The sequence below is a fragment of the Telmatherina bonti genome (assembly GCF_933228915.1).
Source record: "Telmatherina bonti genome assembly, chromosome: 22".
Lineage (NCBI taxonomy): Eukaryota > Metazoa > Chordata > Actinopteri > Atheriniformes > Telmatherinidae > Telmatherina > Telmatherina bonti.
In genome coordinates this window covers 20,178,906-20,250,994 of record NC_136631.1, presented here as the reverse complement: position 1 = coordinate 20,250,994, position 72,089 = coordinate 20,178,906, and the positions used below count along the sequence as shown (strand labels likewise).

Genomic DNA, 72,089 nt, shown 5'->3' with positions numbered 1-72,089 from the left:
TGTACAATGATGGCTATGGTGATAAATTTTCTATTGATATCTGTTTGTACCACATGTGGCCCAATGCATGTATGATGTTTCTGTGTTTTTAACTTTTTCTGATGATTTATTTAGCTTTGCTTTAAATCTTTTTTAATGTAATTCTTAATGTTTTTTGTTTTTTTTGTGAACCTTGATTTTAACGTTTATGTGCAGCACTTACATGAAATGAGCAATTTAAGTAAACATGCATTGTGTTGCCATTTGAAATTAATATAACAAACAGGACATGCTGTATTTCCTGTACTGAAAAGAACCACTTTCACAACTTCTGTTTCCATCCTTAGTAGTCTGGTAACAGCACACTGAGTAATATTTCATATTTATTCACTTTCTAAAAACATCAAGTTCACCTTTAAAATCCTTGGGCTTCCTTTGTGCCAATTTCTAAACTATGTTTCTAACTCATAAACAACAAATCCTGAGCTTTACAGAAAAAGCAAGACATCACATTGGACAGAACAAAGGCTTTTTATTCCAAGTCCAGACACAGAATTAAAACTACCAGACGGAAAAATTTCAAGGCTAACAAAAAAGATAAAACTGCATCAGAAAACAAAAGGCTGTTTCTGAATGTTCACACTTTTCTGTACATACAGCAGTCACACCTTTTTCTAGGTGTGTCTGAATGTACAGAGAAAAATGTAGTGGACTCAAACTGACGTACAATGCATCTTGAAAGATAGAGATCATTGATGGTTACTAGATGGGTCAATATAGACCACAGTGCATTGTGGTTAGGAGCTCAAAATTATCCAAGTGACCGAACGTCAAAGCAGGTAAAAAAAACCCAACAAAAAACTATGGACCATTCATTTGTATCCTTATTTATTGAACAGATATGCAACAAAGACATAATAAAATACAATATAAGAAAATCAAAATATTTTCACATAAGTTGGACTCGATTTGGTACGACACATTGTGGTTGCTGTGGTAACAGCCGGTAGTCACATGATCTGCAACGGGGAGAAAATATCTAGCTTCGTGTCCAACAGAATGACTGCAGTATATCGTGGGCTATATAGTGTAGCCCTGAGTGAGGGGTCAGGGATTAATGTGGACATTCAGACAGCCAAAAACTTTTCAAAGTGGGTCCTTGAACCCAAGACAGATCCAGGAGGCAGGGCAATGTGGTAAAACAGAGGATCTGAGTAGGTAGAAGAGGCGTGCTGGTATTTAAAATGATCAGCAGCTAAAATGAGGGGCAAGCTGAAGATAAGAAGTAAAGTGCTCCTTCATATACAGTTGTATGTCTTATTAAAGTCAGGGCTTTGTCAAACCACCTTCAGGTTATCTTCAATCGAATCCAAAAATGTACCCAGAGCCACAAAAGAAAGTTATACCGGAAAATTCAAAGAACAGCAGAAGATGTTTGCTGTTGAATATTTGATCCGAGAGATGACTTACTCATTGTCCTTCAGTGCAGTTCATGATTCAGTTTAGCCTCAGACCTGAGTGTGTCAGAGAATGAGAGTATGTTCCTGCAGGTCATATGGGAAGTAAAACCATGGTGCTGGTAATAATGGCAGATAGTCCTACAGTCTCATTTAGACACAGGACGGCAAACTCACCAGAGTGTGACATCTGAGACAGACCGGAAAGATGCAGCAAAAGATGTGTTTTTCAATGCCTGTCAAAAGGATTCAAGGAGTGTTTCTGTTGATTCACAACCAGCCACGGTCTATTCTGAAAGCTAATTTCAGTGGAAGCTCTTTGGCAACTCAGCTACATGGCAAAATGGTTGATCAATTTGGCACGAAATGTTCTGCATATTGTCTGAGTGAAGGGGATTTTGGCCAAAGTTTTTATGACCCTGATGTCAAATTAACCTTTGTATGGACATGGTAAACCTTGTCATTGGTCTACTCTCAAAGAACATCAATAAATGAGAAATCCTCTTCGTCATCTTCAGCACATTACTGTTCAGAGATGAAAGAAGTAGTGACAAGGAAAACTGTGATGAAGAGATTGCACAGATAATGGCACAAAGTAAAAAGCTGACAACAAGTTGGATTTTTGTCATAAAACGCTTTTTTGCTCTTGGCATTCTTCTGCAGCACACAAGTCATCCATTTCTCCTCCTTTTGTCCATATATGCTGACTCCCCTCAGGCCAACTCATATTGTGTGCTGTATGTTCCCTTTTAAAGCTAACCAGTCAAACAAATGGAGGATGACAACCAGTGACCATTAAACAGATGAGACAGGAACTATTATGGAAGTCAAACAACACGTCAATAACCATCGGTATTGAAATAACGAGTCATAGAATGATAATATATAAGCATTTCGTAATATAATTTTACATTTTATTCTACACATATCTGATTTGTTCAGTAGGAATGAAGGGTCTGAATATTATGAGTTACATCAAACACCACCTCAGATTCTCCATATAGGAAGTGACAGAGGTTATGTTTTTGCCAGAGTTCATCTGTTTGTCTGTTTGTCTTTCTGTTAGCAACTTTACGCAAAAACTACAGAAGAGATTTTCATGATTTCTTTACCAAGTGTGGGTCTTGGTCCAACTTGGATCCTGTTGTATTTTTGGGAGTGATCCGGATCACCATCTGGATCCAGGAATTTTTTAAAAATGATTCTTTATCATTGGGAAATGGAGCCATTTTCAGTAGATATGAATGTAACCCTGTAATAAAAGGTCAGGGTGCTTGGCCAAAAATTACTGATGAACTGATGAATGTGTTTTAAGAGATATCCAAGACATATCTACATCCCAGAAAAATTCTGGATACTGTGATACAAAATAAGAAAACAATTATGGGATCTCTGGAACTTTAATATTGCAGGAGAGCAAATTGAGATATAAAGAAGCAACAAACACCACAATATCGCCAATACACTGTGGATTCCTTATCAATGTATTAAGGATTGATAGTAAACATAAAATGAATGTAGGACTCGACCATAGGGTGGAAAACACAACACATTTATGTAACACCCATCTACACCTATACTGTCACTGCACTCCCATCAGTAATAACTATGCCAATCCACTATATAGTTTTGAACATGCCAAACTCTCAGAAAATTATTAAAATTAATAAAAAATTATTATGTCATTGGATACATATATTAATATGCATATTTTTGCTTTTAAAAATATAACACACTTAGAATTTAAACTGTGACAGGGGACATTGCAAGGCAATTTTAAAGAGGCTTATCAGAAAGTTGGAAGTGGAAAATGATGTTTTTACTTGCCCACTTTGCCCTTCATTAGATTAGGTTTATCCTGTTTCTGTTAATTTCTAATTAATTAATGTAAATGATAAGTAATATGACTTTTTGATTGTCAAACATTATATCATGTCTGAACAATCTGGAGTTTACATGTTCTCCTCATGTATGCATGGGTTCTCTCCGGGTACTCCGGCTTCCTCCCACCGTCCAAAGACATGCATGTTAGGTTAACTGGTTACTCTAAATTCGTCCCTAGGAGTGAGTGTGAGCGTGAATGGTTGTTTGTCTCTGTGTGTTAACCCCGCAATGGACTGGCGACCTGTCCAGTACCCTGCTTCTCCCAAACATAGTTTCTTCATATTTAATTTTACTTCAGAAAGTAATGATCAAAACTGTCTGAGATTGTCAGTAATCTAAACCAGGGATGGGCAACCCTGGTCCTCAAGGGCAGCAGTCCTGCAAATGTTAGGAGTTTCTCTGCTGCAACACACCTGACACACATTAGATTTAATGAACTTCTGCACAAGTCTGATAATTAGCCATTAAGTCAGGTGTCTTGCAGCAAGGAATCTCCTAACATCTGCATGACTGTGGCCCTCGATGACTGGAATTGCCCACCACTGATCTAGAGTTGCAATGATGATCTAAGACTCGGTTCAGACGCATAAATCTAATATTACATGAAATGCACCAGCCAACTGAATCTCCAGGGGTTTTTTCTTCGACCAATGTTCGATGATGGTCTCTGTCACATAAATGTGGCATTAACACATTATAGACCCATCTGTTTGTTATTAACAGTGTAACTAGTGAAACATTTCTGCTCTCTGGCAAGTAGCCTGTTAAAGCAGCAGCCTACCACACAATGCAGGCTTGAAAGACTGATTGATGAATGTGTGTCTGTGTGCGAATCAGATCAAATCTGCTGTAAAAGCTTGGCTTTCTGATCATTTGTATTTTTGTCCACTTAAATACCACAGACAATGGAGCAGTCAGAGTCAGGAAGAGCACGCAAATGGCAAAAGGGCATTTGAAAGTCAATTTTATTTATAGTTGGTGAGCTGAGCCTGGGGCTATGATTAATATCCCAGGCAGACGTTCGCAAAATTAATCAGATGATCATAGATGTAGATTTTGGAGTTGCGGCTCATTGCCATTAATTTAAGATGAGTGAGCACATGGAGGACATGAAAAGAGAGCCTTGCAAAAAATTCTTAAAAGATAAGTTTTGTCTTGTTACATGGTTTCCTGAGGGTGAAGATGCCATAAGTCCAAGTGCATTTAATTAAAGAAGATATATCTGAAACTGTATTAAAAATAAAATCTGGCTGTCAGTCATGCTTTGCATGTATGTGGTGTGCAGTTCCTAAGTTTGTGCTCTGATAGACTGAGGTGTCTGATGTGTGTCCAGGTCTCTGTTGGGGTCGTCTCCTTAGTGAAAGGGACACTACTTCCAGTGCTCTTATGACTACAGGTATTATGGTTGCCTTGACCTTCCAGGCTTTCTACTACTCTTTCTTAATTCCTTGGTGTTTCTCCATTTTCTTGTGTTCCTTTTTCCTGATTTCACCATCATTGGGGATTGCTACACTGGTCACAACAGCTTTCCTCTGTTGCTTGTCCATGATCAAAATGTCCAGGTGGTTGGTCATGGTCATTCAGTCAGTCTTTATCTGGAAGTCCCACAAAATTTTAGCTCTCATTTTGCACCACCTTGGTATATGGTGCCCATTTTGAGTTTATAGGTTTCCAGTCCATATTCTGCACAGATGTTTCTGTACACTATGCCTACTTTTTGATTGTGAATTATTTTATTGTGATTGTGAATTATTGTGAAATATTATAAGTGTGTGTCTGTGTATGTGTGAGGGGTGGGACTTGAGGACTCATTAAAAAAAAAAAAAAAAAATCTAATTAAGTAAAGACTTTGTAATTAATTAATATTGATTAATAGCATTTTAATTTTTGCTCCAAAAGGCAACATTATTACTATTTAGATGGATTGTTCTGGATGACTGAATCAAATAATAGACACAAACATTAACAGTATAAACTAAAACTCTATTAATGTTTGAAAAATTACAGTTAATTTTCAATCAGTGAAAAGTAGTAGAAAATATCCTCGGCCAAAATCGAAGAGACCTGAAGTAAAGTGTATTTTTAAATATTTTAACTTACAGCTCCACGTGTTCTTTAATTGAGAGTCTACAACATGTTGCAGTGCTTTTAACTTGAAATCTTTTCATATATACTTAATAATAGGCAGTAATATCTGACAGTAAAGCTGTTTATCTCAGTCTGGTGATGCAGCAGAGGTGATCACCTACTGCTCTGACTACAATTTGAAGTTGGTTGCAGCACCAAGTCTCTTTGGTGTTCCTCTGGACAGGGGAGGGGCTTATGCTTACGCTGCAACTGCAGCGGGTTGTAAACTATATGTTCTTTAATGTTACTCACCAAAAATCTCAAATATCAACAGAAAAAGTTGCTTGACTTGTTGATAGCTGCTTTTTAAAAAAAATATAGACTCACTACAAGTATCAGAAAAATCGCTAATATAATTGACAAATTTCCCTAGTTAGTAGCAGAGGTCTGTGTGCAACAGTATAATAAGTGTACCAAGAAACTGTGCACGGACAAACATTACATGATTGAAAACATTTTTAAAAATGTATTTTTCTGTAATTAATTCACTATAATTAAAGAGTACATAATGTACAGTATAATTGTACAAGTTTGAGAGAATTACTGTCTTTAATTTTCACTCAAAACATCTTTGCCCCCCCTCATAATGTATGTGTTCAGACACTGACCATTAAAATAGAGGGACTTATCTCTTTTCATGCCATACTTTTAAAAAATTTATTTAATTATCATACATTGAAGAATTGAAAACAAGCAGTTGTCTTTTTTGCTTTTAGTTTTATTTTACAGTGGATGTCTATAAACATGCAGGCCCATGTTTTACATCTCTTCTCTTACTGTACCAAAATATTATCAGTTTATGATGACTTAATTTAACAAAAACAGTGAAAGCCCTTTTTTCTTTTACTGGATTAGTATTAATCATTTTCTGTAGATTACTCAAGAAAACTTTCAAGGCATAAAAAAACTTGTCTATCTATATGTTATTTTTACACTGGACAATATTTTTCCAGCACATAGGGAAATCACACCTTTGCATGTACTAATTTATTTTATCAATTGTACATACAGGATATATATAAATAAAATAGTGACCAAATCAGCCACCATTTAGCCAGTTTGTTTCCTTAAAGATGATCTACATGTAATTTCATCACATGGTTACTGTAATGTGCTCTGATTGCTCCTCTACCTTCTCTCCTCAGGACATGTGACTAATCAGGCCTTTATTATCGAGCTGCCATATCATTCTCCGAGTTCATTAAATCACTGAACCTGTGTAAACAAGAGCAATAATTTCTCCATTCTACTGAATGTGTATATATTAGTTACACTTGTTATGACAGAACAAAACAAAATTAAGTGGAAAACAAAGTTTAACACTAAAGGATTTATGTGGCTTAATCTTTCTAATAATGAGCTAATTACCATTAACTTAACACTATCAACGTTTCCTGCAGGCTTACAATCTTACTCAGGTCAGGTATATTCAGTATTTGTGTGTGTGCATGTGGATATGTGCATGTAATACCACTGCAGCTGTCAGAGACCTTGGCAAGAGGTGCAATCTCAATGTTGCTGTTGCAAAAAAAGGAGTGTTTCTGGCAGAACTGATGCAATGAGAGCTGAAGGACAAACGGTCAGAGGTTAGTCGACTGCACTGATAGCTTGTCCAGCTTCACACATGCACATATCCATGTACACACTTGCTTTTCCCACAACCACTGACTTGAATATTCACAAGGTGAAGGTTGAATGTATGCTGGCCTGTGGCATAAACCCATCTTACAGAAGCAAGACTAATACAGAATCCGTCATTTACAGTAGTGACATTTTTTTTGTCATGGTATTAAATTTAAATACAGTGATCACATAAACATGTTTGAGTCGAGGATAACCTCTGGGAATTTATTTAATGTAAAAAAGCGAAACTCATCTGTTTTTTTTCATTATTATTATAATTATCATTTTCGCTGTGACTGGAATACTTTCTGATACATGAAAAGTTTCTGCTTGCTTCAAAGCATAACAAAGCTGTGGCACCCAGTGCACTTGACTTATGTCTTACAAGATTCATTTTCTTCCCTCTTAGGAGAAAAGGGCACTAAATCTGTTTGGATTCTGTGTAAAAACTCAGCACACATGCAGCTACTTTAAGCCACACTAAGGCTCTTTTCTGACAATTTCAGTAATACACAGTCTGTTCTATGGAGCACACTAAAAAGATAAGTCGTATTTATATCTCACCCCATAAAAAGATTAAGTGCATTTATTATATTAACATGTAATTCTTGCTTAGCCAAGTCCTGTGTTTAGGTCTCAATTGAAACAAATTCTACAAATAACATTCATCACATCAACAAAGAAACATAGAGTAGTCCCAATCATTCAATCCTGCTTGGTTAAGTTAAATAAGAATTGCATTTAGCTGTCTTACCCTTGTCTTTATTTAAAGTCCTTGAGACTTTTAACTAAGTGCCAGGGTTATGAAGGATGCATAGTGAAAATACGGGATTAAAACTTTAAAACTTCAAATGTTTATTTATTTAACCCACTCTCCATTTCTTCAAGGTTGCATTTATCCAAAAGTGAATCATGAACATATATACAAATATGGATGTGTATTTATCTGGAAAGATAACCCCTGTTTCACTAATTTTCTTCATTTCCTCATTGGTCCTTGTGCTGCAGATTTTGGATAATGTGTAACCATCAGAAACAGTGTGCAGGGTAAGAATAGGATATAAAAACGTAGTTCTTGGTATGAGTTAAAGAGATGTTGAGTTAGTTTTGAGCTAAACTCACACAATTATTTTTGCAGAGCAGAGGAGAGAATACATTAATGCAAAATCCTGCAATATGACACATTCTCACACGTCTGTGTGGAAAGATTTAGATATTTATTAGAATCACTGTGTAAATTTGTTTGATCACTTTTTCTGATTCACTGTTTTCCTATCCATCTTTTGTTGTGCTTTAAAGCATAATCTAATTTTAAAATTTTAAAATAATTAACAATATTAATTTATCTTTTAACTTTCAAGTCAGACACAAACACTAGTTGCTATCCACCAGCCTGTCTGCTGGCATACATCTTAAGATTTCTCTTTTAGAACCAAATGAATCAATGAAACTATCTGTTTAACAACAAACTGACATATTTAGATTAATTCAACCTCTCCTTCAAACATTTTCTGATTACCTAAAATTCTTGTACAAGATTCCAGCCTCTGCAGAAAAATGCTTGATTCTTTGTGGTTTTTCCTGAATGAAATCCTTCATGTTTGTTCATAAGACTGTTAGTAGCTAAAGTTCGAAGGTGCTCAGCCATGGTGTTTGCTTATTATTCTACTCATTAAATGTCCTCTGACATAAAGTAATTCCACCATATTGGAGGTGTAAACAAGGTGAGAAACGTGTCCTTTAACACCAGCTGCACAAATTAAATGTAATTCCATGAACTACAATACATGCAACCTCAACATTGTTTCAATCATTTCAAATGGAAAAAAGTATATAACAATTATGTTCCTGTGAAGGAATTATAGCATCACGTGCAGCATGCATGCATGCAGTGCATTCACGCACACCTCTCTGTCACAGTGGAGGACATTGAAAAAGGTGGCTATGGACTGTCCATTTTCATTAAGAACAATGGCGCATCTGGTGCCAGAGTGGTTTATCACATCTGACTGCTTGTAAAATTGACCAGGACTCCCTGGCAGATGAGATATTGTATCTCAGTGGGACTTTCCTGGCTAAATAAAGGATAAATGAATAATTAAGAGCTGCTGTCTCAGAAACAAAGCCAGGGAGGCAAGTGTATAGTTTTTGGACTGTAATATAAATGAATTCCATTAATTAAGCCAATAGGTATAAAGCAGAAATGTCCCCATATCTGCTCCTTCTGCTTCACCTGCTGTTTGGACTAGAACATTATTTGGCCAATTGAAAATAAAGACAAGGAGGAAAATAAGGCTTTTTGGTCACTGATGACCCTGTAGTCACATAAGAAACTAATCTAGCCACCCTAAGTAATGCAAACAGCTCCTAAAGGGAGGCTGTGATATTTCTGAAGGCACACTCTTGAGAAATGTGGAGAGAAACTGTGGAAAGGAGCGTACAGAATGAGTCCTTGTGGGTTACCCTTAGCCAAACAAGCACATGATATATTTCAATATATTCAGTTGAGCATCAATTATGAAACACCTGCCTTGTTGGCTTCGCATCAGCTGAGAAAAAGCAAAAAAAATAAAGAAGACATATTGTATACGGAGTACATGAAGCCATGAAAAACCTTATACAGCACATAAAGTAAGTATGAATGCGTGTCGTGTACACAATATGTTTGTGCACCAAAGTGTGGGAGGACCAGCTTGAATTCACTCATATCTCCTTTGACAAAGTAATAAATCAGGGTATGTTTGGGAGAGTCATGGAATTCTCATTATATATCACTTCTCTATTGGTTTTAGCTCGAATGCCCCCCGCTCAATTCTTGATCCATTGCTTTTTGTGTGATTATACGTAGATCCTTAACAGAAGTAATGTTATTCATAGGTCCTGACATGCAGCTGCCAGAGTCAAAATTACAAAAGCAGTCTCAAAGGATTAAGGATATTTAGGAGTAACAAGGGACCATGACCAAGCTCCCAAGAATCCAGCCAGACACGCAAACTCCGTATACATAAATAATGGGATTGCACAAATACAAGCGTGTTCATTGTGGGTAGGGAAAGCTTGGGTGACAGACCACATCAGTCATATCACATGCACTCATAAATGTTGAGCAGGCGAACTCAGTAGGTGGCATGACATTATTGTAACTCTTACAGTCAACCTGGAATATTACAGCATGACAAGACTCAGCTTGATATTTATCAGCCATCTATTTCTAACAGGATTATACAGCTGCGAATCAGGGCTGGTGAATGCCCAGTGGCATGTCCATAACATAATAAAAGAATTTGCAGAGCAGATCAAGTTTAATGTGGAGAAGAACAACCAAAGAGAGGCAAAGTAGAGTGGCTGAAAATTAAACTATGGAGTTGGAAAAACAATTTCAAATGTCCCTGCCACACCATTCATTTCACCAGTATTGTGTCATTAATCAGTGTGATTTCTAATTCTGTCGGTAGTTTCAAGTTGCTGGTAATGAGTCACAGCATCAGAGGGGAAATGGATATGTGCTACTTTGCTAACTGGATCACTGAGTCACTTGGGGCCAAGTGTTCCACCATCTGCTTTTATGAGATTATGCAGCCATCAAAGCCCAGTCTGAAGAATTCAACTTTTGTGGGTAGAAACCTAGATTTCCCACCAAAGCACAGACTGACAGCTTTTCTGTTTAAGCTTTTGAAAGATAATATTATTAATTAATTTTGCGGCAAAAGCAGAAGCTTTGTATTTAGAAGTTCGTAGTGTCTTAACCGAACTTGCAGATGATAAAATGAAAGTCTTCTAATAAGTTTCACTGAACTGAATTAAATTTCCAACAGCTTCCTGCTTCGGGTATGAAGTCGCCATCCCTGAATCCTTTTAAAGGTGGAAAAGATGTATGAGCTTGTTAGTGGGAAGGAAATTTACCCACTGGCCTGTTCGGAAATCTTTAGAAGAAGTTGATCGACGTTCTAACTGGACGGACCATTGTTATGACTGTATGTATTGTTCTTAATGTTCTAAACATGGCAGAGAACTCACACAGAAAGAAATCATACATTAGGCCATGGAAACTGGAAATAGAGCTGTTAACTACAGGAATGATGGAAAATCCCCCACACTGGGGGATTGGGATGGATGCTGCATGCGTGCACAGTCAGCAAGAAAAAAAGAAGAAGAATCCAGATTGCTGATCTGGGAGATATGCTTCATTCTCTCATGGCAGGCAGAGGTTATGGTATACTATAAAACACACAATATAGGTTAAAACTAAGGATACAAGCCAAGAAGTCATCATTCCAAACTTTTGCTCAACAATGATCACTTCCTCTGCGGCCAAATATCGACTATTTATGTTCCATTTCTTTCCGAAAGAACCAATCAGTTAAGAGATTTATCACTTCCAAGTTCAGACGAAACTGAGGTAAACAAAGAGAAAAGTCTTGAATGTCAAAATGAAGTGATAGTTTTGAAACTCTTTTGGATGTAAACTGCAATGTAATGTTACTGTTAGGGGGTCACCATTAAATGAACCACTGCCAATGCTGTAAGCAGAGCTTGTTAATTGGATCTTTGAAGAGACTTCAGTGAAAAAAAGCAGCTTTTTTTATTCTGCAGACATAGTTAATCCAACTGCATGTAGTTAGTTTGGGTCATAAGCTTTAGAGCATAAGTGAAGTCTTGAAGGGACTCTGGAGACTGAAAACTCAATTGCATATGCATTTTCTTTGTTTGCTTAACCATACAGGCAGCTTGGACTTGAATATCACAACTACACGTTTGTTGTGCGCTGACTAATTTCAATTAAACATTAAATTAAATTTGATTCTAAACAAAGTAATGTCTTGTATTATCACCTTTTCACAAGTATTTGTGACAACATTGACAAAAATGGCGAATTAAATTTTATGATATATTTTTTGATTAATTTACTGAAAATAGTTCTCAAGAGATGGCAACTTTTACGTATGTGTTTCTTTAACACACACACATGCAGAAGCACGTTGCATACTCATCAAGCTTTATGAGACTTTTGGGGCGTATGAATGCTTTTCTATCACAGACATGCAAAGCAAAATGTCTTGCTGTACTTTCTTAATACTTCACAGTCTGGCAAGCAGTTTTTCATTAATTTGAAAAAGAATTAATATACATGTTCCTTGTTTTTCTTTACATGATAGATATCTGCAAACCAACATACACTACTCACAAAAAGTTAGGGATATTTGGCTTTCAGGTGAAATTTATGGAAAATGCGATATGTTCATGCTACAGTGATATAATATCATAAAAGTAAGACATTTAAGTAGAAGGATGCACTACTGATTTCCTCATCTCAACACAAAAGGTAACAACAATGGTAGTTACACCACAACAAAAAATTTGAACGTCTCAATATCTCGTCATGTGCCCTTGAGCATCAAGTACAGCTTGACAACGACGTCTCATGCTGTTCACAAGGCAACTTATTGCCTGCTGAGACATGGCATCCCATTCTTCTTGAAGGGCAGCCCTCAGGTCATTGAGGTTCTGGGGTGCAGGGTTTCGAGCCTCTACACGACGGCTCAGCTGATCCCACAGGTTTTCAATGGGATTCAGGTCTGGAGAGAGTGCAGGCCATTCCATTTGAGGTACACCAGTCTCCAACAGCCGTTCCCTGATGATGCGGCCTCGATGAGCAGGAGCATTGTCGTCCATGAAGATGAAATTAGGCCTGTGCTGTTCATGTAGGGGCACAATCACTGGATTAATGATGTTATTCAGGTAGTATGGGCTTGTCACTGTACCATTCACAAAGTGTAGGGCAGTTCTGTACCAAGTGGACACCCCTGCCCACACTGTAACACCGCCACCACCAAAAGCTCGCCTGGTGACAACAGTGGCTGATGCATAGCGCTCTCCCTGACGTCTCCAACATCGTTGCCGGCCATCATTTCTGCTCAGTGTGAATCGACTTTCATCAGAGAACAGCACTGAGGCCCACTGGTTCCTCGTCCAGCGTAAATGCTCCCTGGCCCATGCAAGACGATGATGCCTGTGCCTGGTGGTGTGGTCAGGTACCCGTGCAGGTCGTCTAGCACGCAGACCACGCTGATGGAAACGGTTTGGAATGGTCTGACGTGACACTGGGTGCCTCTCACCTCTCTTAAACGTGCCTGGAGTTGAGTGGCATTCATCATCCGGTTTCTCAGGGCAGTGTTCACAATGTAGTGGTCATCAGCACGGGATGTGGCCAAAGGACGTCCACTTCTAGGCCTTTCTGTGACTCTTCCAGTCTCTCGATATCTCTGTTGCAACCTGCTGATGACACTCTGTGACACTCCAAGCTCAGTGGCCACTTCTGTCTGAGAACGTCCTGTTTGAAGCATCGCAATGGCAAGGGACTGTTGTTCCATTGTTAGGTGTCGTCTTGGTCTCATGATGTCAAAATGTGAACAGCATGATGAGGACAACTGTTTAAACACCAGCTCTACTTGAACCAGGACATTTATTGGTCAATTCAAGGATCACACACCTGCCGTGATTTTTGCCGTTAAGCTCCTTGTTAGAGAACAGCAACTTGTGCAAAATTTATTGAAACATTTAACAGTTGGACATGTGCATTTAAAAGCTTAGAGAAGATCACATTAAGTTCACCTGTACAGGTTTGAATGCATTTTAGGCTTGTTGTGAAATTTCACCCAAAAGCTGAATATCCTTAACTTTTTGTGAATAGTGTATATCTGAAGATTAACTCCAACAGGAAATCAATCATTTTATGGTACAATAAGAGCAATAAAAGTGATACTTTGGAAAAAAAAAAAAACAACAACACATGCACAAACACACACACACACACACACACACACACACACACACACACACACACACACACACAAAAACAAAAAACAAAAACCCAAACCAAATAAAAATAGAAACAAAAAGTGTTATACTGGTATAAGATTAGGCTTCTTTTGATGTCACAGATTGAGCTGGAGTTTCAAAGAAAGACTAACAGTATTCTTTTGTTCATATAGCAAGTAGGAATCTGTTAATTTCATTATTGCATCTTCGCACCAGCTGGTCTCAGGTATTCTGAACTACTTAGAAATACCCTCCTGGATAAGCTTACTTAGTTTGATACGATTCTGCACAACCTCCTCCTCACACACTCGTTTGCATATTCTGATGTGCAAGGGGACATCTTGTGTGTCTTTTGGTTTTTTAATCTTCTAGACAGAAAGATGCCTGATGCTTACCACGTGACCACCTCTAATGTTTTCCAATGTGCAGCACGAGCAAAGTGATGATGTGATGTTGACTGGGATCAATACAACGTGCGGGTTGTTTACTGTGTGTAAGCATGATAATTATGTTGGCATAAAAGCTTCTGAGAATAACTGAGCTGATTTTCATGTTCATAAATGCTGCCAGGCAGCTACAAGGACCTGCTCTTGTCATTTGTTGCGCCTGTAAACCTGTAACCTTCCTTCCAAAAGTAGAAGTCTCCTCTTGGCTTACATTTTGATCACCCATCCTCATCTGTCAGGAAACACAGTCTGTGGAAAACACCAACTCGTTGCTTTGTGAACAATTTCTTTTCTTTTTTTTTTTTTTTGCTTGTTTTCATTCTAAGGAGGAGGAAGAATAAAACAGGCGGTCATTTTCCAAGAAGAACAAAGCACAGAAAGCATGAAACAATCGTAAGATGAAACAGAGACAAAGAGAACGAGTGGGAGTGAGGACTTGCACCTCCTCCGTTATAATCTGACAGTCCGGCTTCACCGCCTCCTCCTCCTCCTCCTCCTCCTCCTCTCCCACTCACGCTGCCTCTCGCAGCCACATCTCCTCATTCCAGCTCCGCGTCTTCTCCTCCTTCCTCGTTATCTACCTTCGTTGTCTCTTCCTCCTTTTTTATTTTCTCTTCACGCCACGTCGTCGACATGCTGCTCACGTGAAGTCCGTCAACTTGCAGGGTGGATGCAGAGAGAAACAAAGCGCAGTTAAATGTTCTGACGAGGAGAGGAGGAAAATAACAAATAAAAAAACAAATAAACACGCACGTTAGCATCCGTCAGTGAGTGCCTTGGCTTGAACGGAGCAACAGCATGGATCTCTCATTCATGGCCGCGCAGGTGAGACGCTTTCCCTTCAAACTGTTGAAAGGTTTTTGGGCTTGTGCGAACTTTACATGAATGTATCTTATTTATTTTAAGGGTGTGGCTGGTCAACAAGTCCTAGTGTCTTCATAGGTTTTGTGTCAGAATGAACAACAGGCAGCTTTATTCCCATTAGCTGGTAAAACTGTTTCATTATTAGCATTTTGTAAGAATTCTGCTTCGTTGTTGTGCGACAACGTTTAAATAGTTTAGTATTTAGTTACTAATAAAAGGTGCCATTATCCTCTCTAAGTTTATTAGGTGTTTGTGTTCAGTAACGTAATGCGTGTCTTTGCACTTTTCCTGACATTTCAACTTTAAAAACATGGATTTCTTAGTGCTTCTCATTTTATTGCCTTTTATAATACACATTTTATGCTCAGCAGTCAACTTCCAACTGCTTAATTAGGCCAAATTATATTTAGTCATTTATGCAAATCTCAAATTGTAGTGCTCAGCATAGTAATGGACTTGCAAAGCTAATTTTGGCTTCACAGAGAGCATGTGATATTGTGTGTGTTTTGGACATGTGGGTTGTTTCCATTAAGCGCTGATGTGGTAGCCTTTTCATGCCGCACGCGCCCTCTCTCTTAGTGTCTGGCTGGTTATGGTTTGTTTGGTTCCATTTTCCATGAAGCTACCATTAAAGGGTTCATAGCATTATTTTTCATGCAAAGGGCTGTTTTATGTAGCCAGATGCCCCAAAACATTTTCTAACTCAAGGCCCTGTAAATGGAAATGCATTGGAGCATGGGGCCATCAGAGAGTACATCGTTGTTTACTACGACTTGTAATCAAAGGGATGTGGCGTAATCATCACAGAAAGCCACAGAATTTTGTTACAATTTTTTTTTTCTTCCAAAGGAATTTATCAATGCACAATTTAGATTTTTAATTGCACCAATTCCCCTGATATAGATCACTTAAATATCTTAAAAATTAGCTACAACACAAAAAGTTTGCACTAATGGCATGCATAGTCTGCTTAACATCTAAAATAGAACCACTGAAAACAGAGATGACAAAGAGGTAAAGTCAAAGCAGCAGCGTAACCCCATTAGGTCATCCTCTCTCTGTTTTTTCCTGCCATTTAATATTTAAATATCACCTGTCAGCATTTGTGAATCCCACTTTAAGTGTGGCACAGGAATTCAGACTACTCTCGAGGGATGTTCAAATAGCATAAAAGTGCTGTTGGAACAGGGATTAATGGTGTTGGTCTATAAAGGGTGGTAAAGCAAACTGGTTTTTAGGTTCTTAAAGAGGGTCAAGTCGGAACTATAACTAGCAACACACCATTAATCATCATTAGCTAGCAGTAGATTAAAAATAAATAATTTAAACCACTATTTGTTTCAGTTTTTTTCTCTATCTTTTGCTTATGTTTAACATTGGTTTTCTACTTTGCTGCTTATTGAAAGATGTTTGAACTTTGAGGCTTTTTTGAGGTAGACGCATTCTAACGAATGCTTTGTGAAGACATACTGACATGTTCTGCTAGCTCTTTCTGGTCTGTTTGCCAGAAATTGCAACTTTGTTATTAATTCATAGTGAAAAATTCCATTCTATGAGCATGTTAGATAAAAATGTTTGTATGCATGCGTGTGGCTGTGAAATTTACTGTCTCAAGTTACATGGAGTGAACCAACATTTTGCAATCAGTGCATCTCAACTAATGTTAAAAAACAAATTAAGACTTTTGATTATTATTTTTAATCACTTCTGACAGAAGTCCCACAACAGTTAGAATTTAATTTAACAGGTCATTGCTTGCAGATAGTCGCCTTCAGAGTTTGGGAGTTATGGTTTTCATTTTGGTAAAAGAACTTTTACGAGGACTAAACCGTGTGTAGTCGTTTATGCAAAAGGATCTACAAACTGAAAATGTATTTACATAAATAAAATATGTCGTGTACCATATCCAGATGCCAGTAATTTCACTAATAGGGTGTCTTGCAGTTGTGCAATCTCTTAATTCAGCAGAAACTTTAAAAACCTGAAGAAAAAAATGCTACATGACCACCAGAACTACAAAGTTGTAAGGACCTGAAGCCGAACATCACAATAAGTCGTTCTTTAGGCTGCTTTGTCGAGGCTCTTATTGAGGAGAAATTCATCTGGTAACTAACAAGTTCTTTCTTGAAATCTTTTTTCGATCATCTCTGTGAAGGAATCAATCTGAGTGCGGTGAGTAAAGCATACTTCTCTGGTTAGAGGATATAAACTTTACGGAGTTTGCTTTTTCTTCTTTTACAGAGTTATAAAAGTATAGCTCTTTTTTGAAAATTACAATATATTTCCTTGTTGGTCAGATAGATTATTTTCATAAACAGATATTTTAAGAATGTAAGGATGGCAAGTTATCCCAGACCAATATAGAAAAAGACTCATGAGACAAGTGTAATATCTCTTTTCTTAAAGTGTGTACCTAAATTTATTTTCTGATACAGATATTTATGTTCGTGTCATCTGATTCACCACACTGTCCTTCCACAGGTTACTCCATGACTGCTTTCACGTTGCATCTCACCCTCATCCGCTTTGGGATTCATTCTTTTCTGTGCTCAACTCACCAACACGAGACAATGAATGACTCAGTTCATTAGTTTACCATAAAACCCTTCAACTAGGACACGAAGTGAATGAAAAACATGACTGTAGCCCGAAAGGTTTGCAGGTTTGTTGAAAACTGACATCCATCTGTTCATCCATCAGCGTATCTATCCAGCCATCCATCCATCCACAGGATCACACAGAAGTCTGGAGTCTATCCAAACTGCCATGAGGACAGGATGCCAGTCTGTCACAGGGCCAACACAGCGAGACAAGCAACCGATCATATTTATACTTACTCCCAGGGAGAGTTTAGAAACACCAGTTAACATGTCAGACATGTTTTTTTTTTCTACTGGGAGAGGAAGTTAGAGTACCCAGAGAGAAACCATGTGCAGGGAGAAAATGCAAACTCCACTCAGAAAGACGCCGACTGAGGCTCAAAACCTTCCTGCTGTGAGACGACAATGCTTGGCACCACATCACGACACAGTCTGAAGACTTAAGATATGGAATAAGAAAATACAGATACTAGAGCTGGGCGATATGACGATATAAATCGTTTAGACAATAGAAAATGTCTATCATTTCATATGAGGCTCTATCGTTTACGCCATGATAAGGTGCTTTACTGCAGTATTTACATCAAGGTGCGCTTTACGGCATGCACGCTGCAATATATAAACAAACATGGAGGAAGTCAGTAGCAGACGCGTTTCAAAGCTGGGTAATTCACTAAAAGATGACCAGCCAACCAAAACTGATGAGCTTGTACATAAAAGAGGGGGAATTTCTGTCGGATGGATGTGGTTTGGATATAAAAAGATCAACGTGGAACTGACAACAGATTTCGCTCACATTCCCAAGAACGGACTCCGACACAACTACCTCATTTCATCACCTGCGCAAGAATCAGGATAAAGAATGCAGAATAAAGAATAGAGTCAACGGCCAAACGCCGCAAAAGCAGCGTCAAGTTGATGCTAAAAGCGCTCAGAAGAAACTACAGACGCAAACGCTGCAACAGGTATTTACCCGTGAAACGTCATACGGCCATAGTTCCTGCAGATGGAAGGAGATCCCTGCCGCCGTTGCCAAACACATCTGACAAATAACTGATGACTGACACAAAATTACACAAGCAATTTTATATTGTTATGTATATTATTATGGGGATATAAAATGAGCTGTATCGGGATATGAGATTTTGGTCATATCGCCCAGCCCTAACAGATACTTGATTAATACTGTCATTAGTTTATTTGTTTTGTCTTATCAGGTTCTGAATATACACACACACACACACACACACACACACACACACACACACACATTATCTTTTTTTTTTTAATATTCTTCCTCTACAATGTAAACCTAACGTGTGGAACAGATGAGGATTTGAAATAATTGCCTTTTTATGAATACCATAGTATTCTGATACGACATGTATCGTAAACATCAGCAGAAAAACACATCATCTACAAACTGCATAACACACGTACATTTTTGTCTCATTTTAACTACAACCTAACAGAAAAAGGAAGAGTCACTTTTCAAAACTATAACAGATGAACCTGGAAATTTGTTTAATAATGCAAACTTTGTATTAGCATGCTTTGCAGTAGGCGTCACATTATTGAGAAAGTCTGAACACAGAATCAGATGTTTAACAGTTTTTGTTAAATCATTAACCTGCCACCCACATTTAACTTCATTATTCAGCTGCATAAGAGAGGATTTCAGATGACCAACAACATTGTCTTTCAGACCCCTCGGGTTCTTTCACCTTGATATAGATTTACACTATTTAAAAATCTATGGCTTGTTAACAAGAACAACTGTTATTTGATGGCAGACTTTTACTGGCACAATTCTTTTCCCATCAAATCTGTGGAGATTATTCCCTAAAGGAAAAATCCAGCTAAAACGTCTTTTCTTTAAAAATAAAAATCCATTTATTTATAAAGCCAAAGTATGTCATGCGTGAAAGCTAATAAAACTAATCATGATGGTTAAAGTCATGTATAAATTGAGCTTGTGGATTCACATGTCAACCTTAAGAATACTTGCTGAATGCCCTGAAGCTGCACTAAAACTCTTTCACACTGCAGGTTCAAGGCAGGGCTGATGTGTCTTCATTGCATATTACCATCCTGTTTGCAAAGCATGAATGGAGGATTTGGAAGGGAGGGTTGCTCAATGTTAATGCTTCTGAGTCAGCAGGGGAGGTCGCAAGTCAAATCCTTGCTGGATTTTCTGTTCACTTGTTTTTTTCTCAAGCTTTCAAGAGTGCAGCTTTCTTAGATTATAAAACAGAAATTTATCTCAAGCTAGTTTAATTCCAGCGTCTGTCATTTGGTAATAGAAAAAAGAAGCTCGGCAAATGTCCCTTGTGTTTTCAAGACAGACTTCATCCATCTCAAGTGAAGCTCTCCTGAATGCAAATCATTGGACCTTCACCATCAGTCTCTCTCTAAAAGATGACGGATGCTGCCATAACGGTCTCCTGAAGAGACAGGGAAAGTTTTAAAGAACTCTTTCTCAGAGGAGCTAATTATGGATTTTCTCCATGCAGACAATAAAGAATAAAATGCTTCAGAGGATGTGTTGGTCATTATTGCTGCTGTGTATTTGAGCAGATCACATTAAATACATTTAGAGTCACACATCTTTTTATAATATAATTCCCTCGTGAAACGAGACCATTTGCTTGGCGTTCAGCAAAAAAAGCAGACTGCAAGGCAAAAGCATGCATAATGGGCATCAATACTTTGATGTGCCACCAATTCAGACTGCTTTCATAATTGGCCATTGTTTTCATGCATTTATTACTGGTCTCTTTGTGTAAATAGTTTAATGGTATAGCGAAGAAACGTGCTAAATAGCTCTTGGCCAAACAATGTTTAGTGAATGATTTGCATTCGGCGGTGACGCCTCAGTGGTTTGAAATGAAAAGGGAGTTGTTGGTTAAGTTGAAAACAGTCCAATCCTCAAGCACTGCAAAACATGACTTGATATGTGACAGTCATAATGAAACTTTTGAATACCAAGCTGAGTGCAATGAGGCGATTTATTCTTAATCTTTTCAATTAAATTTAAACCTCATTGGTCCAAGCTGTTTTTTTTTTTTTAAAGTGTGTGATTCACACTGTTCTTTGTGTAATGCTGCCTGGACCATTATATGTATGCTGTGGTGCTGAATGTATGAATAGTCATAAGACCATAAAGACATAAAGGAAAAGAGAGAAATTGAATCCAGAGAATGTATTGTATAATCGTGACCATGCCAGAGTTCTTGGTGAAATAGCTCATATACCCCCGAGGCCTAAAACGGAAAGTATTCTGCAGCATGCAACACAATCAAGATATTTGATGACAAACTTTGATGTTGTACATGACATCCCTGACTTCTGCGCAACACATCCCTTCTCTTCGTATCCGTATTTTCAACACGAACCCCCTTCCCATTTCCTTTTCACACCAGCTGCTGTGAGGATAAATTAAACTGTAAATGCCTCTGTACCTTGTGAAGGCTGTGACTGTCAGAATATTAAATTGGCAGATGTTAAGGCATGAAAAAAAACTGAGCCAGTGTGTTACTAACTGATCTTGAAGTGAACCCTGATGTGTTTTAGACAGGCTCCAGTGCTTTCAGTTCAATTTTAGGCATTTTGCCAGACTCAGGCTCGCTTCAGCTGACAGATTTCGCACACAGGGCATCAAAACCCTGAAGGGTTTGTCTGTCTATTGCATGGTGACCAACTGGCTTTGGCCTTCTACTTATTTTTGCCTTGATTTTCCCTTTCTTGCAGTTTGTTATAATCTTACTTTCATGGCTAGGTTGATAATTGACAAAGATTTTTCTTTTTAACGCTCTCACATTATACATTTTCTCTTTCAGTGACAGGCTTTACAGTCATTACTCATTCACTTTGGATGTGCACCTGTGGCTGTCATTCGTCCTACCTGACAGAGTGGTCCATCTATTCTTGTGTTAAAGACATCAGCCAACAGTGAATGGATGAGAATAGAGGGAGTGGCGAGCTACTTGTATATATCTGCACACAAACCCCCCCTTCCCGTCCAGCATGAGGGACAACTGTCAAGAAAACTTTATTTTATTGTGGTGCCAAATTCTATTACTGAACAGTAGGTGCGTTAAATTCAATACAAGCTGAGCAGATGATTTAAAGTTGGAAAGACACGCTGGAGGCACCCCAAGATTTGTTTGTGCAATACTGCCGTATAGAATGAAGCCGGATTACAGAAATGCAAGTCGTATAGTTCATGAATTAAATTATTTTCTTATTAACGACACTTTCTGAAATGGTAGCCAGCGATAGGTCTAAATCATGACTGTCTTTGTTTACAATTGCAGCAAAAAAACCCCCAACTCAGTATTGAGTTACATAATCATGTTATCTCACTGCAAAGTCTTTATGCCCTGACTGTCCCTTTTAAAAAAAATACCCCGCTCTCTGTAATGGAAGCTTATTTGAAAAGAGTAATAATGGCACACCAGCCTTTTCATCTCGAAGAGTTCATTTCCCCTCTGGTCTGTTTTCTCTGCAAATGGTTTTTTATGAAAGCTTTCGTCTTGAGATAGTGAAAACTGGCAAGATCCTCAATACTTAATCTTCTACTTTTATGGCCCTCCAGTGTTTTAACAGTTTGAGAAAATAACACACAAAATAAGTAATAGTTTATTCACAAGGTAAACAAACGTTTTAAAGTATGTGACCCTTTCTGTGTTAGGGACAGGTCTCCCTTTGAAGCAACTTTTCAAGAAAAGCTGCTTCAACTTGCTTGAATCTTGAGTTTTACAGTTTACAATTTTTCTTGTGCATCATATCTCTTAAGTATTTTCTATTATTACTTTTGTAACTAATCCAAGAATACAGAGTAAATGGACAAAAACAAAAATATTAATGTAAATCTGAGACTATATTACTGCCCAGCCAGCAGGAATACTTGGGGACATTTAATGTTCAGTGAGATGGACAGGGAGCAACATGAAGAAGTTACTAATGAGAAAAACCCACAGAAAGCCTTAAAGATGTCATGCTTCTTGACACGTCTCCATTAATAGATGATTTTCATTCCTGGGTTGAAGGAGAGGTCAGGCTCTTTACAGCAGGGCCTTTTCTTAGTTTACTCTCGCCTAATGGAGGTGCAGCATAATGAAAGATGAGAGAATACACAGGAGACAGCAACACGGAGAGCAAAAACACATCCCATCTCATAGGCCTGGTTGGACTGGTATTCATACTGTTTTTTTCCACATCTTCAAACTTCAGATTCATTAAACAACGGTGACAAGAGAGGCGAGTTTGGAGTTTCTTTAAAGGAGGATGTTCATGCTCACTTCCATTCTGATTTAATGGAAAATCTTTATGTTATCAATAGGAGCAATCGGCTGACGAACAGGAAATTGCATGTTTCTCATGTTTTTCAGAGCAGATGCAGAATAACTTTACTATCAGCTGACTGTGTAGAGAAACCCTCCCTCACTTTTCCAAGTGTAGCGATAAAAGCACATCAGGTCAATTCAGCGGTAACAGTTGTGCAATAATGATAGTATTTATGCAATAATTCAGTTGATCTTTATCATTTTTGCTGTTGAATAATTTCAAGTTTTTTTTCTTGGTCCTGTCTTGTTTTTCTTTTCTTTTTTTTTTTTTAAGGACAACTCTGTGTCACATGGAGTTATGGTTAAAGAATTATTTTCCCTCACAGCATTCTCTCTAAGATCAAGGGAATTACATGATTAAAAATCTTTTGGACTACTAATTACATAAACCTCTTAAACCCTCTCCTGCTTTAAAGCAAACTTGCCTAAGATGGCAACCCAAAATAATATGTGCATTTCTTCTAAAAGACTCTGAAATCTATACAATTCCACGAGCAAAACTCCCTGAAAGAAAAATAAATTAAAGAATATGCAAAAATAAAGCAGTTTGTCTTTGTAATACAAAATAAATAAATACAATTTTTGTCCACCTTAAATAAAAGGCAAATACTGGTTTGTAGCTATATGCCAAGAGTAGAGATGGAAACACACAAACAGTGCATCTACTTCAAGAAGAGTGACAGAAAATAACTTGTCTTCTGTTTTTTTTTTTTACACAAAAAATATTTTTGTTAGTTAAATTTTTCTAAAGTAAAAACTAAAAACTGGAATTTGTTAATATGTTTTAACCTTTTTTTATTGTCAAAAGTGAAAAAAAAATAGAGCTATTGGTACCTCCACTGACCATTTTCATTCAAACAAAAAAGAAAGCAACCTAAAAAATAAGTTAGCATGAAATGTGTTTCATCTTCTTTCCTTTTATGTACAGTTTAGAATAGCAGGAAGTAATGAGTGGAGTTGTACTTTACAAAAGGAGTCAATAAATATATTGTATAGTTCCAGGTGTTTAACATGGTTGTTGTTTTCCGATTCTCTATTTTATAATGCTTCATACATTTTCAGCAAGAGACAGATCTGAAATACAGATAGGTCAGTCAAACATGCAGTCTCTGCGGCTATGGCAACATAATATTATTTGTCTTATGGGACAAAGTCTAGCTTTGTCCTGCTAATATAACCACGGACCTGTAAGGAAAAGATGGTATCATATTTCCCTTTAAACTATATGCATCAGAGTCAATGGAACATTTGCACCGTTGTCATAGGCTGAATAACAAGTCATGAATGCTTTTTGACCTGATAAGATCAAAGATGATTGCTTTAGGATTAGAGCTTAAATGGTCAGCTTGAAGTTAGAAAAAGAGAATCAGAGGTTTCTTTGACATCTGGGTGTAACTTTGCTCAGAGGTCGTATAGGAACATGGCTTCCTCCTCAAGTAATACAGTTTTGGGTTACATTCCTGCACATGAGGGTAGACTGTTGAGTGCACATTGTTATCTAGGACTCTAAGCCCATGCGGATATATTGATGGCGTATTGGTTTTCATGCAGGGCTGGAAGAGTACTCCAATTTTCTGTGAATTTAAAAGTGGGTTCCTTTGCCTTTATGCACCAAGAATGTGATAATTACACAATGCTCTGTAGATGCTAGAAGACTACATTTCTTTGCAGGGAGTGTTTTTAATTTATAGATTTATTGGCAGGGTTTGACTGAAAGTGATGAAGCGCAAAAATGTACATGTTCTAAAGTTCTTTGGAAGTGTTAAATTATATCATTAAAAAAAAAAAAATCCTCCTTTCCTTTACCCCCTTCCCATTTTTAAAATGTGTCTGACATGAAATTACAAAATTATTTATATTAGGTAAATACAGTGAAGTCGGTCAGTGAAGACACTAAAAATTTCTCTAAACTTTTGTCTTTAATATATAGTTTGAAATCAGTTAACAAATGAAGGATTTCAAATTATATTTCTATTTATTCTTTTTAACGGTGTGTTCAGACCAAACGCGTTTTGAGCGTCAAGAGCGGCAGGTTTCCATGTAAAGTCTATGTGGAGGCACGGCAAGGGGGCGTCGAGCTTTCTCGCACCGTGTTTTGAGCGTTTTGGGCATCGGCGTTCCGCGCAGAACGCGTGTCAAAAGCCAGAGATGGGCAAAGCTGAACTTTGGCCGCTTGACGCGGGGCGTCTACCAGTCAGAGCGATCAGCTCGCAGCTCCTGGAGGATTTCTGTGGTGAATCCAGACACGGGCTGAGATGCCATTACACCGTGCAGTATTTAGGATAACCATTCCTTACTAAAAAGCTGAATGTTACTGATTTGGCAATGTAGCAGGATACGTTGCCTAGCAGCGCTTTGTTGGGGGGGCTCTTTGCATGTTGCATTAACAGTGACTATCAACTATCAATAGTGACAACGTTCTCTAACTTTATTTACTGAATCTGCCATCATTCAGACTGACCGGAAGGACCGGAAGCCTTTCCCTCCTCTCTTTTCCGCCGCATTTTCCGCTCGCTCCAGAAAATGCATCAGGAATGTCAGCGATTAGGTGCTTTTCATGGCAGGGGTGTTTTCATCTGCAAAAAACCATTTTCCCTTTTCTGACATCCCTTCCTGTTTTACAGTTTTAGATGCAGTTGTAAAATTCTTGCAGAAACTACTTCAAAAGCCCAAAATAGAGTATTTATAGTGGTTCCTACTATATTTTTCTACCTGCTGATTTCAGGGGAGCTCTAACCTGCTACATGCTCATTAACTTTTAGCTTGTGCAGCTATTGCTGGTAAGCCACTTGTCAGGGTAATGTTGGAGTGAAAAAGTTAATCTTTCAGTATTGTATTTGTCTTGTAAGGACTTAGAGGAGTTAGGGGTGGCATCTTCCAGCCAGAAAGATGTCGCCTTATGGTCCATACATGCGACTGTGAGGTCTGGCTGTGACATTTTTTGCAAGCAACCGATAACACATGGTGCACCAGCGGCTATCAAATCTCAGCTAGCAAGAGGCTTACAGTTTCGGAAATTACCATCTTTTAGCATATAATGTACTGCCATTACTGCTAATGTCCTTTAGGGACAGACTGAGCCTGGATAATTGACTGGTGTTGCAGCAGTAGCTGAAAGAGGTAGAATTTGGTGAACTGCCAGGAACTGAAAGGAGACTACGGAAATCTTTCTCTGTTGTCTGATGATGGCAAAGAATTTCCCAGTGTCTCTGTGCTTTCTTATTTTACAGCATGTTTGTTCTGTAGACACAAATATCTCCCCAATGTTTTGTACCTGAGTGACTGCATATTGAAAGTAGTCCTGGAGAGAATGAAAGGGAGACTTGATGGACTGTGACAGCCAAATATGAAGTAATAACATCTTTCCCTGAAAGACCTAACCCAGTAACTGTGTGGTGCTTCCTGTATAACTGTGCCTGAGATATTCTGCAGGTCTGAATTATGTATTCTGACATGAATAATCTATTCCCCACCCATCAAGAGGTAATTTCAACACAGCTTCATCTCTTGTAATGATATGGTGCTGAACATAACTTGGCAATGATTTGGGGTAAAATTTTCAAAAAGCGTTGATTCAATCAGTTCATGAGAAATTAGCTCCAAACTGATGTTTCTGCAGTGAAAAAGCATACAAACCACACATCTGAAATGTGTTCATGAGTAGTTTTTGCAGGTGGAAATTCAGAAGATTTAAGCAGTGGGTGATTGTTGTGTTTTAATGAAAGCTTAGGAGCTGGCGAGTGGTAGCAGATGATTACGCACTATTTATCTCGGCTTCCTCAACAAGGAAGCCGAGATAAACTGTGAATGTCACTATTTATTTCATTTTTTGGAATTATTTTGATGCATTTTAAAATCTTTACCATGCTAAACACTACAACAACCTCAGTGTTGTGTTAAAGGTAAATTATGATACCAGTATACTGTTCCATTATTTACACTTGAGAAAAAAAAAATTTTTTTAAAATCATTTTGCTTCTTCTAACCTTTTAGAGCAAACTTTTGTTAGTTGAGGCTTTTTTTTTAATTTAAATCTCCCCTGAGTCTAAACAAAGCCTCCATAATGATCCCAGCAGGTAAACTGTTTTTTTTTTCCCGTTTTTGCCATTTAATCTGTTTTATTTGGTCTTATTTTGGTCTTGAGTATGACGTTAGGTTTGATCAAGGAAAGCTGGCCCGAAGCAAATGAAGCACTACACAGACAGGCCTTTCTCTCGCTATTTCTCTCTTACTCTTTCTTGTTCAATCTATAAAAGAATTGAGGCTGTACAGCACAGAGTGTACCTACACTGCCAAAAAAGTACTGAAGGATAACTAGACCTTAAATAAAGGCACATTAAGGTTTCACCGCTGGTTTCATTTGTAGCTGTGGACACAGCTCAAACAATCAGGCGATGCATACATACAGCGTCTAAACATATGAGATTATATGATATCCTTGCAGTTTGTGTTACTTTATGCTCCTTCTTGCCACATTCACCATTGAATTTATGCTTCAAAGAGACTAGTTACATTTCCCTGCTAGTTTATTTTCAAAGATAAATTTCATTCCTCCTTGTGTGTTGCAGCTGTTTTCTACAAAGCTGATATTTTACACCAACAGATTTATAAAGAAACATCCTTTTTTCTTCTTTTTGAGCTACCTCTTGACAAGTACTATCCAAGACTCTGCAGCTTTTTAAACAATATTCAATGGTATTTCAAATAAAGTGAAAGTGATAATGACCTTCTCATTTTGGGTCCATGCAATGTTAATACCCAGTTGATGAATCATCCACTTATAGTTCAGGCAAATGTATTGCATATGAAAATCATTGGGAATGCCCTCTGTTATGCATGAGTGGTGAAGAAGTACACTAACTTTTTTTTTTTTTTTCTATGTTGAATTTTTTATGCTGTTCACTTTAAGTTGGGAATCAATGCACAGATTGAGCTTCAAGCTTCTCTTCACTGGTGTTTTGATAGATCTAAGCTACATACCATTAATGTTGTATTCACTTCGGCTTACACCAGTCTTAGTTGTGGATCTACTCCTGGGATATACCAGACGAGGTTCTACATTTTGATCAGTTTTTCATTTATTTCTGGTCTTTTGGTTCTGCAAGACTACGTGAACACAAATATAGATTTAGGCTGCAACACAAAGTGCGACACATCAATCTGCTGCGCAGTGTGTTAGTTGCATATCTATTTGGGCGTACAGCTTCTTTGTAAGCATTACATAGCTTCTGTGGCATCGATGTCTGGAATTACTATTTAGCCACCTACGTATTAAAAAAACCTTTGAGACACAGGTTTCAGCTGACCACACTCAGACGGGAGTCGTCTTTGCTTCTACATGAGGTTCACAGCAAAAAAGCCTGATGAAAACCGTGTTGCTCCCATTGATGCACATCAATCTTATAGTGTGGTAGACAGAGAAATCTATTTATTCATAACAATGACTAATAGCCAGAAGGCTCAGAGCATTTTTTTAAAGGTGCTTTTGTATTTATAAATGCATTTTTAAATCAAATATTTCACACATTTTGACAGCTGTCTTTATGTGTTTGTCATAATCTCCATAGACTAATGATGAATGCTTGGTGTGTCATACATACACCTGTTTACCAACATATATTGTGAAAAACATGTGGATTCAAGTCAGAGGGCATGCTAAGGGAGGGAATGCTGTAGTTATTGTACAGTTCCTGAAAACACGACTGTAACTAGGCCAACATGACACACATGTGACAAATTCATGAAACCAACCCACCGCCTCCTGCCTAGAGGGAAAACACATACAGTATCCATTCAAAGATGCTGACGCTACCTTGGAGGGGTCCTTGCATACTGTAGCAGCTAGTATAAGCTCGACACTTCAGTGTGCTAATTTAATACTACTGTGATTATAGGCATATAGATATAGCAAGGTTTCCACCAGCACAGGGTTCATAAGGAAATTAAAATAGCTAACAAGACCATATTGTTTTTTTTTTTTTTTAAATATGTTTATTGATTTTCAATTTAAAGGAGACATAACAACAATGACAAACAGAACAAAATAGAACAACACTGGTGGTGGTACAGCAAGTATAATAGTAAACCGAGAATCAAAATAAAATAAAACAGATTCCATTTACTTGAGATTGTCCAGCAAGCTAAACACCGGTTGCCAGAGTTTATCGAATTTAGTCAATTGGTTAGCCAGAGTATATCTAATTCTTTCCAGGTATAGCACATTACCCAAATCTTTCAACCACATATCAAAAGAAGGTGGCTTGTCGGACTTCCAGCACAATAGTATCATCTTCCTTGCCAATAATGTACACAGTGATATAACCTTTAATACATTCTTATTTCTTGCCCAGTCCAAATCCGTTACACCAAACAAAACTGTAAGAGGAGTACATGGAATGCTTCTGCCAATAACCTTGCTAAGAAAATCAAAAATGTTGTTCCAAAATGGTTGAAGTTTATGACAATAAACAAAAAGGTGTGATAATGTCCCCTGTTCCAGTGAGCATTTAATACAAACATCTGACACATTCTGATAAATCTTTTTCAACTTGGTTGGAGAAAAATGTAGTCTGTGTGCTACTTGAAACTGGATAAGAGTGTGCCTGGCATTTATAGAACTGCCACTTATATTCTTGATACAATTTTGCCAGATTTCTTCTGAAATGTCTACCCCAAGTTCTTCTTGCCATTGAGCTCTGAAGACATCGGAAGATGGACTTTGCACATGTAGAAGAACATTATAAAATCTAGAAACAGCACCCTTAGAATATGGTTCAACAGACAAAAAACTATCCAGTGCTGTGTTTTGGGGAACAGATTCATAATGAGGAACAGCAGATCTAAAAAAAAAAAAAAAAGACGTATTTGTAGAAATCTAAAGAAATGAGAATTTGGAAGTTTATATTTAACTTGCAGCTGTTGAAAAGACACAAAACGTCCATCCATGTAGAAATCTTTAAGTGAAGAGATTCCCCTTTCACGCCATATATTGAATATATTGTAGTAAAACTATGCCTCTATCAATTACTACTTATTAAATTTTAATTACCTCGGAGCACCACTCATCACTTTTACTTAACTTAAGATTCAGGAGGATGAGAAAAACCTGAAATATACTTAATTCAATAAACACAGTCTCACTTAAAGTAGTAAATTCTCAGAACGAATGAACCAGAAATTGTACATTCAGAAATTATGACAAGAACGGATGAATTGATTATACATATTTATTACAATGATGGTAAACATACAGCAGTGAAAATGAGCAATGATGGAGAGGTTATTGGTGAGATGGTCAAGTGAATTTGTTTACAGGGATTTTCATTTATGATAGTAATAATGAGAGGTAAAAATGAATTGAATGAAATGGGGCAGAAAGGAACTGGTTGGAATTGAAGCAATTAAATCGGTATCGTTATTTCACTTAAATCTTTGTTAAAATTATACTTAGTGTTTGGATGAGAATTCAAATTTATACTTTGGTTAAATTTGATGTACTGTTGAACACCACAAGTGATATCAAAGCGCTATGAAGATCCTACTTTTTCCCGCTGGGTCAGTTGATGGAGCCGGCGGACCGGGTGGTTCTGTCCTGGACTGCAAGTCTCCGGGAAATGGACCTTCTGGCGTCGGGAGAAGTAGGTCTGGAGCTGCTCTGATGAATGGGTTGGGATCTCTGTCCAGCAGAATCCCAGAGCCAAGGGCGGTGTTTCTCGTACTCAAATTATTCCAAAGGTTGTGTTCCACTCGTACTGTCTGAGGGTAGGCAGTACTTGTACAGACGCAAAAATTAGTGGAACTGCGGTTCTGGTGAATTACTGATTTCAAAAAGGAAAAATAAAAATGTTCGCTGGGTAAACTTAAACAAGGCTTGTTTCGCCTTCAACACAAATATTACTTTTCTGTTCGAACTTATCTCGTTAAGATCTTACGCGCACAAAAGAAGAGAGATGGAGTAAACTTATGAGAACAAAGAAACAGCTGCGTACAGCGGAAAGTTGCGAGAGGGCAACGAAATTAAGTCAAAGTACAAGAATCACGGCGATCGAGAGTCAAGGGCCGAGAGAGAAGAACAAGCTAGGACAAACAAAAAGAAGAGAAGACGAAGAAGTAAGAGAGCAAGAGAGGCTAAGTCCAGAGCGCGGGTCCATTTAACTGGACCCTTCCTCCTAGGTCCTGACCAATCGCAAACCACTAATAGTCAGAAGGCTGGTCAGTCTTACCCAATCAGGTCAGCTTTGATTGTTAACCAAGAGGGTAGGAGTGATTCAGGTCTTATTTCACTGCGGGCCCTGGTTCCTTTCTCCCATTTCATTAACATGATCATGATAATCAAATTATTACCTTTGTTTCTTAGCTTTAAGCATGGCAATCAACATTCTGGGGACTCATGCAGATGTTTTGTTTGCTTGAAAAGGGAACATTTACCAATAGTAATACTTTTACACATGAAACCCACTTGTTGTATATTTCACATATTTCTTATCAAGTGTGGATTAATCCATTGGCATGACTTGTCTTCCTCAGCCGATGAATCCTGAAAGAGTGTTACATTCTTATCCATTCCTATTATTTGCTTAACAGGGGTTCCAAACTTGGAAAGATATATCCAACATTATGTAGTAAAGTGTTCATGATTGATTCTGATGTGTGATCAGTTCAAGGATTTAAATCACATATGAGAATGAATAAAAAGGGAAACTTCAGTCAAACCTATCAACAAAAATCATGTAAGCTACATTAAACCAGTTAGTGAAAGGAGATTTAAGACACAAAGAAGTGCATCTGGAGTTTCTTCCTGTGGGAAGAGGGGTGAATCTGTCACCCAGAATGTATATTCGGGGAGGATCAAAGCAGAGTTGCCGGGTCTCTCTCCTGGCGCCGTTGAGTCTTATCTGGAGGTGTAAAGGTGTCATTTTGACAAGAGCCAGTTGCTTAGTTCGATGTGACATTCCGTATCTATTGACCTAAGGGACTGTAAATTTTGTTAGAGGTTTTGTTCAGACCATCTGGTTTGGGGTCTGCAGGAGGTCCTGAAAGAGAAATCTGGAGGTAAATGTGAATTGTGTGTTTATCTGGGGGGGAAAAGAAAAGAAAACTAATACACCCAAAGCCGTCCTCCTCTTTCGGGTCACAAAAGGTCATTTTCTCCAGTCCTCTAGGATGACACCCCCCTGACTGCAAGAGGAGATCAAGAGCCCATAATTTAATCCTGCCAAGGAGAAAAAGAAAAGGAAAGTAAAAGTTGTTTTATTCCTCCTGGAAGAGCCTTGGAGGCTACAATATTATCCTCCAATCCAGGCAAAAAGGCATGGTTGTGACATATGGGAGCATCTAAATACATTTTAGGTGCTTTGACAGTCCTCAGAAGCTGATTCCAAACTTTCAAAGAATTATGAATTATAGGATTTTTATGATAAGATGTATTTTTAACCTTAACAGGACTGTTCAAAAGTGCAGGAAGACAAGTGTTTTTACATGAAAAGTGTTCTATGAGTAACCATGACGGCTGCCCATCCAGATCTGCCCCAGGAGTGCATCTTCGCCAGTATGAGAAAATATTTAAATGAGCAGCCAAATAGTATAATTTAAACTGAGGTAAGCCAAGACCACCACTGACCTTACGTTTTGCAAGATGCTTTCTAGATATCCTAGGAACTTTACCTGACCAAATAAATGATGAAAGGATTGAATCCAATTTCTGAAAATACGACTGAGGGATGCACACTGGAATTGACTGAAAAATGTATAAAAACCTGGGGAGCACAGTCATTTTGACAGCATTAATTCGCCCTACCATTGAAATGGGCAAGGTATTCCAAAATTCAATATTTTTACCTGAGAGATTTTTTTATCCCAGTTCAACTTCAAAAGTTGTGATGGTTTACGTGTTACTGTAATCCCAAGACTTTCAAATTTATCGGTGACAACTGTAAACGGAACTGTACCCAGATAATTCAAATCTGCCTTCTCTGACAAAGGCATGAGCTCACTTTTCGTCCAATTTATTTTGTAACCAGAAAAAAGGCCAAATTCGTTAATTAGCTGTAACAAGGGATCAAGAGAGACAGACGGTTTTGTTAGAAATAGTACAACATCGTCTGCATAGGCAGAAATCTCATGGGGAATACCATTTTGTGTTATTGGCAAAATATTAGGACTCAGACGTATTCGAGCAGCAAGAGGTTCTAAAACCAAAGCAAAGATAAAAGGGGAAATGGGATCGCCCTGATGAGTACCGCGATGCAGTCGAAATGGTGCGGATATATTACTGTTCGTTAAAACAGAAGCTGTAGGTTCACTATATAGAATTCTAATCCAATTGATAAAAGACTCACCGAAACCAAACCTGGACAGCACAGAAAACATATACGGCCACTCAACCTGGTCGAAAGCCTTCTCAGCATCTAAAGCTATAACCACAGAGTCGTCTACACTTCTATCTGGACTATAGATTAAATTAAACAGTCTACGCATATTAAAATAGATGTATCTTTGGGGAATAAACCCAGTCTGATCCGTGTGGATAAGTTTTGCTATATGGTCCTTTAGGCGATTTGACAATATTTTTGTCAGTATTTTAGTCTCAACAGAAAGGAGAGAAATTGGACGATAAGATGAAACAGACAGAGGATCACGATCCTTTTTAAGAATTAATGAAATAACTCCGTGGTACAAAGTGCAAGGTAAAGAGCCAGACAATTTTGAATGCTTAAACATCCGAAGAATAAGAGGAGCTAACAATGTACAGTAGGCTTTATAAAATTCTGCCCCAAAGCCATCAGGCCCAGGAGCCTTATTATTTGAAAGCTGACTAATAGCTGCCTTTACTTCACTCAGTGTGATGTCCGCATCCAGGTCTGTAACTGCGGCATCATCCAGCTTAGGAAGGTTGCATTTCTCAAGAAAATCTTCAATCACTGACAAATTAGTTGAACTCTTTGAGCTGTATAAGTCACAATAAAAATCTTTGAAGCACTTGTTTATATCACGTGGGTCCCTAACAGTTTGTCCATTCTTATCATTAATTGACAAAATTGTTTGTGAGGCTTGAGTTTTTCTAAGCATTCGAGCAAGTAGCTTATGGGGCTTATCCCCAAATTCAAAGAAATTCTGTTTGCACTTGGCAATTTGTAAACATACTCGTTTATTGAGTAAACAATTATATTCACACCTCAGTTTTGTAATTTTACCCATTAATTCTGTTGATGGAGATGTTTGATAATCACACTCTAAACGTTGTAAATTTGATTCCAAGTTCTTAAGTTCTATTTCATTGGATTTACGTTTTGCTGCTGTACAAGATATAACCTGCCCCTGAATCACTGCCTTTAATCCCTCCCAAAGAATTGAATCACTTACGTCACCCTTGTCATTTTCTTGTATATAAGTTATAATGTGATCTTCAAATTTCTTAAGAAAGGATTCATCCTTCAACAGAGTTGGATCAAACCGCCAATCTCTCCTTCCAGCATTAGCCAAAGTAGCTAAGTCAAGATCCACAGAAACTGGGCTATGGTCAGAAACCAAAATAGGATGATAAGTTATGTCCTTCACAACCGGAACCAACTTAGAATCTAAAAAAATATAGTCTATGCGAGAATATGTTCCATGGACAGGAGAAAAAAAAGAATATGCTCTGCCTGTGGGATATAACAGTCTCCATGTATCTAAAATGTTCATATTTTTCAGAGCATTATTGACAACCTGACTTGATTTTAACTGCTGAGAATGCTTTGTTGAGCTTTTATCTAAACGTGTATCCAAAGTAATATTCATATCTCCTGCTATAATAATACTAGAGCCGTCCAGGTTGGTATTAGTTTAAAAATCTTTTGGAAAAACTCTGGACAGTCATAATTGGGGCCATATATGTTAACTAGAGTAACAGAAACAGAGTTCAAAAGACCTGTAAGAATTAAAAACCTTCCCTCTGGATCCAGAACAACTGCATCCTGACAAAAAGGAATATTTTTTCTAAACAAAATTGACACTCCCCTTGCTTTAGCTCCAAAATTTGCATTATATGCCTGTCCCAACCAAGTGGCACGAAGGACTGACTGGATTGAACGTTTGGCATGTGTCTCCTGTAAAATGATTATATCGGGCAGCAAACGTTTTAAATATGCAAGCACTCTGGCCCTTTTAACAGGGTTCCCCAAGCCTTTTACATTCCAGCTGACCAATCTCAAAGTAGATTTATTAGCCATGGGAGACATTATTCTTCTTGTTGTAATTTAAATAGTAAACAAAGTAACTCTCCACATATACAAAAACTGAATTATGGTACCACCAACCAGAACAAAAAAATCTGAAACACAAGAACAACCAAACTAACAAAGAGGAGCCTCCCCAAACGAAGCCCAACTCTACCTTACCCCTTCCCCATAGGAACATTGTAATAACCACCATCCTTCTAGAACCCCACCCACTGCCCCTCACCAGCATAAAACACAAGATATAAAAAGTACTGGCTCATAACACAATGTAAAATTACGTTTAAACCCCAAATGTTGCAATTGTACCATAGTCAGTTAAGACAAAAAAAAAAAAAAATTAAACGTTTCCACCAATCCACACATTCCAAATGTTACCTGTTGCTAATACAAGTCTACTGAAAAAAAAAATATATATTTGCATAGAGCACGTGATAATAGTAATCACAAAATATAAGAATGTATATGTATATAAAAATAATATTAGTAGAAGTGAAAGCAAAATTACTAGTCCGTCTCAACTTGTCCACAACTTAAGCACTGAAACAGCATTACAGCTGACCATTCCCAATCAGTTATTAGTACGTACCGGCAGCTTCTCATCAAGGAGCTTCAATGCCTCGTCCGGCTTGTTAAAAGTGTGAGTGTCCCCGTCCAAAGTCACCACAAAGCGGGCCGGATAAAGAAAACCGTAGCGTAGATTAGCATCTCTGCACCGTTTGCGGGCCTTGTCGAACTCCCTGCGCCGAGCAACCACGTCCTGGGACAAATCTGGGAAGATGAACACTTTCGCTCCATCATATTGCAGAGGGCCTTTCTTCACAGCAAGCCTGACGATGAGCTCCCTCGTTTGATAATAGTGTAGCCGCACAATGAAAGGACGAGGCCTGCCTCGGTCAGCTGACTTGGGACCCGGTCCGCGGTGAGCTCTGTCCACAATAACCTTACTCGGAAAGTTTTCAATCCCTAGCAAATTAGGAATAAGGTCCGAAACAAACTCCAGCGGTCTGCCCTTTTCGGCTTCTTCTTTGACACCAAGTATTCTGATATTTTGGCGTCTTGATCTGGATTCGAGGTCGTCCAGTTTTTTGTGCTGCAAATCCTGTCCCTTTTGGAGCAAGCTGTACAGCGACTCCAGCTCCGTTATCCTGGCTTCGTGATCATTTACAGACTCCTCCATATCATTTATTTATTTATTTATTTATTTAAATTAGGACAATGCATATTCATCAACACATCGGCAAAAGCTTCAATGTAAATACGCCGGAGTTAGCACAAAGCTAATTTACATCCGTAGTCCTAAGGCAGGAAAGGACAGATAACACGTAGTCCCAACACAAGAAAACAAAAAAACAATACAGATATTACATCATAACAATAGACAACAATAGACAAATCTCACAGAGTTTAAGAGGCCCCAAGAAAAAAAAACAAAAAAAAAAAACCTAGTGTGAGCATGCTTGGTTGGTTTTCAGCCAGTGTTTCAGAGCTGTTTTAAAGGCTGAATACGTGCCACAGTTCCTGACATGGGCTGGCAGTGTGTTCCAGGTTTGTGAGCCTCTGATTGACCCCACCATTTGACCAAATTTTGTCCTACGCCGCTGTACGTTACAGTCTCCTCTGGTCGATGCTCTGGTATTTGGCCGATCACTAGGTTTTTTACCTATAAAATCCATTAAGGGAGGAGGAGCAAGTCCATTTACAACTTTAAAAATAAGGCAAGCATCCATAAAAATTTGATAACTTTCGAAATCCAAAATATTATACTTACTTAGAATGTTACAATAATGGTAGTGTAATGGCTTTTTGTCCAGAGTTTTCAGTGTTCTCTTAAAGAGGGACTTTAGTGGCTTCAAAATGGCCTCTGAAGTGTGAGACCAAGTGGTATAACAGTAGGTGATATGACTAAATATCATGGCGTGCATATAAGCCTTAGCTGATTCTGTGGTCAGAAAGGGTCTTATATGCTTGAAGTTTGACAGATTAAATTTAATCACATGCAATACTTTTTTCACATGTTGCTTAAAATTTAGATTAGAATCAAAAACTACTCCAAGATATTTAAATTGTTCCACCACATCCAGTCTCTCTCCATTGACTAACACAAATGGTTGTTCGGCCTCTGCTGGCTGCCGGGAAAAAAACATACAAACTGTTTTTTTTTGTATTAAGATGTAGACAAGCGTCATGGAGCCAGTGAGATACTGGCACCATAGCACCAGAGAGTATTGCAGCGGCTTCACTTTTGGTTTTTGCATGAACATATAATACTGTGTCATCCGCATATAATTGGATTTTCACAGTTTTACATACATTGGGTAAGTTATTGACATATAAACTGAATAAGATTGGTCCTAGTATTGAGCCTTGTGGGACTCCAGCAGAACAAGGTAGAAAAGTAGATTGGAAATGTTCTATTTGTACAGCTTGTTGCCGGTCCGACAGATATGATTTAATCCAGCAGAGAGTACTGTTAGAAAAATTAAATTGTGTTAGTTTAGCAAGGAGCACATTGTGATTGATGGTGTCAAAAGCACGTTTCAAGTCAAGGAACACAGCGCCCACAAAGCCGCCCATGTCAAGTAGATGTTTTAAATTTTCTAGAAAATAAAAGGTGGCAGTCTCTGTGGAGTGATGTTTCCTAAAACCGAACTGCATTGGATGAAGAGATGTTTCACTATTGTTTAGATGTTGAGTTAGTTGTGCAGCAACCCATTTTTCTGCTATTTTTGAAATCACTGGTAATATACTTATTGGTCGATAGTTCTCAGATTTTGTTTTGTCTCCAGATTTAAAAACTGGGGTGACCCTTGCAATCTTCCATGATGATGGCACTATTCCTTGTTTAATAGATTGGTTTACTATATGTACAATTGGACTTGCAAGGGCTTCTTTATGAAGTTTTAAGAAATGTGTTGTCAGACCAAATGTATCTCTAGCTTTTGAACTTTTTAAAGACGCTATTGTTTTTATAACTTCAGGCACAGAGATTTCTTGTATATTAAATACAGGTTTAGTGGGATCTAAAGAAGTATTAGCGATTACAGGGCATTTAAGATTCTTTGTTAATTCTTCAACTGAGCAAATGAAAAATGTATTAAACAAATTAACAATTTTGCCTAAATCATCTGTCAGTGTACCATTTACTTGAAGCTGCAGATCCCTAATAGGTCCATTTGTATTGCGTCTTAGGAGTTTATTCAGATTATCCCATATTATCTTCCCATTTCCATTAGCACCTTTTATAATGTCAATATAGAAATTAGCTTTAGCTTTACGTAAATGTTTTATCACTTTATTGCGGAGTGATGTAAAAATCTGCCGATCACATGTAAGCCCTGTTTTGAGACATTTTTTTAGTGCTCTGTCTCTTTCCTTCATCAGTTTTTTACTATCACTGTTAAACCAAGGAAGATTATCCTTAGGTTTTTTAGTTTTGGCCTCTTTTGTAAACTGTGCGAGAATTTCATTGACACTTTTAATAAAGTTGTTAGAGCAAACCTCTGTGTCCAAATTTTCCAAGACATTGAACCAATTACATTTTTCTAGTTCACTTTTTAAATGCTGTTGCAAATGTTTAGGTGTAAAACGATTGGTTCGGCCTTTGTCAGTAGTCATTGGATGCTGCCTCTTAATTTTTCTTGAGCAGAAAATAAAATTGTGGTCAGAAAGACCCGATAGGAGATTATAAGTCTTCAAAATTCTTTCCGGTTTATTTGTAAAAATTAAATCGATTGTTGTTTTTGACATATTTGTTATTCTTGTTGGTCCATTTATAACTTGCGTTAAATTGTACTTATCACTAAGTTGTTTTAATTTTCTCCTATCGGGTTTGCTGTCCCAGTTAACATTAAGATCACCCATAAAAATCATTTCCTTTTGGGAATTGCAATGTTTTAGAATGTTCTCAAGTTGATCATAAAAAACATCCTTAGCAGATGGAGGTCGATACATACAGATCACAGTGAAAGACATGGTGGAGGACAGTGTTACATTCAGACCAATGCATTCAACATTAACTTCCTCTGGCCAACTGATTAGCTCACATTTCAAATTATTTCTTACATAAATTAATACACCTCCACCTCTTCCTGAGCCTCTATCTCGTCTGAATACATGGTATGCTGGTATATTCACAGCTGCTGTTGGTGATGTAGGAGTCAGCCAACTTTCTGATATTCCAAGTATATCAATATTAGAGTCACTTAGCAAATGCTCTATTTGCTCCATTTTATTAACAATGCTGCGAATGTTAACATGACCTATTAAAATTCCTTTTGGCTTTGATCGTGGATCCCATATTACTTTAGCATTGTTAAGGGTTTGGAAGAAGTGCATCTTATTCTGTTTTTTAATTGCAGGATTTAATGATTGTAATTTTACAAATGGTGAGGAACCATTTACCTTCCACTCTGCTACCTGTGGTTGCAGATCAAAAGTATCTGGTTGACATACAGGGCCAACCTGAGATGGGACTCCAGGTAGCTGCAGTGGTGGTAGCCCAGGTAGCTGCAGAGGTGGTAGCCCAGGTGTTAGCCCAGGTAGATGCAGAGGTGGTAGCCCAGGTGTTAGCCCAGGTAGCTGCAGTGGTGGTAGCCCAGGTGGTAGCCCAGGTAGCTGAAGTGGTGGTAGCCCAGGTGGTAGCCCAGGTGTTAGCCCAGGTAGCTGCAGTGGTGATAGCCCAGGTGTTAGCCCAGGTAGCTGCAGTGGTGGTAGCCCAGGTGGTAGCTCAGGTAGCTGCAGTGGTGGTAGCCCAGGTGTTAGCCCAGGTAGCTGCAGTGGTGGTAGCCCAGGTGGTAGCCCAGGCAGCTGCAGTGGTGGTAGCCCAGGTGGTAGCCCAGGTGTTAGCCCAGGTAGCTGCAGTGGTGGTAGTCCAGGTGGTAGCCCAGGTAGCTGCAGTGGTGGTAGCTCAGGTGGTAGCCCAGGTAGCCCAGGCGTTAGCCCAGGTAGCTGCAATTCATAGTTCACAGAAGGCCCAGGATTTTTTTCAACATCACCCGCCAGAAGCAGCATCATCACAAGATGAACAATTCACAGGAATGATCTAGAAGAGTCCATTTGATCTTTTTTACCTGGTGGAGGCCTAGCATGGCCACAATCCAGCAGTCTTGTGAAGAGAATGTATTGACTCTGCTTGGCAGGATAGAGGATTAGATTACTCTTTTTTCGAGGGCATGTCAAACTCAGGAGAAGATAGACAGATATGAAGATCACAAACAAACATTTTGATGGCCAAATCCAAGGTCTTTTGATGTTTTTAGAAAGCTTTTGGGGCAAACACACAGGACCTGCCAAACAGTGTGCCTGCTCCTCGGCGGCCATCTTGAAAAAAAAAAAAAAGATATCGAGGATAAAGTAGTCTGCATGGCGGTAATCTTTGTAGAGATATCAGTAAACTTGCTATCCACTGATGACTGCAAGCTAACGATTGCTTGCATCAGGTCTGACGGCGAAGGGTAAGCACCTGCCGCCCCTGGGGTTAGCTCGTCTGCTAGCGTGCCCTTGGTAGCCATAGTGGCTAACTTGCTAACAGTTTCTTCTTCAGTTTTGTCCGTCTTGGCGCGACTCTCAAGTTTCTTTGTCTTCTTTGGTGGCATTTAAACAGTCTTAACAATGTTAATGGCAGAAGCACCCATCAAAAGGAGTTCGATATTCAAAAAAAATGTTACATTTTCAAAGGCTGGTGCGGAGCTCCTCGAAAATGCGACCTACTCCATTGCTGGCTAACCACGCCCCCACAAGACCATATTGTTAATATGAAATTCAAACAGCTTATTTCTTAATGAGAGAAGTTAATTTCCAGAAACCTTTCATTCAATGATAAATCTGGATGCAAGATAAGTCAGTAACATTTTTTATTGTTCTCTAGAAAATATACAAATTCTATAATATCATCAGGAAAACCTTCACAATGTCTATTATCATTCAGACACATGGTGCATGGTGTATACCATATTAAAATACTTGAATGATATGATCGGGAATATTTTAAACTGCATTAACAAATAATGAGAAGTGGACATAGTATACTGAATACAAACGTGCTGCCAATTTCCACTGGGTGTGCACGCAATGCGTTCAACATGAACTGTTGCTTCCGTAGCTAATTGCAGTCATTTTACAGCCAATTTCCACCAAGTTCACGTGCCTCCACGTTCTGGTTGTACTGTGATTTTGTTCCAACCACCACAACACACCAGTTCACACCGGGAGTGGGTCACCTGTGGAGCTGGGCTTCACATGCTCTTTTATTAGGTGTATTGTTTCATGTCTCTTTCCAGACACATTACATTGCTTCAAGGCAAATTTCCACTGGGCTGTGTGTGCGGCGTTCCAGCTGCACAATCACAACAATTTTAGTCAATGGTGTGGTTTATGCCAGGCATGGCACGGCGCATGCCAGATGAATCCAAGAAATGCTTCATCTCTCTGCTGAATATACATGCTAGATCTATTTTTGACAGAGCACGTTTCCAGAACGCATCAATCTCTGCCGTTTAGATGGAGCCAGACAGGAAATTGAACATGGGTATAGTGTAAAACATTTGGCAAACTTCAAAATAAAATCCTCATGGGGGGTTTACGGACGCTAAACTCTGTAAACAGTACATCATGACTCCTTGCATACTGCTGTTGTCCTTGTAAAAAGGACATCAGTGGTATGGATAGAGATAGCAGCAGTTTTTTTCAGTGCATATTATGCATTCACTTAGGTAAGCTGTCTGTAAAGAGCCATAAATGGATACCTATTAAAAGAACATGTGATGCAGTTATGAAGTATGCACCCCTGGCCACTCCACATCTGACATGCTTCCGGTGTGCATCGACGCACCACAGGTCAAAACAAAACCGCTGCATCGTCAGAGTGCAACGCATAGTCCCTCTTTTCATTGGGGTGGTGTTACTGGTGACCAAGCAGCAACCTCCGGCGGTTAAAATTGAAACTTATGCAGAATTGCATAAAACTGCAGTTTCTCCCTCATCCGCTAGGGGCTGGCTCCAAAACAGAGTGAATCCCCATAGAGTTCCATGTTAAAAAGGCCAACTTCACAGCAGAAATAAACATGTTTACAGCCTGGTTCAAAAATCCATTTTCAGTTTTACAGGTCACATTTACTTTCGTGACAACTGTGGGGGGAGTGATTTTTTTCTAAATCACCTGTTTAAAAGTAATTTAATTTTGAAATTCGGCACCTTTAGGTGCGTTACTTTTGATTGACATGTACCTGATCTCCCGCTTTAAGTAAGAAGAACAGCCGTGGTTTGTAGCCGGTTGACAACGTGACTTAGCTTTCGCCTCTTACCTCCGTTAGCTGTTTAGCTCTTATTTTCTCCAGGTTAGCTCAGTTAGCTCTTAGCGACAGGCAGCTCGGAGTTCCGGGAGACGACACGCATGCCCCAGTCAAGATGGTGATGGTAGGAACCGCCCACCGAGCTTCAATTCAGCTCTTCAGAAACCTATAGGAGACGTCACGGAGGCTCCATCCATCTTTTTATATACAGTCTATGCTGGTGACATGAATGTCAGAAGTCCTGTGAGAAGCAACAGTTGCAGCTGTGAAGAATATGTTAACAGCCGTGATTAGATAAACCAATCAGCTAGAAAGTTTCCTAATAAAGCCAGTTTGCTGTTATCCTAATTATATATTGCCTAATTACCAGCCAAGAATACTTCAGCCAAAAACACACTTTCACAGGAGCACTGCAGCATGTTACCATGAGAGAATGAAGTGCGTCAAGGGTAGAACATCAACAACTTACAGGGGTCTGTCTGAAGATGATGTAAAGCTAATCCTGATCAATACTACAATGCTCTGTACTACTACACTCCTAATCCAATTTATTTCCTGTTCCCAGAGTCAGAACCAAACATGAAGAGGCAGCGTTCAGTTTTTATCCTCCTCACATGCAGAAGTAAATTCTCTCACAATTCAGGTCTGAAGAAACTCAGTTGTTTTTTTTTTTGTTTTGTTTAAATCAAGGTTATAAACTTTGTATATGCCCCCTTCTCTTCCTCTATCAAAACAGCTGTTAATTCCTTGCACTATAATTTTTATCTTATGCAATTTATCTTCTTTAGTTTAGCTTTTTCTCTTTTAATTTAATTTCTTTGTCAAAGTTATTTTTTTCTGCATCCTGCTGCAATGTTCTTCATGTTTTGTATAAAGCTATTTTAATAATCTTGTACATAAAATGTGCTGAACAAATAAACTTGACTTGCCTATACAAGCAATATGGTTTTCCAGAATATTTACTTTATCTGTTAATTTCACTATTGTCAAAATGCAGTTTTATTATAACTTGGAATATTTATTGGTTTACAAGCCAGACAGCAGCCAAGAGAAGTGATGAGAGGGTGCTTTTATGGAAGCTAGGATGCACATGTAGGGAGCAAGTGGAGAAGCTGTTTTTCTCAGCAGCAATGCTGGAAATAGCACAGGAACTTGACATGTGTTGGGACACTGCCATGGATCTGAAAAGGTTACAGTTACACGTAACTGTAGCACTATTTCACTACTATTTGAGGCAGGAGGATATTTAAAACACCTTACCACAGCCTCAAAACCAGTTTGAACTATAACATGGATTCTATTGACATTAAAATGGGTATAATAAAAAATCAGTTTTATGGCTCAATGTATTGGATTGCGATATTTATGTCAACTAAATGCTGTAAAACAACAAATGAATAATATTCTCACTCATGCTGCCTGTTGTTGCCATCCTTTGTACGTGCTTTATACACCATGCAGTCTCAAGGAATGACACCCTGCCCAGAGTTTTACTCCTAGCTCTACAAATATTTATATTTTAGTCATCACAAGGTTTGTTGTTCACTCCCTGCAGACCAACATGTTATAAGCCACACCACCCTCTCCCTCATACCCCCCCCCCCCCCCCCCCCCCCCACCTTGTCTGCAAATGAATTAGCAAAGTGCAAACACACTGAACAAAACATCTCCATTTTATGCATTATGTCGAAGCATATTATAACATTTATGTTGTTATCATCGGGAGAAGGAGAGCTAGCTAGCTAGTCAGAGCTAAGCTCCTTTAGCTCTAACAGAGCTCTCCACTTTGGTAACACAAAGCGAACATTCGGGTTCTGGGCCTATCTTTATCCAACAAGTTCTTCACCAACACCGTTGTTTTTCTAGAGGTAATGTTGGATCCTGGTTGTTTTATTGTTTTTTTTTTGTTTTTTTTTGCCAAACTCTTCATTTCACTAACCGACATTTTGCCTCAAAAATACTCTCTGCTGTCCTTCATTTGTTTTAGCCTCTTATAAGGAGGTCCGAGGGCTCTGAGAGGAGAATGGAGGCAGCGATTCACTTGAACACACTGTACATGAATGTGCAGCCAAACCGGCTGGTGAACACGGGGCTGGACATCAACACAGAGCAACAGTATCGGTGTTGCCGCTCTATACTCCAGATGAAATTACACCTCTAGTTCTTCACAAAGTCATTTTTTATTATATCAATGTAAAAATGGTGAATTTCTGATTACTGTCTCTTTAAGACCATATAAAACACAGACAAATATATCGTGCTCAAAATGTACCATGAGTGGTTGCTATTAAAAAGCAGGGCCATAAGATCACAGGATTAAAAACAGAGATATTGTTAAGGACTTAAATGGACCTTGATTTCCATTTATACGTTTTAAATATAGTTGTTCACGTGATCACTATTTGTGTATTCTTTAAAAAATAATGGCAGTCTGTCTGTTTGCATGCACAAATGCAACATATGCACATTTTGTGGAGGACATACTCAATAGAAGCCATCCCTTCACACTTTTTGCTGACCTGTGTGTTGCTATAGCATTTCCTTGTTCATAAATGTTCATATACAGTACATGTAGGATTTCTATTTATACCAACACAAAAATTCAACAAGAAATTTTCAGTCCTGTCAACATACTGAAAACAAAATTATTTCCACTGTGTACTTTTTCCATCATGCACTGTCTGCTGTGCAATCTATACGACTGCTACCCTGCAGAGTACTTTTTTTTTTACTGCTTTGAGAGCTCATTTGAAGTACAAAATCAACCACTGTGAAGTGCACATGTGAACAGCAACTTTGTAAAAAGTTTGTATGCACTTTCTTCTGTAAATCTTCAATAGTCATGTATGGGAATACCAATAAATAAAAAAAAAAGCATTACCACATGCATACTATTGACTTTTAAGAGTATATAATTGTATCTTTTAGATGCATGGGATTATTATGAAAGTGGGATTTAGTTTTTCACTTGCCACATTCAACAGGGGAGATAATTAATCATGCCCCCCCCTGAGATTTGCATCCTTTGACAGCAGCAGGTAGACTATTAACCATGAGAGGAAGAGATCGAGGGAAAATAATTGGAAGGGCATTATTATGTTAAACACAGTAGGGGTGATGGGAATTTCATCACTAAGATGTTGTGTGCAATTTGTGCTTGACAGGAGGCATGGTGATTCTGGGGGATTTCTACACACGTAGAGGCCCCTAAATGTGTTAGCAAGCAGAAATTAGACTATCAGGAAAACTAGCTGCCTGTCATGAAAAGAAGCAAAACAGATATCTAGTTTCTCCTGCCATGCATGGATTCTGTTAAAGGACAAAAACAAATGAAAGGAAAGTTAGAAAAATGCTCTGCAAGGTCACCCTCATTGCTTATTTTTGAGTCAAAGCTTGTGCTTCTGAAACATATTGAAAACAAATTTCAAATAGCTGAACAGAAAAGCAAGACAGTACGAGGTCTATTTATGGAAGATTTGTGCCAGCAGTCATGCTTACATAGTTTGGTTGTTGACTAACATGCTCACAAGTTATGTTGTTGTGGTCGTTAATATTTATCCTTAAAAATGTGAATGATAATAATAATAATACTCTGTGCTTTTGTAGGAAAATACATCACTCTGGCTTTGCAGTACAGAAATGAATGAGACAAGTCATTAAGGGGAGAGCAGCAAACAAGTGAATATAAATTAACAAGCATTTGATTAAGATGTAACAGCTTTTGTTGACAATTTACTGTGACTGTATCACCACAATCATACATTTTACATAGTGAAGGGCTGCAAGAGGCAACAGCAGGCGTCTCTGTGGTTCAAGTGACTACTCTTAAAGAAGCAGAAACATTAGAAGAAAATTAAAAAGCTTAAAGAAATTTAAAGGGAATAGAGGAAGAAGATAGGATACAATATTCAGTTCAGAAAGTAGGGTGATAAGAGGGGATTTTTTTTTTTCTTGAGGAAATGACTTTTTTCATTCTATAGGAGATGGAGAGTGACTACTGTTCTGAAGTCACCAAAGCCTTGGGGAGCCAGGAGAAGATTCTAGACAGGATAAAAAAAAAAAAAAAGACAAGGTCAGAGTAGTGAGAGCGACTGGGAAAGAGACAGTGGATGTGAGAGAAAGGACTGACATCCAGGACTGAGCGATGCCTGCAGAAACTTTGCTGGGTATTGAGGTGCTCAGGTCACTTCTCAGCCCTGTTTATTATAGTGTAAAAAAATGCCATTAGGTAATTTGTTGGACGCATTCTTGTTGCAGTTTTTGTTGTGTGTGTAACTTTGACATTTTGAGAGATGTATTTTTAGTGTAATAGCATGACAATGGCTTCAGCACAATTGGAAACTTCAACATTCAGCCTGTTATTTTTGCCAGTACTCAGTACTCCCAAATAGTCTTCACAGCACAAAATATTAGCATTATAAAGCACTAGGAAATTCTCCCTGTTCTTATTGCAACTCTGGATTGGTTCCCTGAAGACTAAAGCATCTCTCTGTAGTGTAACTCCTTGTTGAGGCTGTAAGATGGGCAGCTGAATATGTGTGTGTGTGTCTGTCTTTGTGTGTGTTGGTGGGTTTAACAATATTATTACTGATACAAAATCACAAAAAACTGGTATGCAAGTAAAGTGTATTACAAGTAGTCAGGAAATGAGTTTAGCTAAAATTAGCTTTCCCTGCTACAGTGGATGGCCACTGGGAAAACTGGACAATGTTACTGTATTTTTGACAGTCCTTCCCGTTAGTAGTGATTGTATAGTGACGGCAGTATTCAAAAGAATATATACACATATCCAGGAGAAATTGGTAGTATGACTCTTAGAGTCTTGGAAGCCCTGAGGAATGACAGCTTGTCATCTCTTAGATGGGAGCAAAAATGTTTCTTCATATACAACATTATTCTCATCTGCTTCGTAAATACCAAGACCTTTCTGTTTGATTGGCTTTCGTGGGGTTAGATCACAGCCACACCTGGTGCCTTTCACCTCAAGCCAATTCAGTTTAGGCCAGGGGAGTCCAAAGTCGGTACGCAAGGGTCCAGTGGATTTTTGATGTATCCCTGTTCCAACACACCTGACTTTCATTAAATGGATCCAACAGCCAATGGAGTTCTGCACAATGATTGATAAGTTTGAGTCAGGTGTTTTGAAGCAGGGATGCATGGAAAATCTGCAGGTCCCTTGAGGACTGGAGGTGGACACCCCTGGTTAAGGCCTTTCATCTCTGTGACTGAAGTTTCTCTTTGCTCCACAATGATAGAGTAAACATGGATGGAGCTATTGGCCATCTAATACCAGTACCAGATATACAGAGTGCATGTTGTTTTGAGATGCATGCACTCTGTATCAGCTACACGTATGCTAACACACACACCATCTCATAAGCTGCTTAGAAGATATATCTTCCTATTTGGTTGGATAATGATAATGATAATGATAATGAACAACAATATGGTCACAACTTGGCTCAATGACTGCAACAAAAAGAGACAGGCACAAGGTGGTTTCATAAAAATGTACTTTATTAACCAAAATATTTCCTGTTTTACGTGTAAGAGTGAACAACTAATATTCAACAATTTTTTTGTAGTACAGAAACTGAAAACTAGAATTTCAAAACATTTCACGGTTTGGTGGGCGGGCAGTCACATAACAAACACACCAAAGATGGTTTATGTGAAGGCAGGTAAGTGCCTGATTAATCTAAGATTGTAACTTAGGATCTTGATTTTGTTGGGTATTGAGTTGCGCAAGCAGGTCACTTCTTATCACTATTTCTTCTCGTGTAAAGTAAAGACACCATTCTAATGGGAGTCTTTAATACAATAAAGTGTTGGGGTGGAAAAGGAGACCGACCATCCCGGGCCCAGGTAAAAAAGATTTAGTGGCTTTAATTGAATAAATAGTAGCTCAGATTCAAAGAAATTTTGCATAAAGAAACTCTATGAAGCATAAATAGGAGTTTTTATTATTTCTTTTAGTTGACTGAAATTATGTGACATAAGTTTTTTTTTTTTTTTTTTTGCTTTGCAGCTTTGTTTGCTTTGCATCCCTTTGCAGCTGCTTGGTAAACTATTTAGATCTTTAACGTTACTCAAACGTTAGTCTTGCATAGCCAGAGATAATTCCACAATGCAGCGTCAGCTATAGATTCAAGCCTTGTCACTGTGATACTACAGGGTTCTTTGTGCATCTAAGCTAATAAAAATGATCCTTGTAGACACAGTTGTAAAACAAATTTTATTCTGGCAAAGAATAAAGTAGGGAGAATCCTAATAATTGGTTAATTTTCACATAAAATACATATGAAAGCAATACTTGATTTTTTGTTCTTATTATTCAAATTAGTAGAGACTTTAACTTTATTTATTTATTTTATATATTTGTGTATGTAGTGAGGAGGATTATGGGGCTGATAAGCAATGATGAGGAACGTGAGACAGTACAACTTGTTATTAATGTATTTTATTTGACTTTTCTTTTCAACTACTGTCATTTCCCCAACAAATTTAGTAATATTTTGTCTCTACATTGGTTCATCAGGCATCATTATATCATATATAGTTGAACAGGGTTTAGCTCAAAATTAACAGAGCAACAGGTTTAGCACTATGTCCATGTCTACACAGGGTGTGTTTTGCCAGAAAGAGTTAGCTGTAGGTTACCATATTTTGCATGTAAAATTGTTGCAGTATAATTCACAAGTATGGGTCAATTGCATTGATATGCTGTTCTTGTTCTCAAAAGAAAGATCAAACTGGTAACAAATAAGAATTATACCTATTCTCAATTGGAAATTGAAGAAAAAACACATGTTGATCATTATCCTTTTGGTGATGACATATTTTTAAGACTGTAAGTCTCCTTTAGCATAAAGATTGTGATCCAATCAAAATGCTGTATTTAATGGTAAAATCATCCTGTCTCATGCAGGTTGACTGGCAGCACAAAAATAAGTTTTCTGATTTAAGTGTTCTCTGTCAGTGGTAATAAATAGTTAAAGAATAAAGCTGCACTGGTGTGATTTCTGCACTGAAGAAGTTTTTAAATACCATAATTATTTAACAATGAAAACCAAATGGCAAACTGGTAGATTTTTACCAGTCCAATATTGTCTTTGACTGGATCTATTTGATTTTTAAAAAAATTTTAAACTTGAAAATTCAAATCCTTTTTTGTCTTACAAATTTCCAGCTTGACCTACCTATTGCCTTTTTTCTGTAGTGCATACATGCTGCTGAGAGTTGTAAGTTCTGTGTTTTCTCTTTTAAATCCCATGTGAACTGAGTCTTTGCAGTCACAGATAAAAGACCTCCACACACTAAAAAACATGTTTGGCATGACAGACTGATAACATAAAGCATTTTAGACATGCCCAGATGTGTATACATACATTTGAAGGCACAAAGTCCTTGTCCGACTGTCACTGCTTTGCTGTCTCTTTTAGTCAGAAAAATAAATGCATTTTGATTAAGTTCAATTCAAATTTTTTTTGGATAGCACATTTAACACAACACAAGCTGTCCAATGTGCTGACAAGAATTGAAACCATAAGTACAAATCCAAATAATATCAATAAGTACAGTATCTGGTAACCTGTGAGGTAAAATGATATTTTTGATGATTTTTTCGTTTGAAGCCTTTTTTAGCTTCATATCAGATATTAAATTAGAACAAAACTGATCATTTACAGCATATAAGACTCAGATTTTATAATGGTGGTCTGGTTTTTTTTTTTTTTGTTCATTTGTTTCATTTTCATTTAATCAGAAATATTGAATAAATATCAGCTTGATTTTCATTATTCTTTTACAAATCTGAAGCAAAAAATAAACAAGCTGTTTTTGCACTTTGGTCTGGAGGTAATATTTTAAAACATTTACAGTAGAAAAGAGACCCACAAAGAGAAAGTGATTTGGTGCATTACCACAGCCAACTGGTGAGGAGCAGATGACTGAGTGGTTGTGTGATAAATTAAATGCAGTGTTCCTCTAAACATAAGGCTTGAAAACTATCAGAATCTTCATTAATGAGACAAAAGTGGTTTCGGTTGACTGTTTTAATAAGGCATCTACATGCCCCATATCAGCTTCTCTTGCCCATATTTTCAGTATGACATGATTAATAACTTTTTTCTCTTAAAAAATTAACATGTCAATTTGTTTGCTTTACTTTTGACAGCTTAATAAAAAAAATCTCAAATTTAATTGATAAAAGTGTATTTGCCCCTTGAAATTATCTCAGCACCTACCATTTGACAAAGGTTGCAGTAGCTATATGGTTCTCCCCAGCTTCTCCCAAAACACAAGGACCTTTTGGGTGGATGTTGGTCCCTCAGGGAGACGGGCAGTCGGGTGAGGAGCCTCCTGATGCAGCAGCAGCAACCCCGAAATCCAAGCATCATTGATATGGTGACTTTGGCACATGGACAGAGTGAGTGACCACAACAGCAAAAGGCAACAGATGTCAGTTTGCAGAAAGAGAATCTGTCGCAACATCTGGATCATGGATATCTGACCAATTAAATATTAAAATCAATTTTTGTCTAAGGGTGTTTTTGTAATCTTTCCAACCTTAGCTTAAATCCAAAAGTGCAAAAACAGCCTGTTTTTAGTTTAGTATCAAAGAATAATCAGATTGTTTAAATGTCCATTTTTCATGTTTGAATTGAATTTAAAAAAAGAATAAATAATACAGACCATTGTTTTCTCCTTCCATAATGTTTAAAATGTCCCCCCCCCCCCCCACCCCCCACCCCCCCCAAGTTTTTTTCTATTTCTATTTTGTAGAACCATGAGTGGTGATAATGTGAAAAAATCCATCATTTTGAGGCCAGGTACACTGCAGAGAAAATATGTGAAAGTGATATATTGGTCTTTCACTATATCAAAAAAGTATCATAAACTTTCTTCTGTCCTGCCAAATTTCCATTGAGCTGACAGATTGATTGGGTGTCAACCAAAGATCACTTGGGCTACACTTGTTCTATTGAGCTATACAATTTATTTAAAAATACTGCTGGGCTGCTGAGATGGGGGGGGAAATCAATGAAGGCTGAGCTGTAAATTTAACTCATAGAAACCAGCCTTGAAACCGAAGACTCTAACACCACTGAGCTGGTGAACAAGACCCTTTGAAATCCTTAAGATTTATGGCATAACCAGTTCAATATACTACTCTCTGCTACGAGACAGGTCAAATCTATTGTTTTCTCTAGATGGCTCCAACACCGAGTGAGATCACTTGTCTTCAAGCCACTACACATGAGATTAATTCTCTGACTTCCTCAATACTATAATCCCAATTTATTTACTTCCCTGATTTCTGTATTGTGGACCAAGCCTGCCAAAACCTGTTAGATTGGAAATCTTACCCTCTTCTGTGCATTTTTAACAAGCCTCCGTAGTCAATTGTTTCTTTCTTTTTTTTTTTTTTTAAATGTTCCTAAATTGACAAAGACATTGCAGAACTTACTGTATGCTTTTTTTTTTGGAGGGGGGGTCTATCGCTATCTTTTTATGTTTTTTGATGTCTTAACAAAGTATTAATCTTGCAGTGAAGTTTCATGTTTGCTCAGCCAGAGTGGCGATGGCAAGCTTGTACTTGCATCCGCTGTTTGCAGTATGTGTTACAATGACAGATTCCCAGCTGCGTTGCCATTAACAACCACTCATTAATTTGCCAGCAAAGGGTAAAACCTTCCACTTATTACTTTTTTTTTATTACTTTCTTGCTCTGAATGTCACAATGTGGTATTGGACCTAAAATCTATTTATACAGTTTCTCTCCCAGGCTGTTTGTCCCCACTCCAACCCCTCCCCAAACAGCAGAGGTGGCTTTGTCGATCTATTTCCAGATGACTCTGACTGGAGTCATTCGAGTTTAATTTGACATTTTAATTTAAGTTTTGTGATGCACACCTGTGGCGAAAAGGCTGTGAAGGAGCAATAAGTCACATCTGTGTTCTATTACCTTTGGTTTTTGCTGCTAGATGAGACATTATTCCTTCACATTCACTTGGATAACAAAAGCTCTGGTTGGACCAGATTATTACAAACCCTGATGCATGTGGTTAAATTTGTCCAGGCCTTTTCAGTGATTCGAAACATTACTCTTGACAGTATTCAGCTTTTCAGCCATGCACTTTACTCAGCTTGTTTTTAAAGGAATGGGGTGTTTACAACATATACATTTAAATATAAAACAAATATTTTCCATATGAGCAATTATTTCATGTTTTTGCAAAGGTAGAAATGATTATATTTAACATTTAACATTAAACCAAATCTTTTTTCAGTCTGTGATGCCACTTATGTCCTTACATTAGTATGTGCAGCAGTATTTGGAGGATTTGAGGGTCTTGTCTCAAAAAGAGTAAAGAAGTAAATTCTTTATGATTTCACAGCATAAGACTGGGCGAGTTGATGCTAGTGAAAAGGGGGAGTCACTTCCTGTAAACCCGTAGATGTGTTGTTAAAATGTTGCATCAATCAGAAGCAGAACTGTTGTTAACAGAGCTGAAATGGTTGTGATGGATGATTTGTGTTCTCATTGATTGTGCGTGCGGTGTCAAACACAAAGTCCATTCTTATCACAGCAGGGATCTACTTCTGTGCTGTTTTCTCTCTGAAGTACAGTTCAATGTTTTGAGTTTTTTTTCCCCCAAGGACAGACGTACCAACTTACATTTAAGACTATGCCCTCACTATCAGAAAGTCTCCAAAATCACCTTGGTCTGTTTGATTTTTGCTTGAGTGCTTTTTGGAGTTCTGTAGATGTTTTGATTTCCCCACAGTCCAGACACATTCATCTGGGTTTTACTTGTTTTTGCCAGAACTGTGTCACTTGACCACTTACTGGTGGCAATGTCCCACAGGAGGCAATTAGAGCCCATTCTATTTTGCAATTACTGTGTTCATCCATGTAGGATGGCACAACTCTACAAACAGCTGGGATGAATTAATCAACGCTGCAGGCGGAGAGGAGGTGGGATTGCACATTTTCACGGTGTCATCTGCTGCAGTTTGGGGTTTTGCTGTGTGGTGTCTTGCACAGGTATAGAAATTATTCAAAACAATAAAAGTGTGGAATCTGCAAGTTGGGAGATTATTTTGCAGAAGGTTATTCAAGAAAGTGTTTTGCAGCAGTTTATTTTGTACTTTGAATGTAATGCTTTAAATTATTAAGATATTAAAATCAGATTCAACAGATGCCAAATAGTTGATCATGTACATCTTATATTATTTGCAATAAGTATGCTTTTTTTTTTTTTTACATTATTTCCTGTCTTTATTTCTTTATGCTCCCATTTAACATGTTGATAGTTCAACATCCCACCCAGCTGAGTGAAGTTAGTTGTATTTTTCTGCTTTAAGGACAGAACATTGCACTTGAAAAATTAAAGGAGTGCTTGTCTCAAAAACAATGTCCTGGTTGTTTTGAACCATCCAGTCCTCACTCTCAGACATGTAACAGTCCTCTCTGCTGTTTATGGCTCTTTGAGTTTGATTTCTCTGTGCAAGAGGTAGACTGTGGGGCAGGGTTTGCCTCCAAAATGCTCAGATTTTTGGAAACACACATCACTCTATACCAATGAAGGGATTAACTTTAAGAGCATTTTTGTATATACTTTGCTTTTTTGCTCCCAACTAAAGACTTTATATTTATTCTCTTTAATTATGTTAAAAGTATCAGATAACAGATGGATAGAACTGGATGATCTCAGTCGTGATTCTGTCAGCTGATGGATACCAGTCATTGTTGATAATAAGCTGCTAGCAGGTTTAGGTAAATTACGGTTGTGGCTCATGGTAAAGAATAGAGCAAAGCAGGACAGAACAAAGTCATAGCTGCTTTTCATAATTACTAGATATTTTGTTGTGCTTTAAAGATCACATTAAATTTACCAGTAAAAACATCATTAGCACTGTCACTTAATGTCTGTTTTTAGGTCAGTAAACAAACTCTTTTGTTGGTACCCTTAAATCATATTTTATCAATTTGAAGCAGATTGAAGCTCAGTAATACCACTCTAAGGCAGCCCATAAACACTGTCTGTATACAGTTTTAGCAAAATTTTAACTATTGACCTTATTTTAAATAACACAGAATTATAGTGTTTAACCCTCAAAGAATTATGCTGCTGCTGACGTGCAACCCTGCTGCTCAAGGTTAAGAGAGTTGCAGACGGGATATTCTGTCCATATTGCCATGTTTCAAAGATTTTTGCCAAACTATCACTTCACACATGCATTATATTTTTATAGAAAAAACTTCCTTAGCTCTTTCCTTTCTTTCTTATTTCAAATGAAGGCTGCAACGATTTTTCGACAACATCGACAATGAAAATTCATCTACGCCAAATTTCATTTGACAAGTCGCGTTATAAACCCCCCATAACAGCTTTGCTAATAAAACACTGCACCAGGCGACCTTATGCCATTCACCAACCACGGCTTTTCAGACAGTATAAGAACTCTAAACACCAAGCAAATGATGCAAAGCACCACAGGAAGTGCTGGGAGCAGTAATGTCATTTTGTACAGTGTCTTTGTTTAAACAACAAAGAACAAACTGACAACGGCACAACCTATTTCCAAAGGTTGGGGATATTTTGCGCTAAAAAAAGTGTCAAACAGGTGAAATCTGTAGTCTGCCACGCAGAGTTGGCGTACCATGGCAGCAGGACAGTCATGCATGAACACCTGAAACAAAAGCACCCCAGACTCATGGTTTCCAGCATTCTGGATGGCAAAGTTAGCATTAGTGAGTAGTGATGTGCTGATGTTACCTTTTGCAAAGAGGTTATGTTTTTCTGGTGTTATCAGTTATGAATAGATTTTCATGCAATTTTCAGGAATTGTTGGAAATATGAAAAGGAAGAAGTGATTTAATTTTGGTGGTGATCCGGATCACCGTTTAGATTCAGAATTTTTTTTTAAAGGATTCTGGTTCTTGCTTACCTTATAAAACAGGCTTTTTCAAGATGCAAATAATCATTTCAATGCAATTCTATGAAAATGAAGATGTTAATATATATATACATATATATATATATATATATATATATATATATATATATATATATATATATATACACACACATATATAAAACAGTGTAGATTTCTAAATTCGTCTCTGTTCTTTGCACTTGTAATTTTGGTATCCTTAATAGTAGGGAGTTTACAGCTGCCCACAGGGCTCAGATATGCTACATGAGGCATGTAAGCTATTCAATAATTTATTAACTGTCCGTATCAGTTTTAAATAACATATTTTATGTCATTAAGATGTCTTTTCTATCTCTAAAACCTGTTAAAGCTGTGAGGTGCATGCAAACTAATAAAATAAATGAATGATGTTCACGTAGCTCTGTTAAACTTGCACCCTGGAGTTAAAAAAAAAAAAAAAAGGTGTTTGTGTCAAGTCAAGACAATGAATTTCAATTAAGTATACCTGATTAAATATGCATTGTTTATCTTGATCAGCATTGGTTTCTAAGACATTGATGGCTCCTACTTAGAGAGCTCTGAATTCGTGCTCTGATTATGGTCTGTTATACTTGCCTTGAATGCACACACAATCCCATCAATGAATCCCCTGCTCTGCTGCCAGTCAGACTAACAGGTCTCAGGTCTCTCTAACACCATCCACCAAATGTTGGATGTTTGTTTGTTTGTTTGTTTTTATTTAAAGAAGAAAAAACTTTTTTTAAACACTCGTACACCCACTAAAACAAGCTGAAAAATGTTTTTATACTGATCCAAAAATAAAGGAATAGCATTAAACTGTGGCCTATATGTTGTCGTGGAGATCCAGATCATCATGACATCCTGAGAACATTTTTATGGTATTGTTGATCAAACTTCAGATGTTGGTCTTAAATGAGTCTAAAATTTGGCCTGGCAAAATTTGGCAGTTTGTCTTGTGAGATATTATAGTCGGTAAATATGCTTGTATAAAGATAACGTGAGCTCTGCACCTATGTATTTTATTTCCATCAGTGCTAATCTGGGCCATCGCCGATAAATTCACAAGACTAGAGTTATTTGAAATCTAAAGAAATACAATAAAAAAAGATAATTATACATTGAAAGTAAAGTCAATCTTATTATCTTCTGTAGCATTTTATAGGTGCATAAAGGACTGCATAGTGAGTACAATATTTCATGTTTAGATGCTGTGGTTACCTCTCTGGCTTTATGATACTTCCCCACTTGTAAATGATGCAGTCCAGGAAAGAGAAAGTGAAATCCATTGGCAATTTTTACTTTGTTAATAAATCCAGATTTTAATTATCATCCCTAATGAGAACAATTAAAATGTAAACTCAGAGTAAATGTATTATGGCGGATTTAAACCTGTGCTTTCTATTAAGAAACTGCAAAGCTCGAAGTAGACCACTGTGCTCACCAATCTACATGTAAAGTAATGAAATTATGTTTGCAATTTTTTGTCAGGAAACACTCTCTGGGTGCTTTACTGAAATATAACATCCAGCCTTTCAGCAAGCAGTCTGACTGGAAACGTTGGTCAGTAACCATTGCAGAAGTTATCATCCATTTATATCAGCATGTATAGTTTTCATGGTAACAATTCACATGGGATGACTTTTATTGCCCTTCCATTCAGATGCTTTGGGACGCTGCGTCTCTTTCTCCCTCCCTTTCATTAGTGCTTAACCCCACCTACTGCATCAACCACATATATATATATATATATATAATCCACATGGAAATTATGGGCTTTGATGAAAATGCAGAGAAGCAGTCCATTGAAATATCATGTACTGATGTAAGTAAAGTGAGCACACACACAGTACTTATATATGTGTATGCTATGTTTAAAAATAGTAAACCTGGGCAATCAAATATTTAGATGAAGGCTTACTATACAAATATTTTCCCACACATTTCAAATGTGTATTTTCTTTTTCACACTTCATGCAGACATCTCACTTTTGAGGACAATGAGTTACTAATAAATAAAATATCAAGAATGCAGACAGGGCTGAAAGCATCAGTTGCTGAATGAGTGTTAAATTAACCAAGATGGAGTTATGAATGTGAGGGGTTTCAGTGCAGTGAGCTGAAAAACATAACGGATAGCAGACAAAGTCTTTGTGTTTGATGGTAATTTTTTAATTGATTTTTTTTAAGTTAAATGATCATCAGACCATAGCTTTGTGATTCTGTGTCAGACAGATTTTTCCACTTCTTTTACACTCAACACAGTCATTTAAATGGGCAAAACCAAAGCCTGCTCAAATACAACTGGTTGAAACACATTTGGACAATATACATGAATACAAATATATTCAGTACAAACAAATGGTTGTTGTATACTTATATACAGATACCGGTACTTGTTTTTAGTGTACAGACCAAATCAAAGTTTTTCAGAAATAAAGTAGGCACTTGGAGAGCACAAAACTCTTCCAACCAATTGGTTTTTTGTCAATAATTGTAGGCATTATTTTTTAGTTAGATGCTCAAATGGCAAAATTATTCTCATCTCCCAAATGTAGCAAACCCTTTTAAACAATTCCTTGATCCATGTGGTGATCCAGATTGCCCACAGAATGTAATTACTTGCTCCTTATTCCATTTCAGAGATTTTCTGAAAATGTATTTTAAAATCTGTGCATTCATTTTTGAGTTATGTTGCTAGCAGACAGACAAACCAGCACAGCCAAATACACTGCTCAAAAAAATAAAGGGAACACCTAAACAACATGATGGAACTCCAAGTCAGCCACACTTCTGTGAAATCGAACTGTCTACTTTCTGGCTGATGTTTTGGTCACTTTTGAATGCTGGCGGTGCTTTCACTCTAGTGGCAGCATGAGACGAGTCTACAACCCACACAAGTGGCTCAGGTAGTGCAGCTCATCCAGGATGGCACATCAATGCGAGCTGTGGCAAGAAGGTTTGCTGTCTATCAGCGTCGTTCCAGAGTATGGAGGCGCTACCAGGAGACAGGCCAGTACATCAGGAGACGTGGAGGAGGCCGTGGGAGCACAACAACCCAGCACCAGGACCCCTACCTCCTTTGTGCAAGGAGCAACAGGAGGAGCACTGCCAGAGCCCTGCAAAATGAGCTCCAGCCGGCCACAAATGTGCATGTGTCTGCTCAAACAGTCAGAAACAGACTCCATGAGGTGGTATGAGGGCCCGACATCCGCAGGTTGGGGTTGTGCTTACAGCCCAACACCGTGCAGGACGTTTGGCATTTACCAGAGAACAAAAAGAGTGGTAAATTCGCCACGGGCACCCTGTGCTCTTCACCGATTAAAGCAGGTTCACACTGAGCACATGTGACAGACGTGACAGAGTCTGGAGACGCCATGGAGAACGTTCTGCTGCCTGCAACATCCTCCAGCATGACCGGTTGTGCAGTGGTTCAGTAATGGTGTGGGGTAGCATGTCTTTGTAGGACCGCACAGCCCTCCATGTGCTCGCCAGAGGTAGCCTGACTGCCATGATGTTATGGACTGGCCCGCCCGTTCCCCAGACCTGAATCCAATTGAGCACATCTGGGACATCATGTCTCGCTCCATCCACCAACGCCAAGTTGCACCACAGACTGTCCAGGAGTTGGCAGATGCTTTAGTCCAGGTCTGGGAGGAGATCCCTCAGGAGAACATCTGCCGCCTCATCAGGAGTATGCCCAGGAGGTCATACAGGCATGCGGAGGTCACACACACTATTGAGCCTCATTGTGACTTGTTTAAAGGACATTACATCAACGTTGGATCAGCCTGTAGTGTGTTTTTCCACTTTCATTTTAACTACAACTCCAAATCCAGACCTCCATGGGTTGATACATCTGATTTTCATTGATAATTTTTGTATGATTTTGTTGTCAGCACATTCAATGATAGAAAGTATTTAATAAAAATATTTCACTCATTTAGATCTTCGTGTTACTTTAGTGTTCCCTTTATTTTTTTTGAGCAGTGTACATGACCTCAGCCTTGGCAGAGGTAACAACTGGAGGAGTTACTCCCCCCGCCATCCTTACCACAACTTCCTTTAACTTTTGCAGTTTGGTCATTTTATTTCTCTGCAATAGGCACACCAAAAAGATTTCTTGGAAGTTTTGGAAAGGCATCCTTAGATGAGCAGCATACATCTTTTATCACTACTTTATGATGCTGATTTCAAGTGACCTTGCAGCTACATATGTGTGTGTGTGTGTGTGTGTTACGGCCTAAGAAAAAAAAAAAAAAAGAAAAAAAAAAGGAAATGTTATGCTATATTGGATGAATCAGCAGAATGCTGGACTCCATGCATGCCTGTCTGGCTCCATCATGCTCATGTGAACAGCAGGCGCGCCACAGGATGTGTCATGTCATTATTCACCACCAGGGGCCAATGAACAGAAAGCAGCAGAATGCTTTCTAAACAGCGTTTCCCCTGTGTGAGGGAAGACCAGACGTGTGTGCGTATATGCCTGTGCTTACATCTCTGTGCGTTTGTCTGTGTGGTCTTGGGAGAGAGAAATAGGGTGCCTTATGAGAGAAAGCGAAGGTGGGCAAATAAGCAAGCCAGAAAGATTTTTTGTGTATACAAGAGCTCAACATCCCTCCAAGGTATTTTTAGCATGGTTTTTCCCACGTCTTCTCTAAAGTCTGTGTGCGGTAGAAAAACACACTCCCTTATATGAATAAGAGCTCAGATTGTCCCCAGCAATAAATCATTTTCAGTCATCACATCTGATATGGTTCATTGCAATGAATTTTTCATATTCATTGTTAATCAAGCATTACTTCCTTGCTACACATGCAACACAGAAACAGTAGACCATGTCATGTTGTGTGCAGTTAACCTCTTATTTAATGTAAGTTAGCACGCACACTTGTTACCGCAATGCATATTTGAATGTCAGTGTTTCTTTGTGTGTGAAAAGATCATCATGGCACTTCTGTTAAAATGTGACCGGTTCAGAATCTGATGATTAGCCGTGCTGGTCATAATGAGGCTTATTTCATGCTGTAAATGGATCAGCCATGCATAATGATTTTGCCCGGGTCAGTTGCTTTGAACATTTTTTTTAAAATATAAAAGTCAAACACTTCTTCCATTCAATAGTTTTTGTTCTATGAAGAACTCAAGAACTGAGTTTCCCAAATATGATACATTTCCTGTTCTCCAGCTCCAAGATGAGTGTCCCAAGTTTCACATTTTGTAAAACTCTTCATCATTGCTGATTTAAAAAAAAAAAAAGAAAAACAAAGGTGTGCGCAGAATTTGCATTCATTGTTACAAGCAATAATTGCTAAAGATATCAGGTTTGAAGACTTTCATTCATCTCATTGCAAAACTAACACAGCCATGTTGTTTTGGAACATTTTCATATGATCCACGGGTGAAAAACATGTTAAATACATGGATACCACATGTTCAGACACACCTCATTCACATGTAAACCACATTCATTAAACATGTTATTCATGTGAGTCACTGATGGGCCAAATGTACTTCATACTTCTGATTCACTTTGTGAACTATATTTGTCAAAGACACATAGTTCACATGTGACAAACATGTGAAATTCATGGGATCACATGTTTCACATGAGGTTTATACGTTTTTACACATAGTTCCCATGTGGTTTTTTGACAGTTAATCTAAGAACAAGCATGTATACCCAGAGCTTTATCTATCCAGTCATTTTAATCTGGTTTATGAACATTTCTGCCTCTGTGTAAACAATTTTTGGTCATGAATCAATGAATCTTTTACTTTTAGCCCCAGAATGGATTCTAATCTGCTTTTGCATGTGCTCCTTTATCTTTTGCCAACTAAACTGCAATACATAAAAATGCTAGAACAAAATCTTTTTTTTTTTTTTTTTCCCCCAAACTCATCTAAACTGTGTGGAAAAATTGCTCTAAGGAGTGAAAGACATCACTGAATATTATCAGAATGCTTCATATGCTTCATGTTACTGTTTGCAACTGTTCAGGTCAGTCAACCATTGTTGGACTTCCGAGTCCATCATGTTGCTGTTTGTGTCAAAATCCGACAAGTTTTAGGTTTCTAACAATGTTGGGATGTGACCCATAGATTTTATTATGTTGTCTGCTGACTTTGGCAAGCCTCAGTGCAACAGTTTAGTTGCAGTTATGCAGATTTTAGTGTCCATTGTAGTTTAATATGTTCATATAAATTGTCACCAGAAGCCTTCACAATTCACCCTGAGGGGGACTTAAAACAGTGTGTGCAAAATGTCATGGTAGTGCATTCAAGAGAGTTGATGAGGCATTTCGTCAAATCTCAAATGTCGAGACACCAGAGAGGAAGCATCACGTGTCATTAGGAATAATTTGGTCCCACAAATAAATGAAGTAGCTTTCACAACAGTCTGTGCAGAATTGACTGATGACAAACGCTGCCATCCATGAAAATAATATGCTTGTTGTCATTAAGTATCCTCAAAGTCCCCCAATTGGACAATGTCAGGTTTTAAAAGTGAAATGAGAAACAATTCTTCTTAACATCCAACAAACTTTGATATTCAATTGGAAGATGGAAGAAAAGAAGCTTTCCCAAGTTGCTATTTCAAAAAACATTACATTCAATTCTTTCTCCTCAGACTTTAACATCTGAAAGTATTTTAACCTTTCTCTTCCCCTTCCATCCTCTCCATCTAGATCCCTGTTATGACGGGAGCCTTCATGGACTCCTCGCCCAATGATGACTACAGTGGCGAGCACTCGCTCTTCAACTCCTCCGCCAGTGTCAACGCTGCTGCCTCAGCAGCCTCCGTGCACGGCCAGCAAGACGAGCAGCAGTCCATGTCAAGTGATGCCATCTGGCTTTGGATTGCCATCATAGCCACTATTGGAAACATTGTGGTGGTGGGTGTTGTTTACGCCTGCACTTTCTGAAAGGCTGACAAAGACAAACTTCTAACCCACGCATCCTGCTTTATTTTGGATATCTGGAAACCTGAATCCGGCTCTGTGGACCAACACACATCTTTTCTCTTTGTCTCTGTCTCTCTCTCTCTCTTTCTCACTTGGGTTTTGAATCAGTTAGGGTCCCTAAGGGTGTATAAGTTCTCATACTTGACAATGACATATAGACTACCATATTTTTTTTCATGAAAAAGGAAACATGGGGATTTGGTTGCATTTGTCATCTATAAGTACTTTTGAATGTGACAGCTGAAGTTTGACGAGGAGCTTGTCTGTACAGCCGCCTCTTAGTTAAAGACAGAGACAAAAAGTCTGCTCTTTCACCCAGTAATCTGAGAAACACTTTTTTTTTTAGGTTAAGTTTGTTTCCATGTTTCTTTCCAGACAACATTCTCTCTCATAACGTAGATAGGAGAATGAAGGGCAAAAGAAGCTCAAGATTGTGGTACAATCAGGTCAGTTTAAACATTCACCAGCTAGCTGCAAAGCAATTTAGGGCAGAGCTGCATCATTATGCAGCTCAACACAGAAAGTGAATGTTAAAATATTTATAAAGTACTGGTGTTATTTTCATGTTAGACAGAGCAGAAGCCCAGGATATTGGAACTTATTTATATAGCTGAATCATAGTATCAACGGTGATTATTGAAGTATTTTGTTAGCAATCTTACTGACTGAAAAACTGAACAGGATGCTGCCTGTGTTTTAACCATGTTAGAATCTCACTCACTGTCAACTTAATTTCACAAGCTGCGATTAATTTACAGTCTTCCCCCATGAATGATTCAGCTTTGCGTCAAATCACTGTAATAACTCACAGGAATTGTTAGGAAGTTTTAACGTTTTGTATTGTCTGTTTGGTTATTGGTGGGATATCTTCAGATGAACACAGAATTAGAAGCACAACTTACTGAACCCATGTAGCCTTCTTTACCTCAACATAACGTTTTCATAACTTTTTTCTCTGTCAGTCCAGCTTGTAGAGGACTTCTGCTACAACTGTGAGGTAACACCTTCAGAAACAGACGATGAAACTTCCTGACATTACAGACATGTATGAGCAAATGTGAAACAAGAGGAAATGTGTGTCATTCGGTAATGCAATATAAAACAGAAATTTAGTGAACTTTGCAACAGATGCAAACCAGTACGTACTGGACAAATGCCAGATATTATAAATCGGTTAATTATTCTTTCATAAATGTATTAGTACTCCATTCTTACCTCACCTGTATGAGTTAGAGCATGTTAGAGCTGCCACAGATAATGCAATCATGTTGAATTTTGCTCCTCTTTTTGGATCAGTGAGTGTGGATATTTAACATGTGTTACAGCAGCTGCACAGCTTGTGTGAAGACTAAATGCTATTATTGCCTTTATTTATGACAGCCTCCCATTATTTGGCTTTCTCATTTGGACAAATCAGTGAGCCAAGGTGGTGGCACAAGTTTGTGTGCACATCTGTTACATGTCAGTGTAGAAGCACTCACAGGTGGCAAAGAGTACTGAAGAGAGACCTCCATAGAAGCAAAAAAAAATCTGCAAAAAAATAATGAGACTACCCCTGGAAATATTTTGTGCTTCCCTAACGCAAATTCTTTTGTTGCTACTCTAAAGATGTAGCAGTTTGATTTTGCAACAAGTAGGACAACTAAAAGTCCCATAAACATGGAAAATTGTAACCCTGTGTTAATCTTAACTATTGTTAGTTTCTTTTTCTTCTTGTACCAACTGTTTCTGGTACTTCTTGGTAAATGTCCAGGATGACTGTGACATGCAGAAGTAATGAGATTACTAACTGTAATATCTGAATGTGTTAGTCTGACTTTGAAAACTTTAATTTAAGATGATTTCAAATGGGTTAGTGTGTTTTTTTCTCTTTTCAACATGATGTAAATGAACTAAAATTTGGTCAGTTTCCTGTGTTCAGGTACACTTTTACTGTCCTCTTCTGACATGTAATGAACTTTTCCACTGCTGTACTAGTAAACCTCCAGCGGTGGTAGGTGACACATCAGCTGCTACAATAGTCACAGTTTACTGTGAAATGTCATTCCACAGTGTTGGCCTCTAAACAAGTTGACAAGGAGAGAGACAGATGAGGATAGTCAACCAATTCCCAGACATTTGACTTTTGTTCAACTTTAACATTGAGATTGTCATTTTTCCACTTTCTTTTTCTGGCATTATTTTAGCACCCCTTTCTATGCATCCCTGTTACATACCTCCAGAATTTCTAAAAGTGACACTTTCTGGGAACACTTTGCATTTCTGCCCATGTGACGAGATGAGAATGGGTCATGAAAATGTGTGTGTGTGTGTGTGTTCACTGCTACAGTTAGTCATCATACAATGGGGTAAGAAGTGAATCACAAACTCTGCTTTGGAAGCTGGAGGTCATTAGCTCTGCACTTAACACAGTACTTCTTGTCCTAATTGTGACCCAAGGATGAACTTGCAGCCAAAGATGCAATTTCATGCATTCTCTAATGAAACAAACTATACAGCACAATGTAGCCACACAAGTAAAATGGCTGGTCGCCTTTGAGTTTCTTCTAGAAGTGTGCAAACTGATGTCTGTGCTTTGCTGTGTAACAGGTCCTATTTGAGCTATAAAAGAAAAGTGTATAAAAAAAAAAAAAATTTGTTATAATACAAGTTCAAAAACAAGAAGTTGTTTTATGTATCAAGTCTTTAGTCACACAATGAATGAACTGATTCTCATTTTTAGACCAAGAATTGAAGTGAAATAGACTCTAGCTCTTTTCCCCATAAATGTTTCTCGTGTGACTTATAAATAATTACAAGTAGGCTATAAAGTTATAACCCTGTCTTGTAAATGCCATATCTGTTCAAATGTTCCTACACTGGAAACAAAAGGAAACAGCTGCAGGATCTTACTGTATCTACTGTACCATGTAAAAAGGAATTCAGACTCGTATGTTCTGTGTACTTTTACATTACTCAAAGAAGGACTTTTAAAGCCTGATATTTTTATTAAATGGTTGATGTAGAAATATTTAGACATGTAAACCACATACACAATGCTCCTTTTGTAAAGACATATACTAATAAAGTTTCTGTATTAATGCAAGTTGATTTTTTTCTGACTATTGATGAGCATGTCATTATGTGATGAAGAGTCGAGTGAAGTGTGGAAATCTTAGTTTTTTTAAGCTTTTGCATAGTGGTTAGTGGTTAATAATAAAAGTAAATGCTTTACTTGACCTGCTATGTGCACTCTGTGAAGCCAACCCTCTGGCACATAACCAGTAGCTGCTAAGGCATCAGGTGAAATTGATGCTAAGCTCAAATGGTGCCATCTGTCATTTTGACACAGGCACCGGTTGTTTAGAAATTACCTGGATTACCTCTCTGTGCACGCCTGTACTGCTCAGCTCCCTTCTCAGTGGTAATACTTGTTCTGCTGGAAAAAAAAAACAAAAAACAGGAGGGCCATGCTGAAACGTTTATATTTTTAAGTAAATAAATGATAATCTGAAATATTTTGGACTAAAATATTTTAGACTAAAGTCAGGCTTTCAGCATGCTTTTCCTTCCTAATGACTAAATGTTATAAAATATTTATCAAATCAATATATTTAGAGAGCATTTTTATCATACATAAAATGCAACTGCATTGAGAAAAATAATATACTGGAGAGTCGATTAAAAAAAGATATATATATTTCATATACTTGCTCAAGTGTATAACTGGAGTCTTAATGAAAATATATATGCATTACATACGTTACATTAATCCTACTCTTGTAGATAAAACCATTAAGACCTGGTGAAACATACACTCATTAAAAACATCAAAAACATGATGAACACTCCCCTCCACCCCTTTATTTTCCCTCCATTTTCCATCAAATCTACATGGCCATAAATTTATCCTTGTAACATATGCATAAATATTGTTATATAGACACATATGGACATAAACATACCCGTACAAACACAACACACACACACACCCATATATGTCCATGTACATAAAACAATGTCTCAGAGCGCTGTCCTAACCATACGCATTGAGAAAAATAATATGCTGGAGAGTCGATATAAAAAGAGTTATATGTATATTTTTTATATACCTGCTGAAGTGTATAACTGGAGTCTTAATGAAAATATATATGCATTGCCTACATTACATTAATCCTACTCATGTAGATAAAACCATTAAGACCCGGTGAAAACATACACCTTCTAGCAAAAATGATAAAAGCCCTGACTGGCAGAGTGAGTATTACTGTCCATCCTGATGCAGTGCAATGTTCTGCTCCGTACATCTGCATCTTAAATGCTGGGCTTTTACATGCATTGGACTTTGACACTCTTCATCAGCGTAGGTATTTAACCAAACTACATAACTCACTCAGAGCCCTTCATGTCTGACAGCTCAGGTCTGCTTAAGTGGCCTGATCGGACATAAATGCTCAGAAGCAGACATTCTTTATCTTATGGTTAATTAGTCAATGTGCATATCTGTGCAGTGTTTATAGAGCGCCTTGGGCCTGGATGGGTCTAGTGAGAAAACCCCATTATAAAATTGTCATTTTTTAATTGTAAGTCCTTTAATTACCACAACAATAACATTCAGAGTGACTTGCTTCTATGCTCAAGTCTTTGTCTCTCTAAGATAAAGGAAAACCAAATATTCTACATGATTTTATATGAGTCCATATACTGTGTGATATTTCTGTTATCTCACAGACTATAACAACAGATTGGTTGGTTTGATATGCGCACAGAGCATAATCTAGATTTGCCAGGGAGCTGTTCTAATGAATGTAGAAGTGAAGTCCTCTGTTCAATACCTAAAAAAAAAACCCTTCACTTTCCTTCCACAACATTGTGCATAATTCCCAATCAAAGCAACCTAGTATGATGACTCAAAAAGTAAAAAGAATAAATACCCAGAGGCCTCACAAAAGCTGATGTCTCAAAGTCAAAAGAAAGCTTTAGATGATCCCCTGGAAAGTGCAAGAATTCAGTGAAACTTTTGCTATCATTTTTTCTCCAGGAGTTCACAGCTCCTAGAACACTCAGATGAATTGGACAACTATTGACCTTGACAGGGACTAAAATATGATAATGCATGGTAATTATTAAACTTTTAGGTGCTGCTCTTGTGAGAAATCCACAGCCACTAAGCGCTCTTTTATAATGTCTGTGCAAGATGAGGCAACTTTGTCCCTGGAGTAACAGATAGTGTCATTAATTTAACCCAGGATGAGATTATTCAGTTTGGGGAGGAAAGGAAGGGGTATAAGAAAGAAGGAAATGATATGAAAGAGTACAATGAAAGGAGACATTTTCTTGCTGCCCCTTCATTGCCCTGGGGTCTTACAGGATGTAGCGCGTCAGCTGAGGAGCTGTCCAATCGTGAGTGACAGTGTAGTAGTGATGAGAGGCTAATACAAGCCAAGCTGCTTAGGCCCATCTTATGAAACTGTCACTTCAAAGACATATATGGATGAACTATGTGTCTAACACTCTTGTTCAGCTTTTTTTTATCACATTTATTGAAAATACCAAACAAACTGTTTTATCTCAAAAGTACACATTACAATGTGTACAAACTGACTTTTTACCCTCCATCAGACTGAATAATATTATTTGTATGTGATATTTAGCAATATTTGATTTAAAAGGGTGTAAGAAGACACTTCAGGAACAGAGGTATGTACATGTGGTGAAGAAAATAAAAAATGAAATTTCTGAGCCTCATCAAAAAGATGAAACCTCAACTCGATGTGATAGCTGACATTACCTTCTGTGAGTGAAGTTTTACATGTCTACTGATGTAGAAAAGTGGATGTTAGAGGAAAATCTCTCAAAAAATGACAGACACTCAGATCAGTGACAAGACACAAATGTTTTACTGGCTGCAAGGAGTTCACACAAGGTGAACCCAGCCAGTGGACAAGGTGAACTAACATATGACACCCTTAATATATACATCCCTTCCTGCAACCCCATCTGGGAACACTGTTGTCTCAGTTCTTGGTGTAGGACCCCCCAGAGTGAGGGTTACGATGACGATGTCCTTCGGGGGGGTTATAATGTCTTTTTTCAGTTATTCTCACATTCCAGTGGCACTTTGCAGTGAAAGATAAGAATCTTGTGCAAACAGTATTCTGCTCAAGTTGTATTATCTGACCTCACAGAGGCTCACAGTGTCATAATTACAAGATTTTCCCATCAGTGGGGCAGGAGTTGTCTCAAGAGTACATATCCTTCCCATGTCTTCTTAGAAAAAAGTAGCGCCTGAAATCTCAGTTTAAATATTTTAAACTAAGGAAGTCCTCCTCTAACATGCGGCAATGTAACTTATGCTTAACTGTATTGACATTTCAAGTACAACATGCTCATTGTGTGCAGGAGGTGTGTGTGTTTGTTTTTCTGTTTGTCTCCACCTGAACACTGAAAGCAACCTGTACTATAAACCTGGGCAACTGAGTTTCTGTCAGCTATCTATCAGTGTTTTGATTGATATTTCTTAATTTCGAACAAAGAAATATCACGTTAATCAGGGGTTTAATGAAAGAAAAAGAACAGTTACTATAGAGCCTGAAAAGGAGTAGGATGAAGCAAAACTAACATATTGAAGCTTCACAAACGGAAAAAAGAGTGTCAACAAACTCTGAAACATGTCTGTTAAGATGATATAGTGTTTCAAGCCTCATTAGAAGCATTAAACACATCATCAGTAGGGTGTGGCGGGTTAATGGTAATTTCTTTCCTCTGACTCAGATTATGCTGTTAATGGACTCAATAATGGGCTTTTAATCACAGTTTCGGTGCTTGGAGTGACTTCCAAAAGTAATGAGCAGTTTTTGATCACATGAGTTTGACATGTCATTTCTATTTCACAACACGCATTGAACTGATTAATTCGGACACTTGTTTGGACAATTGTGGAATAAGTGTTATCCTGCGTTTGCACGTGACACGAGGAGGAAACTTATTTTTAATATTAAACATTTGAATGCAGAGTTGTGTTCTCTAGTCCACATCTTCACTTGATCAGTAGCTTTCATCACCAACAGGCTTTAAATCTCACCAAATAATACTGAGTGATTACCTGGGATAAACCATAAAAGAGAAAAAAGACTGGTGACAAAAAGTTTTAAACTGCTGTCATTGCATTAGCAGGCTGTAATGGATCACACATTTTTATTGTATTCATCTCTGCACTTTGATCTAGTTTGTCTCTGTCTGTGCTTGTCCTCTTCCTACCCTTCTTGCTATCACACAGATAAGCCCACAAACATGTTTCTGCTCAGTGCAGATGCTTCTTAAAGTAGTTGTATTTCCTAATGAGAATAGCACAGTGCAGAACTCTCTATCACCTTGTTTAATCAGTTCGGTTTAACAAGATAATAGTAATTGTAGAAAAACTGACAGACACAATCTAATGTTCTGTTTGAGTTAAAAACTGGCATCATGCTGATAAGTGATAATGTGTGTCCCCATCAACATATGCAGTGATGATGATAAAGCTGACGAAGAACTGCACAGAGGCGCTATTCATGGCAGCACAAGAGCAAGCCTTGAGTACCATGGCCATCGAGGCTCAGATCTACCACACCAGGCAGGACTCCAGGTGCAAAGAAAGATCCAGCACCTCACAGCAGGGTGCAAGATACTGGGAGGAATAGAATACATGGAACGCCAAAACCAAGTACCAAGTAGTGCATTGTGCGCAGGAACATCTGTGCAGAATATGGTTGGTGGATAATGAAAGGACTATGATCCTGTGGGACTTCCAGATAAGCAAACCGACAAAATGGTGATGGCCAACCAGCCGAACTTAGTGATCATGGATAAGCAGCAGAGGAAAGTGATCGATGTATCCATCCCCAATGATGGAAATATCAGGAAAAGGGAGCATGAGAAACTGGAGAAGTACCAAGGCCTCAAGGAAGAACTAGAGAAGGCCTGGAGGGTGAAAGCAACAGTAGTACCCATAGTGATCGGAGCACTGGGGGCCGTGTCCCCTACGCTGGAGAAGTGGCTCCAACAGCTACCTGGAGAAACATCAAATATCTCTTTCCAGAAGAGCACACTCCTATGTACATCTAAGAAACTCCAGGACTCTGGTAGAGGACTACAGCTTCAGATGAACTGCCAACCGCCCTACCCAGAGAAGATGGGAGGGGTGGGTGAGGAAGCAGTGATCACTTTCCACTTTAAGCTTTTGTGTCTTTCTTCACTCACTTTCGATGGTAAATAAAAGGCAAGTATGTTAGAAAACAAAGTCTTCATACAAGCTTGAGGCACCACCCCAAATGTTGCTGGAGCGGTCTCAGTGCTTACGCTTCATTACTGTTACTCCATGATGGGAACTCAGCGTCTCTCATCCTCCACAAAGGCAGAGGAGTTTTCTGTTGATTTAGGAGCACAGATAAGAGGATGACTTGGTCTCCATCTCCGTTTGTAATACACCTTTCTGTTAGGTGGAAAACAGACGATAGATTTATATGCCTGTCCTTTCACATAAAACATCTGCAAAGAAAATATGCTTTATGGAGGGGAGCCTTGAAACACAATGAATGCAGTTATGCTCACTTGTATCCTGAGCCAAATCTTCCAAACAGATTAATTTAAGTCATCTTGCATTTGGGCTAACATTATACAATTCTTCTCATTTTTGTAAAAAAAAAAGTGTTTCATAACCATTTATTCTTTTTAGTCCTAGTTAGGGAAAGGATCATTTACGTATTTATTGTTAATTTATTTTTATTCATTCATTTGTTTATAAGTAATTTACCAAAATGCTGTACTGCCATGTTATATTTCGGACTTATACTTCACTTATAAATGATAATGAAAAAAATGAGGCTTATTGTCTATTGTGTTTAATTTGTAAAACAATAAACAGTTTACAGCTGGAATGTGATATCTGCAAAATATCTTTGATTTGATTTGATAGTTTAGCATCTTCCAGATTTGTCACCCATATCCAAATAACATTTGATTTAAAAAAATCTTATTTTTCTTTTCAACTTTAAGTTTTACCAACATTTTGTGCATAAAAAGGAAGCAGGTAACTAAGAACCTTTACAGTTATATATTTGTATCTAAACAAAATAGTGTACATAGAACTGTTTATTACACATTTTTTTGTGGACAAAGTAAAAAAATTTTTTTTTACAAAAATAAGAAGAATTGTATAATGTTAGCCCAAATGCAAGATGACTTAAATTCATTTTATTTTCAAATGAGGTACAGTATACCTGATAAATATGTGGACATACCTACCTTATCATATTCTTTACTTTTGAATGCGTAGATATTTCCTGGCATGAACTTGCCCATTTAATGGTTAACAAATGGGTGAAGAGAAAATAAGATCATGGTGGTGTGATGTTTAGCTGGAAAAAAAAAATTATTTTATATTATAAAGGTGATAAAAAACTAAATGTAGAAATTGGAGGACTGTGCTGCTCTCCCACAGCCAAATAACCACACTCAATGACTGAGAAATTAGTATGCAGGACATGC

At 38.0% G+C, this 72,089-nt stretch overlaps 1 protein-coding gene across 1 annotated transcript; it reads left to right on the top strand.

The window, feature by feature from the left end:
* Nucleotides 1–15,059: 15,059 nt before the first annotated feature.
* On the top strand, nucleotides 15,060–62,543 carry LOC306772799 (uncharacterized protein C14orf132; the record flags this gene model as incomplete). Its single annotated transcript, XM_079262421.1, has 2 exons — nucleotides 15,060–15,160; nucleotides 62,307–62,543. Exons 1-2 carry the CDS (start codon nucleotides 15,134–15,136, stop codon nucleotides 62,541–62,543), a joined length of 264 nt encoding a protein of 87 aa, XP_079118547.1. The 5' UTR covers nucleotides 15,060–15,133.
* Between the last annotated feature and the right edge of the window lie 9,546 nt (nucleotides 62,544–72,089).